The sequence below is a fragment of the Camelina sativa genome, chromosome 8, assembly GCF_030686135.1.
Source record: "Camelina sativa cultivar CO46 ecotype springtype chromosome 8, ASM3068613v1".
Lineage (NCBI taxonomy): Eukaryota > Viridiplantae > Streptophyta > Magnoliopsida > Brassicales > Brassicaceae > Camelina > Camelina sativa.
Genome location: NC_141887.1, coordinates 14,868,633 through 14,940,721, shown reverse-complemented (window position 1 = coordinate 14,940,721; position 72,089 = coordinate 14,868,633). Strand labels below are relative to the sequence as shown.

Below are 72,089 nucleotides of genomic sequence, written 5' to 3'. Positions count from 1 at the left end.
ATTGGATTGTCACACATTCTGACCCTAGAAACAGTAACAAAGCTGTTTACTGCTTCGAATCAATGTTTTCTTGGTTTTAGCCTGTTTCGGGACAAAATGGGTATAAGTGTTGTCTAAACAACCCAAATTCATCCCAAACTCTTACAATTAGTCAAATGCATTGGATTGTCAAACATTCTGACCCTAGAAACAGTAACAAATCTGTTTACTGCTTCGAATCAATGTTTTCTTGGTTTTAGACTGTTTTCTCGGCTTAAGCTTGTTTTGGGATAAAAGAGGTTTAAGTGTTGTCTAAACACTTCAAATTCATCCCAAACTCTTACAATTATTCAAATGGATACGATTGTTACACATTTTGACCCTAGGAACAGTAACAAAGGTGTTTACTTCTTCGAATCAATGTTTTCTCGGTTTTAGCCAGTTTTCTCGGTTTAAGCCTCTTTTCGGATAAAACAGGTTTAAGTGTTGTCTAAACAACCCAAATTCGTCCCAAACTCTTACAATTAGTCAAATGCATTGGATTGTCACACATTCTGACCCTATAAACAGTAACAAATCTGTTTACTGCTTCAAATCAAAGTTTTCTTGGTTTTAGCATGTTTCGGGACAAAATGGGTATAATTTTTGTCTAAACACTTCAAATTCATCCCAAACTCTTACAATTAGTCAAATGCATTGGATTGTCACACATTCTGACCCTAGAAACAGTAACAAAGCTGTTTACTGCTTCAAATCAATGTTTTCTCGGTTATAGCTTGTTTCGGGACAATATGGGTATAATTGTTGTCTAAACACTTCAAATTCAACCCGAACTCTTAACAGTCCTAATTCATCCAAAACTGTTACAATTAGTCAAATGCATTGGATTGTCACATATTCTGACCCTAGAAGCAGTAACAAAGCTGTTTACTGTTTTGAATCAATGTTTTCTTGGTTTTAGCATGTTTCGGGACAAAATGGGTATAAGTATTGTCTAAACACTCCAAATTCCACCCGAACTCTTATAATTAGTAAAATGCATTGGATTGTTACATATTGACACTATCAACAGTAACAAAACTATTTACTGCTTCGAATCAATGTTTTCTCGGTTTTAGCCTGTTTTGGGACAAAATGGGTATAAGTGTTGTCTAAACACTCCAAATTCAACCCGAACTCTTATAATTAGTCAAATGCATTGGATTGCTACATATTTTGACCCTATAAACAGTAACAAAACTGTTTACTGCTTCGAATCAATGTTTTCTCGGTTTTAGCCTGTTTCGGGACAAAATGGGTATAAGTGTTGTCTAAACATTCCAAGTTCAATCCGAACTCTTATAATTAGTCAAATGCATTGGATTGTTACATATATTGACCCTATAAACAGTAACAAAACTGTAACAAAGCTTCGAATCAATGTTTTCTCGGTTTTAGCCTGTTTTCTCAGCTTAAGCTTGTTTTGGGATAAAAGAGGTTTAAGTGTTGTCTAAACACTTCAAATTCATCCCAAACTCTTACAATTATTCAAATGCATTCGATTGTCACACATTATGACCCTAGAAACAGTAACAAAGCTGTTTACTGCTTCGAATCAATGTTTTCTCTGTTTTAGCCTGTTTTCTCGGTTTAAGCGTGTTTTGGGATAAAACAGGTTTAAGTGTTGTCTAAACACTCCTAATTCATCTAAAACTCTTACAATTAGTCAAGAGCATTGGATGGTCACACATTATGACCCTAAAAGCAGTAGCAAAGCTGTTTGCTGCTTTGAATTAATGTTTTCTTGGTTTTAGCATGTTTTGGGACAAAATGGGTATAAGTGTTGTCTAAACACTCCAAATTCAATCGGAACTCTTATAATTAGTCAAATGCATTGGATTGTTACATATTTTGACACTATCAACAGTAACAAAGCTTCGAATCAATGTTTTCTCGGTTTTAGCCTGTTTCGGGACAAAATAGGTATAAGTCTTGTCTAAACATTCCAAATTCAACCTGAACTCTTATAATTAGTCAAATGCATGAAATTTGCCATGTTGCACTAAGTTACTTACGGATGTATGCATGCAGTCCGGGAACACTTTGGAAAGCTTCGTAGACTCGACAAACCGCTTCTATAATGCCGACAGGCAAGCCCCCCCATCTGGCTTAGTCAAGTAGAACCGGGTTGCGCTGCTTGATGCTCCGATCGGTGGAAATTCATGTTCCTTTTACACAGACCTTTTTGGATCATTCAGTAGCTCAGACGAGCGGAAAGAAAACCTCCCCAGCACACTCCAATGGTTTGTGTTGCCGATCGCAGCGACTCGGTCAGCTGTCTTGATGAAGATTGACTTCAGCCAAGTAGTAGGGTTATGCTTTCGAAAGTATTTTCGGAGACCCTATAAACAGTAGCAAAACTGTTTACTGCTTCAAATTAATGTTTTCTCGGTTTTAGCCTGTTTTCTCGGCTTAAGCTTGTTTTGGGATAAAAAAAGTTTAAGTGTTGTCTAAACATTTCAAATTCATCCCAAACTCTTACAATTAGTCAAATGCATTGGATTGTAACATATTCTGACCCTAGAAACAGTAACAAAGCTGTTTACTACTTCAAATCAATGTTTTCTTTGTTTTAGCTTCTTTCGGGACAAAATGGGTATAATTGTTGTCTAAACACTTCAAATTCATCCCAAACTCTTACAATTAGTCAAATGCATTGGATTGTCACACATTCTGACCCTAGAAACAGTAACAAAGCTGTTTACTACTTCAAATCAATGTTTTCTCGGTTATAGCTTGTTTCGGGACAAAATGGGTATAATTGTTGTCTAAACACTTCAAATTCAACCCGAACTCTTATAATTAGTCAATTGCATTGGACTGTTATACATTCTGACCCTAGAAACAGTAACAAAGCTGTTTACTGCTTTGAATCAATGTTTTCTCAGTTTTAGCCTGTTTTGGGACAAAATGGGTATAAGTGTTGTCTAAACACTCCAAATTCAACCCGAACTCTTATAAGTAGTCAAATGCATTGGATTGCTACATATTTTGACCCTATAAACAGTAACAAAGCTGTTTACTGCTTCGAATCAATGTTTTCTCGGTTTTAGCCTGTTTCGGGACAAAATGGGTATAAGTGTTGTCTAAACACTCCAAATTCAACCCGAACTCTTATAATTAGTCAAATGCATTGGATTGCTACATATTTTGACCCTATAAACAGTAACAAAACTGTTTACTGCTTCGAATCAATGTTTTCTCGGTTTTAGCCTGTTTCGGGACAAAATGGGTATAAGTGTTGTCTAAACATTCCAAGTTCAATCCGAACTCTTATAATTAGTCAAATGCATTGGATCGTTACATATATTGACCCTATAAACAGTAACAAAACTGTAACAAAGCTTCGAATCAATGTTTTCTCGGTTTTAGCCTGTTTTCTCAGCTTAAGCTTGTTTTGGGATAAAAGAGGTTTAAGTGTTGTCTAAACACTTCAAATTCATCCCAAACTCTTACAATTATTCAAATGCATTCGATTGTCACACATTATGACCCTAGAAACAGTAACAAAGCTGTTTACTGCTTCGAATCAATGTTTTCTCTGTTTTAGCCTGTTTTCTCGGTTTAAGCGTGTTTTGGGATAAAACAGGTTTAAGTGTTGTCTAAACACTCCTAATTCATTTAAAACTCTTACAATTAGTCAAGAGCATTGGTTGGTCACACATTATGACCCTAAAAGCAGTAGCAAAGCTGTTTGCTGCTTTGAATCAATGTTTTCTTGGTTTTAGCATGTTTCGGGACAAAATGGGTATAAGTGTTGTCTAAACACTCCAAATTCAATCGGAACTCTTATAATTAGTCAAATGCATTGGATTGTTACATATTTTGACACTATCAACAGTAACAAAGCTTCGAATCAATGTTTTCTCGGTTTTAGCCTGTTTCGGGACAAAATGGGTATAAGTCTTGTCTAAACATTCCAAATTCAACCTGAACTCTTATAATTAGTCAAATGCATTGGATTGTTACATATATTGACCCTATAAACAGTAACAAAACTGTTTACTGCTTCAAATAAATGTTTTCTCGGTTTTAGCCTGTTTTCTCGGCTTAAGCTTGTTTTGGGATAAATCAAGTTTAAGTGTTGTCTAAACATTTCAAATTCATCCCAAACTCTTACAATTAGTCAAATGCATTGGATTGTAACATATTCTGACCCTAAAAACAGTAACAAAGCTGTTTACTACTTCAAATCAATGTTTTCTTTGTTTTAGCTTGTTTCGGGACAAAATGGGTATAATTGTTGTCTAAACACTTCAAATTCATCCCAAACTCTTACAATTAGTCAAATGCATTGGATTGTCACACATTCTGACCCTAGAAACAGTAACAAAGCTGTTTACTACTTCAAATCAATGTTTTCTCGGTTATAGCTTGTTTCGGGACAAAATGGGTATAATTGTTGTCTAAACACTTCAAATTCAACCCGAACTCTTATAATTAGTCAATTGCATTGGACTGTTATACATTCTGACCCTAGAAACAGTAACAAAGCTGTTTACTGCTTTGAATCAATGTTTTCTCAGTTTTAGCCTGTTTTGGGACAAAATGGGTATAAGTGTTGTCTAAACACTCCAAATTCAACCCGAACTCTTATAAGTAGTCAAATGCATTAGATTGCTACATATTTTGACCCTATAAACAGTAACAAAGCTGTTTACTGCTTCGAATCAATGTTTTCTCGGTTTTAGCCTGTTTCGGGACAAAATGGGTATAAGTGTTGTCTAAACACTCCAAATTCAACCCGAACTCTTATAATTAGTCAAATGCATTGGATTGCTACATATTTTGACCCTATAAACAGTAACAAAACTGTTTACTGCTTCGAATCAATGTTTTCTCGGTTTTAGCCTGTTTCGGGACAAAATGGGTATAAGTGTTGTCTAAACATTCCAAGTTCAATCCGAACTCTTATAATTAGTCAAATGCATTGGATCGTTACATATATTGACCCTATAAACAGTAACAAAACTGTAACAAAGCTTCGAATCAATGTTTTCTCGGTTTTAGCCTGTTTTCTCAGCTTAAGCTTGTTTTGGGATAAAAGAGGTTTAAGTGTTGTCTAAACACTTCAAATTCATCCCAAACTCTTACAATTATTCAAATGCATTCGATTGTCACACATTATGACCCTAGAAACAGTAACAAAGCTGTTTACTGCTTCGAATCAATGTTTTCTCTGTTTTAGCCTGTTTTCTCGGTTTAAGCGTGTTTTGGGATAAAACAGGTTTAAGTGTTGTCTAAACACTCCTAATTCATCTAAAACTCTTACAATTAGTTAAGAGCATTGGATGGTCACACATTATGACCCTAAAAGCAGTAGCAAAGCTGTTTGCTGCTTTGAATCAATGTTTTCTTGGTTTTAGCATGTTTCGGGACAAAATGGGTATAAGTGTTGTCTAAACGCTCCAAATTCAATCGGAACTCTTATAATTAGTCAAATGCATTGGATTGTTACATATTTTGACACTATCAACAGTAACAAAGCTTCGAATCAATGTTTTCTCGGTTTTAGCCTGTTTCGGGACAAAATGGGTATAAGTCTTGTCTAAACATTCCAAATTCAACCTGAACTCTTATAATTAGTCAAATGCATTGGATTGTTACATATATTGACCCTATAAACAGTAACAAAACTGTTTACTGCTTCAAATTAATGTTTTCTCGGTTTTAGCCTGTTTTCTCGGCTTAAGCTTGTTTTGGGATAAAACAAGTTTAAGTGTTGTCTAAACATTTCAAATTCATCCCAAACTCTTACAATTAGTCAAATGCATTGGATTGTAACATATTCTGACCCTAGAAACAGTAACAGAGCTGTTTACTACTTCAAATCAATGTTTTCTTTGTTTTAGCTTGTTTCGGGACAAAATGGGTATAATTGTTGTCTAAACACTTCAAATTCATCCCAAACTCTTACAATTAGTCAAATGCATTGGATTGTCACACATTCTGACCCTAGAAACAGTAACAAAGCTGTTTACTACTTCAAATCAATGTTTTCTCGGTTATAGCTTGTTTCGGGACAAAATGGGTATAATTGTTGTCTAAACACTTCAAATTCAACCCGAACTCTTATAATTAGTCAATTGCATTGGACTGTTATACATTCTGACCCTAGAAACAGTAACAAAGCTGTTTACTGCTTTGAATCAATGTTTTCTCAGTTTTAGCCTGTTTTGGGACAAAATGGGTATAAGTGTTGTCTAAACACTCCAAATTCAACCCGAACTCTTATAAGTAGTCAAATGGATTGGATTGCTACATATTTTGACCCTATAAACAGTAACAAAGCTGTTTACTGCTTCGAATCAATGTTTTCTCGGTTTTAGCCTGTTTCGGGACAAAATGGGTATAAGTGTTGTCTAAACAACCCAAATTCATCCCAAACTCTTACAATTAGTCAAATGCATTGGATTGTCACACATTCTGAACCTAGAAACAGTAACAAATCTGTTTACTGCTTCGAATCAATGTTTTCTTGGTTTTAGACTGTTTTCTCGGCTTAAGCTTGTTTTGGGATAAAAGAGGTTTAAGTGTTGTCTAAACACTTTAAATTCATCCCAAACTCTTACAATTATTCAAATGGATTCGATTGTTACACATTTTGACCCTAGGAACAGTAACAAAGGTGTTTACTTCTTCGAATCAATGTTTTCTCGGTTTTAGCCAGTTTTCTCGGTTTAAGCCTCTTTTGGGATAAAACAGGTTTAAGTGTTGTCTAAACAACCCAAATTCGTCCCAAACTCTTACAATTAGTCAAATGCATTGGATTGTCACACATTCTGACCCTATAAACAGTAACAAATCTGTTTACTGCTTCAAATCAAAGTTTTCTTGGTTTTAGCATGTTTCGGGACAAAATGGGTATAATTTTTGTCTAAACACTTCAAATTCATCCCAAACTCTTACAATTAGTCAAATGCATTGGATTGTCACACATTCTGACCCTAGAAACAGTAACAAAGCTGTTTACTGCTTCAAATCAATGTTTTCTCGGTTATAGCTTGTTTCGGGACAATATGGGTATAATTGTTGTCTAAACACTTCAAATTCAACCCGAACTCTTAACAGTCCTAATTCATCCAAAACTGTTACAATTAGTCAAATGCATTGGATTGTCACATATTCTGACCCTAGAAGCAGTAACAAAGCTGTTTACTGTTTTGAATCAATGTTTTCTTGGTTTTAGCATGTTTCGGGACAAAATGGGTATAAGTATTGTCTAAACACTCCAAATTCCACCCGAACTCTTATAATTAGTCAAATGCATTGGATTGTTACATATTGACACTATCAACAGTAACAAAACTATTTACTGCTTCGAATCAATGTTTTCTCGGTTTTAGCCTGTTTTGGGACAAAATGGGTATAATTGTTGTCTAAACACTTCAAATTCAACCCGAACTCTTATAATTAGTCAATTGCATTGGACTGTTATACATTCTGACCCTAGAAACAGTAACAAAGCTGTTTACTGCTTTGAATCAATGTTTTCTCAGTTTTAGCCTGTTTTGGGACAAAATGGGTATAAGTGTTGTCTAAACACTCCAAATTCAACCCAAACTCTTATAAGTAGTCAAATGGATTGGATTGCTACATATTTTGACCCTATAAACAGTAACAAAGCTGTTTACTGCTTCGAATCAATGTTTTCTCGGTTTTAGCCTGTTTCGGGACAAAATGGGTATAAGTGTTGTCTAAACAACCCAAATTCTTCCCAAACTCTTACAATTAGTCAAATGCATTGGATTGTCACACATTCTGACCCTAGAAACAGTAACAAATCTGTTTACTGCTTCGAATCAATGTTTTCTTGGTTTTAGACTGTTTTCTCGGCTTAAGCTTGTTTTGGGATAAAAGAGGTTTAAGTGTTGTCTAAACACTTCAAATTCATCCCAAACTCTTACAATTATTCAAATGGATTCGATTGTTACACATTTTGACCCTAGGAACAGTAACAAAGGTGTTTACTTCTTCGAATCAATGTTTTCTCGGTTTTAGCCAGTTTTCTCGGTTTAAGCCTCTTTTGGGATAAAACAGGTTTAAGTGTTGTCTAAACAACCCAAATTCGTCCCAAACTCTTACAATTAGTCAAATGCATTGGATTGTCACACATTCTGACCCTATAAACAGTAACAAATCTGTTTACTGCTTCAAATCAAAGTTTTCTTGGTTTTAGCATGTTTCGGGACAAAATGGGTATAATTTTTGTCTAAACACTTCAAATTCATCCCAAACTCTTACAATTAGTCAAATGCATTGGATTGTCACACATTCTGACCCTAGAAACAGTAACAAAGCTGTTTACTGCTTCAAATCAATGTTTTCTCGGTTATAGCTTGTTTCGGGACAATATGGGTATAATTGTTGTCTAAACACTTCAAATTCAACCCGAACTCTTAACAGTCCTAATTCATCCAAAACTGTTACAATTAGTCAAATGCATTGGATTGTCACATATTCTGACCCTAGAAGCAGTAACAAAGCTGTTTACTGTTTTGAATCAATGTTTTCTTGGTTTTAGCATGTTTCGGGACAAAATGGGTATAAGTATTGTCTAAACACTCCAAATTCCACCCGAACTCTTATAATTAGTCAAATGCATTGGATTGTTACATATTGACACTATCAACAGTAACAAAACTATTTACTGCTTCGAATCAATGTTTTCTCGGTTTTAGCCTGTTTTGGGACAAAATGGGTAAAAGTGTTGTCTAAACACTCCAAATTCAACCCGAACTCTTATAATTAGTCAAATGCATTGGATTGCTACATATTTTGACCCTATAAACAGTAACAAAACTGTTTACTGCTTCGAATCAATGTTTTCTCGGTTTTAGCCTGTTTCGGGACAAAATGGGTATAAGTGTTGTCTAAACATTCCAAGTTCAATCCGAACTCTTATAATTAGTCAAATGCATTGGATCGTTACATATATTGACCCTATAAACAGTAACAAAACTGTAACAAAGCTTCGAATCAATGTTTTCTCGGTTTTAGCCTGTTTTCTCAGCTTAAGCTTGTTTTGGGATAAAAGAGGTTTAAGTGTTGTCTAAACACTTCAAATTCATCCCAAACTCTTACAATTATTCAAATGCATTCGATTGTCACACATTATGACCCTAGAAACAGTAACAAAGCTGTTTACTGCTTCGAATCAATGTTTTCTCTGTTTTAGCCTGTTTTCTCGGTTTAAGCGTGTTTTGGGATAAAACAGGTTTAAGTGTTGTCTAAACACTCCTAATTCATCTAAAACTCTTACAATTAGTTAAGAGCATTGGATGGTCACACATTATGACCCTAAAAGCAGTAGCAAAGCTGTTTGCTGCTTTGAATCAATGTTTTCTTGGTTTTAGCATGTTTCGGGACAAAATGGGTATAAGTGTTGTCTAAACACTCCAAATTCAATCGGAACTCTTATAATTAGTCAAATGCATTGGATTGTTACATATTTTGACACTATCAACAGTAACAAAGCTTCGAATCAATGTTTTCTCGGTTTTAGCCTGTTTCGGGACAAAATGGGTATAAGTCTTGTCTAAACATTCCAAATTCAACCTGAACTCTTATAATTAGTCAAATGCATTGGATTGTTACATATATTGACCCTATAAACAGTAACAAAACTGTTTACTGCTTCAAATTAATGTTTTCTCGGTTTTAGCCTGTTTTCTCGGCTTAAGCTTGTTTTGGGATAAAACAAGTTTAAGTGTTGTCTAAACATTTCAAATTCATCCCAAACTCTTACAATTAGTCAAATGCATTGGATTGTAACATATTCTGACCCTAGAAACAGTAACAAAGCTGTTTACTACTTCAAATCAATGTTTTCTTTGTTTTAGCTTGTTTCGGGACAAAATGGGTATAATTGTTGTCTAAACATTGATTGTTCCAGTTACTCTCAAAGGAGAGAACTATTTGTTGTGGGAAAGGACCACAAAGACGGCTCTATGCGGCCGAGGGCTTTGGACCCATATTACATCAAGTGAAGCTCCAAAAGGAGAGCCAACCGAAGACGGCAAAGCTGTAGCCGCAAGTGGTGAAGAAAAATGGTCTCAAGAAGACCAAAGTGTTCTAGCCATCATACAAAACTCTCTCGATGCTCCAATACTCGAGGCCTACTCGTATTGTGAAACGGCCAAGGATCTATGGGATACCTTGCAAAATGTTTTTGGTAACACTACCAACCTAAATCGAGTATTTGAGATCAAGAGAGCCATCAACAACCTAAGCCAAGAAGACATGGAGTTCACCAAACACTTTGGGAAGTTTCGGTCCCTTTGGGCAGAGCTTGAGATGCTTAGGCCAGCTACACTTGATCCGGCCATCTTGAACGAGAGGCGCGAGCAAGACAAGGTGTTCGGCCTCCTCCTCACGCTAAACCCATCCTACAACGACCTCATCAAGCACATATTGAGGTCAGACAAGCTCCCTAGCCTAGAGGACGTGTGCAGCCAGATTCAAAAGGAACATGGTTCCTTGGGGCTGTTTGGAAGCAAGGGGGAGCTTATAACCGCTAACAAGGCTGATGGAGCAACCGCAAACAAGGGCTACTACCGAGGTGACGACAAGAACCCTCCAGTATGCAACCATTGTAAGAAGCCGGGCCACTTCAAGAATCAGTGTTGGATTCTCCACCCACATCTCCGAACCAGCCGATCTATGAACAACCGTGGGGCACCAAGAGCTCATCAAGCGACTGTGGAGCCACCAAGCGCCGAGGCAAACCCACGAGTGTCTGACCTGAACGGAACTGCCCTAGCAGCCAACACTGACCTTGTGAGGAAGTCTGACCTCGACGCCCTCATTAAGGCCCTTAAAGAAAACTCCGGTAACTCCTATCTTGCTCTAAATCAAGCTAAACTGCTTATAGTTGATTCTGGTGCATCACATCATATGATTAGTGATTCTAGGTTGATTAGTGATATTAAACCTGCTAATGGTAATGTTGTGATAACTAATGGTGAAAAGGTACCAGTTAAGGGCATAGGAAATTTGAAATTGTTTGATAAGGAAACTAAAGCCTTGTATATGCCAAATTTCACATCTAACTTACTCTCAGTTAAGAGGGCCACCACTGATTTAAATTGTTATGCAATATTTGGTCCTAACAAGGTTCATTTTCAGGATATTGAGACAAGTAAAGTTCTTGGCCAAGGAGGTTCCAAGGATGACCTTTATGTGCTTGAGGACTTGAACCTATCTTCTTCTTCTGCATCATGTTTTAAGTCGGCTATTATTAAACCTAGTGATTCTATTTTACATGCTAGGCTAGGACATCCTCACACTAGAGCTTTAAATCTGATGTTTCCTAATATTTCTTTTAAAAATGATGAGTGTGAGGCTTGTATTCTTGGTAAACATTGCAAATCTGTTTTTCCTAAGTCTATTACTATTTATGAAAATTGTTTTGATTTGGTTCATTCTGATGTTTGGAAATCACCTTGTCTATCTAGAGAAAATCAAAAGTATTTTGTCACTTTTATTGATGAGAAGTCTAAATATACCTGGTTAACTCTTTTACCTACTAAGGATCGGGTCCTTGAAGCTTTTATTAGTTTTCAAAAGTATGTCACTAACCATTACAATGCTAAGATCAAAATCTTAAGGTCAGACAATGGTGGTGAATATACTAGTCATGCCTTCAAACAACACTTGACCAACCATGGAATTATTCATCAAACCAGCTGTCCTTATACTCCACAACAAAATGGTGTGGCTGAACGAAAGAACAGACATCTAATGGAAGTCGCCCGGTCCATGATGTTTCACACCAACGTTCCTCGGAGGTTTTGGGGAGACGCAGCCCTTGCAGCCTGCTACCTCATTAACTGGATCCCTACAAAGATCCTACATGATCTCTCGCCATTTGAGGTATTGAACAATGATAAACCAACATTTGATCACTTACGAGTATTTGGGTGTACTTGCTTTGTGTTGAGACCAGGTGAGTTACGCGATAAACTTGAGGCCAAAAGCACCAAAGCAATGTTCATCGGCTATTCGACTACACAAAAGGGGTATAAATGCTATGATCATGAAGCCAAAAGGGTTGTAGTCTCTCGGGATGTGAAGTTCTTGGAGTCTCAAGGGTACTATAGTAAGAAAAATTGGGAAGACCTACGAGACTTATCAAACTCTACATCCGATCGGGCAATGAACCTCCGGATCATCCTCGAACGGCTAGGTGTCTCAAACGATCGGGACGCCCCCATTTCACCCTAGCCAAATCCACCAGGAGAGCCTGAGCCACCTATAGAAAGCAGCCCCAGCGAGTCTACCAACCAACCCACACCACTGGCTCCATCCGATCATGAAACGGCTCACCCGGAGAATCTTGAGGATGAGGTTCATCTGGAAGAAACCATTGTGCAACATGACAGTGGCAACGAAGATGATGGCCGTGAGGAAGCTATCCCCTTGAGATGTAGCCAAAGACTCAAGTTCCCACCATCTCACTGGCAAAACACGCGAGTGTACTACAACAATGCTGCCGTAGCTCACCCAATTCAAGCCATGTGCACGTTAGCCCATTTACCGGAAGAACACCAAGTCTTTCTCACTCAGGTTGATAGCCACTGGATCCCACAAACGTATGAGGAAGCTAAAGACCACAAGGTATGGCGTGATGCCATTCAAGACGAACGAATGGCCATGGAGAAAAACCACATGTGGGACGAGATTGACCTACCCAAAGGAAAGAAGGCAGTGACGTCCAAATTGATCTTCACGATCAAATATCGAAGTAACGGGGAGATCGAACGGTACAAAGCTCGTCTTGTGGCAAGAGGCTTCACGCAAACGTACGGGAAGGACTATCAGGATACGTTTGCCCCGGTAGCCAAACTACACACGGTCCGTGTAGTTCTCTCTTTGGCCGTCAACCTGAAATGGGAGCAGTGGCAGATGGACGTGAAGAATGCGTTCCTACAAGGCGAACTGGAAGAAGAAGTATACATGAGACCACCACCGGGCCTAGAGGACGCGGTTAGTCCTGGCAAGGTATTCAAACTCAACAAAGCGATCTATGGCCTGAAGCAATCGCCAAGGGCGTGGTACCACAAACTAAGCTCAACCTTGACCAAGCGTGGATTCAGGAGATCAGAATCTGACCACACTCTTTTCACATACCCAAGTGACCAATGTATCATTGTCATTCTTGTATATGTTGATGACATAATCATATCCGGGAATGACACGGTAGGGATTCAAGAAACTAAGGCATATTTAAAGTCAGTTTTTGATATTAAGGACCTTGGTGAGTTGAAATATTTCCTAGGGATAGAAGTGTGTCGCTCGGAAGAGGGATTATACCTATCTCAAAGAAAATATGCTATTGACCTCTTAAATGAAGTAGGAAAGCTCGGATCAAGACCGGTCACTACACCATTGGATGAGAACTACAATGTTTGCCGTGAGGGGGAGCCCGAGGACCAACCGTTCAAGAATGTGACACAATATAGACGATTGGTTGGTAAGCTTATTTACTTGACTATCACTAGACCCGATATTTGTTTTGCTGTGAACCAGGCTAGTCAACATATGCAAGCTCCGAAGGTGCACCACTGGAACATAGTCAACCGGATCCTCAAGTACATTAAAGGAACGCCGGGCCAAGGAATATGGATGGGGTGCAATAACAACACGGAGCTCGTGGGATATTGTGACGCGGACTATGCTTGAGACAAAGAAGACCGTAGATCAACCAGCGGCTACTGCACCTTCCTTGGAGGCAACCTAGTAACATGGAAAAGCAAGAAACAGAAGGTAGTGTCTCTATCAAGCGCCGAGTCCGAGTATAGAGCGATGCGCAAGCTGACTACAGAATTGATGTGGCTCAAGAACCTACTCAAAGATCTTGGAGTCAACATTATGAAGCCGATCACAATGCACTGTGATAATGAAGCAGCTATTCACATTGCAACCAACTCAGTGTTTCACGAGAGAACCAAGCACATTGAAGTTGATTGCCACAAAGTCCGAGAGCAAATCCAACTAGGCGTAACCCTTCCATGCCATACCGAGAGCTCCAAGCAACTAGCCGATGTTTTCACCTAGGCGGCCAGCCCTGAAGTGTGTGAGTACATACACTCAAAGCTTGGACTCATGGACCTCACCAAACCTTGAGATCCTACACTCCTTTTCCCTTAAGTATAGTTTTTCCCAAGAGGTTTTCTATACTAAGGTTTTTAATGAGGTAGGTGATCAATGGTTCAAGCTTGTGTCATAGGGTCAAATGACTCAGCTTGAGGGGGAGTGTAATTTGGGATCATGATCACCATGGGTATAATTGTTGACAAAATGGGTATAATTGTTGTCTAACACTTCAAATTCATCCCAAACTCTTACAATTAGTCAAATGCATTGGATTGTCACACATTCTGACCCTAGAAACAGTAACAAAGCTGTTTACTACTTCAAATCAATGTTTTCTCGGTTATAGCTTGTTTCGGGACAAAATGGGTATAATTGTTGTCTAAACACTTCAAATTCAACCCGAACTCTTATAATTAGTCAATGCATTGGACTGTTATACATTCTGACCCTAGAAACAGTAACAAAGCTGTTTACTGCTTTGAATCAATGTTTTCTCAGTTTTAGCCTGTTTTGGGACAAAATGGGTATAAGTGTTGTCTAAAAACTCCAAATTCAACCCGAACTCTTATAAGTAGTCAAATGCATTGGATTGCTACATATTTTGACCCTATAAACAGTAACAAAGCTGTTTACTGCTTCGAATCAATGTTTTCTCGGTTTTAGCCTGTTTCGAGACAAAATGGGTATAAGTGTTGTCTAAACAACCCAAATTCATCCCAAACTCTTACAATTAGTCAAATGCATTGGATTGTCACACATTCTGACCCTAGAAACAGTAACAAATCTGTTTACTGCTTCGAATCAATGTTTTCTTGGTTTTAGCCTGTTTTCTCGGCTTAAGCTTGTTTTGGGATAAAAGAGGTTTAAGTGTTGTCTAAACACTTCAAATTCATCCCAAAATCTTACAATTATTCAAATGGATTCGATTGTTACACATTTTGACCCTAGGAACAGTAACAAAGGTGTTTACTTCTTCGAATCAATGTTTTCTCGGTTTTAGCCAGTTTTCTCGGTTTAAGCCTCTTTTGGGATAAAACAGGCTTAAGTGTTGTCTAAACAACCCAAATTCGTCCCAAACTCTTACAATTAGTCAAATGCATTGGATTGTCACACATTCTGACCCTAGAAACAGTAACAAATCTGTTTAATCCTTCAAATCAAAGTTTTCTTGGTTTTAGCATGTTTCGGGACAAAAGGGGTATAATTTTTGTCTAAACACTTCAAATTCATCCCAAACTCTTACAATTAGTCAAATGCATTGGATTGTCACATATTCTGACCCTAGAAGCAGTAACAAAGCTGTTTACTGTTTTGAATCAATGTTTTCTCGGTTATAGCTTGTTTCGGGACAATATGGGTATAATTGTTGTCTAAACACTCCAAATTCAACCCGAACTCTTATAATTAGTCAAATGCATTGGATTGTTACATATTTGACACTATCAACAGTAACAAAACTATTTAAAGCTTCGAATCAATGTTTTCTCGGTTTTAGCCTGTTTCGGGACAAAATGGGTATAATTGTTGTCTAAACACTCCAAATTCAACCCGAACTCTTATAATTAGTCAAATGCATTGGATTGCTACATATTTTGACCCTATAAACAGTAACAAAGCTGTTTACTGCTTCGAATCAATGTTTTCTCGGTTATAGCTTGTTTCGGGACAAAATGGGTATAATTGTTGTCTAAACACTTCAAATTCAACCCGAACTCTTATAATTAGTCAATGCATTGGACTGTTATACATTCTGACCCTAGAAACAGTAACAAAGCTGTTTACTGCTTTGAATCAATGTTTTCTCAGTTTTAGCCTGTTTTGGGACAAAATGGGTATAAGTGTTGTCTAAACACTCCAAATTCAACCCGAACTCTTATAATTAGTCAAATGCATTGGATTGTTACATATTTTGACACTATCAACAGTAACAAAGCTTCGAATCAATGTTTTCTCGGTTTTAGCCTGTTTCGGGACAAAATGGGTATAATTGTTGTCTAAACACTCCAAATTCAACCCGAACTCTTATAATTAGTCAAATGCATTGGATTGCTACATATTTTGACCCTATAAACAGTAACAAAGCTGTTTACTGCTTCGAATCAATGTTTTCTCGGTTATAGCTTGTTTCGGGACAAAATGGGTATAATTGTTGTCTAAACACTTCAAATTCAACCCGAACTCTTATAATTAGTCAATGCATTGGACTGTTATACATTCTGACCCTAGAAACAGTAACAAAGCTGTTTACTGCTTTGAATCAATGTTTTCTCAGTTTTAGCCTGTTTTGGGACAAAATGGGTATAAGTGTTGTCTAAACACTCCAAATTCAACCCGAACTCTTATAATTAGTCAAATGCATTGGATTGTTACATATTTTGACACTATCAACAGTAACAAAGCTTCGAATCAATGTTTTCTCGGTTTTAGCCTGTTTCGGGACAAAATGGGTATAATTGTTGTCTAAACACTTCAAATTCAACCCGAACTCTTATAATTAGTCAATGCATTGGACTGTTATACATTCTGACCCTAGAAACAGTAACAAAGCTGTTTACTGCTTTGAATCAATGTTTTCTCAGTTTTAGCCTGTTTCGGGACAAAAGGGGTATAATTTTTGTCTAAACACTTCAAATTCATCCCAAACTCTTACAATTAGTCAAATGCATTGGATTGTCACATATTCTGACCCTAGAAGCAGTAACAAAGCTGTTTACTGTTTTGAATCAATGTTTTCTCGGTTATAGCTTGTTTCGGGACAATATGGGTATAATTGTTGTCTAAACACTCCAAATTCAACCCGAACTCTTATAATTAGTCAAATGCATTGGATTGTTACATATTTGACACTATCAACAGTAACAAAACTATTTAAAGCTTCGAATCAATGTTTTCTCGGTTTTAGCCTGTTTTGGGATAAAACAAGTTTAAGTGTTGTCTAAACATTTCAAATTCATCCCAAACTCTTATAATTAGTCAAATGCATTCGATTGTCACACATTCTGACCCTAGAAACAGTAACAAAGCTGTTTACTGCTTCGAATCAATGTTTTCTCTGTTTTAGCCTGTTTTCTCGGTTTAAGCGTGTTTTGAGATAAAACAGGTTTAAGTGTTGTCTAAACACTCCTAATTCATCTAAAACTCTTACAATTAGTCAAGAGCATTGGATTGTCACACATTCTGACCCTAAAAGCAGTAGCAAAGCTGTTTACTGCTTTGAATCAATGTTTTCTTGGTTTTAGCATGTTTCGGGACAAAATGGGTATAAGTGTTGTCTAAACACTCCAAATTCAACCCGAGCTCTTATAATTAGTCAAATGCATTGGATTGTTACATATTTTGACACTATCAACAGTAACAAAGCTTCAAATCAATGTTTTCTCGGTTTTAGCCTGTTTCGGGACAAAATGGGTATAAGTCTTGTCTAAACATTCCAAATTTAACCTGAACTCTTATAATTAGTCAAATGCATTGGATTGTTACATATATTGACCCTATAAACAGTAACAAAACTGTTTACTGCTTCAAATTAATGTTTTCTCGGTTTTAGCCTGTTTTCTCGGCTTAAGCTTGTTTTGGGATAAAACAAGTTTAAGTGTTGTCTAAACATTTCAAATTCATCCCAAACTCTTACAATTAGTCAAATGCATTGGATTGTCACATATTCTGACCCTAGAAACAGTAAAAAAGCTGTTTACTACTTCAAATCAATGTTTTTTCAGTTTTAGCCTGTTTTGGGACAAAATGGGTATAAGTGTTGTCTTAACGCTCCAAATTCAACCCGAACTCTTATAAGTAGTCTACTGCTTTGTGGATAACATGTTAACATGTTAAGAGTTCATTTGACTAAATATAAGAGTTCAGGTTGAATTTCGAGTGGTTAGACAACACTTATACCCATTTTGTCCCAAAACAAGCTTAAACCGAGAAAACAGGCTAAAACCAAGAGAACACATTTATTCGAAGCAGTAAAAAGCATCTTTACTCTTTCTAGGGTCAAAATATGTAACAATCTAATGCATTTGACTAATTATCAGAGTTCAGGTTGAATTTGGAGTGGCTAGACAACACTTATACCCATTTAGTCCCAAAACAAGCTTAAAACGCGAAAACAGGCTAAAACCGAGAAAACATTAATTTGAAGAAGTAAACAGCTTTGTTTGTGTTTCTTAGGTCAAAATGTGTGATAATCCAATGTATTTGACTTATTGTAAGAGTTCGGAATGAATTTGGAGTGTTTATACACCACATATATCGATTTTGTCCCGAAACAGGCTAAAACCGAGAAAACATTGATTCAAAGCACTAAACAGCTTTGTTACTGTTCCTAGGGTCAGAATGTGTGACAAGCCAATGTATTTGACTAATTGTAAGAGTTTGGGATGAATTTGGAGTGTTTAGACAACACTTAAACCCCTTTGATTTCAAAACAAGCTTAAACCGAGAAAACAGGCTAAAACCAAGAGAAAACATTGATTCAAAGCAGTAAAAAGCTATGTTACTCTTTCTAGGGTCAAAATATGTAACAATCTAATGCATTTGACTAATTATAAGAGTTCAGTTTGAATTTGGAGTGGTTAGACAACACTTATACCCATTTTGTCCCAAAATAGGCTTAAAACGAGAAAACAGGCTAAAACCGAGAAAAAATTAATTTGAAGCAGTAAACAGCTTTGTTTGTGTTTCTTGGGTCAAAGTGTGTGATAATCCAATGTATTTGACTTATTATAAGAGTTCGGAATGAATTTGGAGTGTTTATACACCAAATATACCGATTTTGTCCCGAAAGAGGCTAAAACCGAGAAAACATTGACTCGAAGTACTAAACAGCATTTTTACTGTTCCTAGGGTCAGAATGTGTGACAATCCAATGTATTTGACTAATTGTAAGAGTTTGGGATGAATTTGGAGTGTTTAGACAACACTTAAACACATTTTATCCCAAAACAAGCTTAAACCGAGAAAACAGGCTAAAACCAAGAGAAATCATTTATTCGAAGCAGTAAAAAGCTTCTTTACTCTTTCTAGGGTCAAAATATGTAACAATCTAACGCATTTGACTAATTATAAGAGTTCAGGTTGAATTTGGAGTGGTTAGACAACACTTATACCCATTTTGTCCCAAAACAGGCTTAAAACGAGAAAACAGGCTAAAACCGAGAAAACATTAATTTGAAGCAGTAAACAGCTTTGTTTGTATTTCTTGGGTTAACATGTGTGACAATCAAATGTTTGGCCCAACCGATGACATATATCCACCCCAAATACCCAAGGTTTCACTACCCTACTACACTAAACACGAAAAACACCAACTCATCGGCCCTTTACCAAAGATAGCCTTCCACATAGATATGGGAATACCCTAGATACTATCTTGGCACTACAACCTTCTACCCTTCTTACCAGAGATGCCATATTCACTAGTCCGCGAATTCAGAATCAAATGGTGGGACAAATATAACCTCGACCGCTGCTCTTTATCCAACTTGGAGAAATGGATCCAGACACATCAACAAATAAAGCAATCCATAGCTACAGTATCCCGAGCATTACCACCTATTCAAACAAAAAATTCGCCACACAAACCACCAAGTCCTACAGAATCAACAACTTCGTCCTCCGGATCCAAGAAAAGTAAAGGCAAAGAAAAACTCAAGAAACTCCTCGAGACAATAGCTATGCAAATATCCTCCTCAGACGACGAAGATGATATAACACAAGACAACAATACGCAACACGACGATCCATTCTAAAAAAAAAAAAAAAAAAAAAAAAAAAAAAAAAAAAAAAAAAAAAAAAAAAAAAAAAAAAAAAAAAAAAAAAAACGTGAAAGTATCATGGTAGAGCTCTTTTATTATATCTTTAAGTTATGTGCTTGTAATATAAATACATATATATTCAGTATATAGTTTTGTAGAAGCTACCTCTTCCACCGACTCCATCAACACTCCAATTTTCAAGACAAGATGAAGACAAAAAGACAATTATGCAACAGCTCAACTATCAATACAAGACTTCAAGACCAAGAAATGAAGACTTCAGTATTATAACAAGACAAAGACTTCAATCAACAAAGGATTACTCATCTCTCGCAATGTCAAAAATAGGACACGTCGACAACAACTTACGCAACTTCACACAGCTTTGTATAAATAAGGAAGTGAGAGGAATAGGAGAGGGCAGAGTGTTTTTAGCGATCATTCACAAATTCCCTATACATCCTACTCTCCAATTTTCATAAGTTTGTTTTCAAAGTTTGTATCTTTACTCTTGTATTTTAACCAAGTTTAAATAAAGTAAGTTTAATCATCCCTCTTATCTATATTTTAAGTTAATTTGCTTATTTATACACTGGTTTTACTCTAGTTATATTACAATCTAGAAAAAATAATCTATATATTTTATCCTGGGTTTTGTTAAAGAACGTATGGTATCAGAGCCAAAAGAATTTCGGCTTATAGTATGATATATGTTTTTCTTAAAACATCCAAGCCAAACGACGACATGTTTATTATAAACCTAAGCCTAGTGTTAAAAACCAACCTACCAGAACCTTGTCGGGAGCGTTGATAGCGTAGGTGTTCCAGGCCGTAAGACCAGAAGGCAGTGAGTCCGTTGGTAAGCCCATGCGTCTTTCGTCATCGATAAGAGTGGTTAGTTTGCATTTTTAGCATTAGATTAAGTATAATTTAAACATGGCATCTACGGTTAGGAAGTTGTTTAAGTCTAAGCATGCATCATCTTCTACATCTCAAAAAACAATTAATTCAAGAGAAATTATGTCAAAAATCACAACCTTTAATCAAGAAATATCAAAAGATCAACTACCGCATGTTAATCCACAAAATATATATCAAATAGGAACTTTTGATTTTAGAACTGCATATTCAATTAAAGAACATGAACAAACTTTATCATTACAAAATGAATTTGAAGAAATTAAACTACTTTCTTCTATGGCTTTAGAAAACTATAAAAGAAAAAACTTTAATTATATTCATTTTGGCCTAATACAATTAGCAATCAAACCTTTATCTAGAACAGGGATTGATTCCCCAATACTCATGTTATTAAGAGATAAAACACTTTTAAAATTTGAAGACTCCTTATTAGGGGCAGTACAATCAAATTTATGCAACGGAGCTATATATTTTAATTGTGCACCAAATTTTCAAGTAAGCTTACATGACCCTACAATATTTAATACTTTAGTTTTAAACGTACACTTGCCTGAAATTAAATTTCAGCAAGAAAGACATGGCTATTTGTTGTTGTATCGTATTTACTTTAAGCAATCTACATCTGAGTTCAACCCACGATGTTTATTGCAAGATGATAAAGGCGAAACAACAATATTGGCTGCACATGGTAAAGACACACCAACCTCTACATATACACCTAAACAATTAAAATGGACAGAAATTACAATTCCTGATCAATGGAAAATTAATATTACTCAACCACCAAGAAATTTTGAACAAAGAACTATTACGAGTATAACAGAACAATATGATGGAAAAATATTATTAAACTTCGGTTCTTTCAGAGATCCACCATCATTAAAATTTAGTTCATTCCACCCACGTTCATCTTTCTCTGAGTACAGAACTGGCCAAGCTAGCACTGAATCAGAGGAAAGTGTAGAACAAATTTTAACAAAAAGCCAAGGGAAAAAACCTATTATTTTTCAAACACCAATAGCTGAACCAGTTCAACAGTCAGAAGTGGGATCGTCTAACTTTCCTACTTCCCCAACAACTTCAGATTTTAAATCAATAAATGTTATCATAAAAACATTTACAATAGACAAAGATTACCTTAAAGAAGAATTCTTATCAGATAAAAACAAGGATAAAAGAAAATGGTACTTTCAAGCTTTTAATAAAGAAAAACTTACAACTTTTAGAGAAATATGGTATAACTACATGGAAAATATAGAAGTAAATATTCCATTTTTCACATGGTTTGAAACATATGCTTTAGAAAATAACATATGCTACCCATATAAAAATGAATCAATAAACACTAGTTCCACATTGTACCACACATGGGAAATGACTAACGGAGAAATACACAAATCAGTTCATCCACCTTTGAAAGACATCAAAATTCACACTCCCCAAAGACAAGTAATCGCTACACCTTTTAGAACCGGGGCAAACCGAGATGATAAAGATTCAATATATATGGCAGACATTAAGATAGTATATGAACAAAATAATTATCAAAGTCAAATATTACATACTATTTCACGACAAATAGATAATCTTGATAACAAACTAGAAAAGGACGAAAAAAACATAACAACAAACTCTCAGCCGTTATCTTCACCCTTTACTGCAATCTCACCACCTCTCTTCAAACCATTAACAAAATCCATTAAATTTCCTGAAAATGAAATTTTAAAATCAATTTCAACTAGACTGGATAGACTAGATAAAGCCAAGGGGATAAATAATATTGACGAAAACATTCGATCTGAAACCGATATAGAAATAAATAGAATAAAAAGAAACTTTCAACCATCCAAAAAACCATATTATCCAAGGCACTCACCACCCGACTTATTATTTGAAGAACATCATAAATTTCCCTCAACGAACTTTTACAACGGAGAAGGCATATATGAATGGAATATAGATGGTAGATCCGAATATGAAATGATGAATTTATTTCAAGAAATGGGGATGGCAACCCTATCCTATAAAGCTAAAGGAATGTCAGACCACCAAGCATGTGTCATGCTAATCTCGGGCTTCAATGGAGCCCTGAAATTTTGGTGGGATAATGCTTTAGGCGTAGAAACTCAAAATTCTATTCTAAACCATACTGAAACTAGAAGAGTAGAAGGAGAAGATGGTTTTTATGAAGAAGACCAAGTTCAAAATGCTGTAGAAGTATTACTCCACACCATGACCATGCACTTTGTAGGAAACCCTTCGGAAGAACTAACAAGTAAAAAACTTATTTTAACAAATCTTAGATGTCCAACACTAGGGGACTTTAAATGGTATAAAGATATATTTGTAACCAACATATTTCAAAGACACGACTGCAACCAACCCTTCTGGAAAGAACGGTTCATCGCAGGATTACCATCATTTTTCGCAGAACGATTAATTAATAAACTAAAAGATTATTCTGGAGGACAACCAATCCCATGGGATACCATAACCTATGGTCAATTGTTTGCCTTTATTAAAAAGGAAGGTCTACAAATATGTCAAGAACACAAAGATAAAAAGCAAAGTAACAAATTTAAATTTGCAGAAACTATGGGTTCATTTTGTGAACAATATGGTTACAATCGTCTCACTCCACCTTCTAGAGAAAGAAGAAAACTACGCAAACAAAATAAAACTTTTTATCCACAACCTTATAATAAAAGTAAAAGATTTACAAAGAAATTTTTTAACTCATACTATACAAAAAACAAAAATCCCAGAGAACCATCTACAAAAGAAAGAATTATATGCTGGAACTGTAAACGGCCAGGACATAAATCTACAGATTGTAAAATGAAAAGAAAAATCAATGAAATATTTCACGATCAACAAGACATTAAAGAAAAATTAGAAAAATTACTTCTTTCAGAAACTGAAAATTCAGACGAACTCAGTAGCGACCCTTCTCTAGACATAATAGAAGATGAAAGTGATACATCCTCTCAAAATTCTGAAAATATCTCAGATGGCATATGCAATTGTAAAACAATAAACGTAATTACAAAAGACATTGACAAACAATTTTTAATAGATATTATAGATAAAATAGATGATCACAAAACCAAAAAGGAATATTTATTAAAATTAAAAGATTTAGTGCAACGAGAAAATCAATTATTAACTCCACAACCTTTTAGTCTTAACAAAATAATAGAAAAATATCCCTCTCCAACACTTTTTAAACAAGTAACCACTGGTGAATTACAAGGAGAAGTTAAAAATTTAAAAACACAAATAAAAGAATTACAACAAATAGTTCACCAACATCAACTTCATCAATTGCAAGTAGACGCTAGATTAGCCCTTATAGAACCAAAAGTCCATGAATCTCCACCCACAACAATGGACAAACCCTCCACAAGCAACCCTGAAAACCATAAACAAACAAAAGAAGAAGAAGAATATATCCAGATAATAAACAAAATAAACTATCAAAAATGGTATACAAAAATCACAATACACATAGGGTATGATTTTAAACTAGAAACAATAGCACTTCTAGATACAGGAGCTGACTATAATTGTATTAGAGAAGGAATAGTTCCTACAAAATTCTATGAAAAAACATATGAAAAACTTAGTGGTGCAAACGGAAGTAGTTTGAAGGTCAACTACAAATTACCTAAAGCAAAAATCTGTAACAAAAATTATTGTTTTAAAACTCAATTTATCCTTGTAAAAAACTTAAGCCAAGAAGTTATACTAGGAACACCATTTTTTACACAAATTTATCCGTTTAAAGTTACAGAACTAGGGATTACCACAAAAATTGTAGGAGAGAAAATAATGTTTGAATTTCTATCCCCAATGAAAACAAAAGAAATCTTAGCCTTACAAAATTCAACAATAGAAAAATCTATAAATTTAATAGACGGGAAACAAAAACATATACAATATTTACAACAAGAAATAAAATACCAACATATAGAACAACAACTAAGTGATCCACAAGTGACAAATAAAATAAAAACTTTAGAAGTTGAACTACTACACCAAATATGTTCTGAACTCCCAAATGCCTTTTGGGAAAGAAAAAAACATATTGTTGAAATACCCTACGAAAAAGATTTTAACGAAAAAAATATTCCAACTAAAGCTAGACCTATTCAAATGAATCAAGAACTTTTAGAATATTGCAAAAAAGAAATACAAGAATTACTAGATAAGAACTTAATAAGAAAATCTAAATCTCCTTGGAGTTGTTCAGCATTTTATGTTAACAACCAAGCTGAAAAAGAAAGAGGAGTACCACGCTTAGTAATCAACTATAAACCCTTAAACAATGTAATACAATGGATAAGATACCCAATACCAAACAAAAGAGATCTATTAAAACGATTATATGACGCCTGTATATTCTCTAAATTTGACATGAAAAGTGGATTTTGGCAAATACAAATTGCCGAGAAGGATAAATATAAAACAGCATTCACAGTGCCTTTTGGGCATTACGAATGGAATGTTATGCCTTTCGGTTTAAAAAACGCACCATCCGAATTTCAAAATATAATGAACGAAATATTTAACCCTTACTCCACCTTCTCTATTGTATACATAGATGATGTGTTAATATATTCAAAATCCATCGACCAACACTTTAAACATCTATACACCTTTTTAAACATTGTTAAAAAGCATGGACTAGTAGTATCCGCAAAAAAGATGCAAATATTTCAAACAAAAATACGTTTTCTAGGCCACAACATATATCAAGGTACTATAACACCTATATCTAGATCTATAGAATTTGCAAATAAATTTCCAGATGAAATAAAAGAAAATTCACAATTACAAAGATTTTTAGGTTGCCTAAACTACATATCTGATTTTCTACCTAATCTACGAAAAACTATTCAACCATTGTTTCAAAGATTACAAAAGAACCCCATACCATGGTCAAGTCTGCATACTAGTCTAGTCCAGGATATCAAGAAAAAGGTTATAACACTACCATGTCTAGTCATCCCACACCCCAATGCATTCATGATAGTAGAGACAGATGCATCAGAAATAGGTTACGGGGGGATCCTTAAACAGAAAATGCCAGAGTCAACCCAAGAGTCTATAGTTCGTTTCCACTCAGGAGTATGGCTTGGACCACAAAAGAATTACTCTACAGTTAAAAAAGAAGTTTTATCTATAGTAAACTGTATTTCTAAATTTCAAGATGATTTAATAAACAAAAAGTTTTTACTACGTGTCGATTGCAAATCGGCGAAAGAGATTTTACAAAAGGATGTTAAAAACTTAGTCTCTAAACAAATATTTGCTAGATGGCAAGCTATTTTATCTGTTTTTGATTTTGATATACAATATATAAAAGGGGAAAATAATTCTTTACCTGATTTTCTAACAAGGGAGTACTTACAGGGAAAATCTCAGGATCACCAAAATGAGTGAAACACGAAAGAAACCAATGAGTGCATCAGACTACGTCAAGAATCAACCACATTTACAAGGAAAGCAATTAACCACTAGCAACCAATTCTCTGCCTTGGCGGAATTTCCTCCTTTATCCTACGCAAAAGCCGTCAACCCCCAGCCACAAAAAATATCCAATCCATCCTCCTCACAAAAAACCATAGATCAAAAATCGTCCTACTTCCTTAAACCACAACGCCAACACCTTATTACAACCTCATTTACCAAACCAATATCCCTTAAAGATCTAACCCAATATACCAACCGCATATTTTACGAAGAAAGTCAATACCTTACCGATAACCTTACCAAAAACCGCACATTCTACGAATTCATTCTCGTAGACACCAAATCAGTAGAAATAACCCACCATACCGACAAGAATGACCCAAACCTTATTTCCTACTCCACCTGCAAAATCCTCAAAGTATGCAATCCCCAAGATCTCGGATTCATAAACCTGCACACCGCAAAAGAATTCTCCATCCCGGGGTTCCATATTCCAAGATTTACCTACATAGATTACCAGAAGGCCTTTTTCCACACCCTTTACTTACGAACCTATGATCACTCCTGGTTCCTCTCCTTTGACTTTCATTGCCCCAAGACAATACCAGGATGGTTCTACGAATGGTGGTACTGGTTTGGCCCAACCGATGACATATATCCACCCCAAATACCCAAGGTTTCACTACCCTACTACACTAAACACGAAAAACACCAACTCATCGGCCCTTTACCAAAGATAGCCTTCCACATAGATATGGGAATACCCTGGATACTATCTTGGCACTACAACCTTCTACCCTTCTTACCAGAGATGCCATATTCACTAGTCCGCGAATTCAGAATCAAATGGTGGGACAAATATAACCTCGACCGCTGCTCTTTATCCAACTTGGAGAAATGGATCCAGACACATCAACAAATAAAGCAATCCATAGCTACAGTATCCCGAGCATTACCACCTATTCAAACAAAAAATTCGCCACACAAACCACCAAGTCCTACAGAATCAACAACTTCGTCCTCCGGATCCAAGAAAAGTAAAGGCAAAGAAAAACTCAAGAAACTCCTCGAGACAATAGCTATGCAAATATCCTCCTCAGACGACGAAGATGATATAACACAAGACAACAATACGCAAGACGACGATCCATTCTAAAAAAAAAAAAAAAAAAAAAAAAAAAAAAAAAAAAAAAAAAAAAAAAAAAAAAAAAAAAACGTGAAAGTATCATGGTAGAGCTCTTTTATTATATCTTTAAGTTATGTGCTTGTAATATAAATACATATATATTCAGTATATAGTTTTGTAGAAGCTACCTCTTCCACCGACTCCATCAACACTCCAATTTTCAAGACAAGATGAAGACAAAAAGACAATTATGCAACAGCTCAACTATCAATACAAGACTTCAAGACCAAGAAATGAAGACTTCAGTATTATAACAAGACAAAGACTTCAATCAACAAAGGATTACTCATCTCTCGCAATGTCAAAAATAGGACACGTCGACAACAACTTACGCAACTTCACACAGCTTTGTATAAATAAGGAAGTGAGAGGAATAGGAGAGGGCAGAGTGTTTTTAGCGATCATTCACAAATTCCCTATACATCCTACTCTCCAATTTTCATAAGTTTGTTTTCAAAGTTTGTATCTTTACTCTTGTATTTTAACCAAGTTTAAATAAAGTAAGTTTAATCATCCCTCTTATCTATATTTTAAGTTAATTTGCTTATTTATACACTGGTTTTACTCTAGTTATATTACAATCTAGAAAAAATAATCTATATATTTTATCCTGGGTTTTGTTAAAGAACGTATGGTATCAGAGCCAAAAGAATTTCGGCTTATAGTATGATATATGTTTTTCTTAAAACATCCAAGCCAAACGACGACATGTTTATTATAAACCTAAGCCTAGTGTTAAAAACCAACCTACCAGAACCTTGTCGGGAGCGTTGATAGCGTAGGTGTTCCAGGCCGTAAGACCAGAAGGCAGTGAGTCCGTTGGTAAGCCCATGCGTCTTTCGTCATCGATAAGAGTGGTTAGTTTGCATTTTTAGCATTAGATTAAGTATAATTTAAACATGGCATCTACGGTTAGGAAGTTGTTTAAGTCTAAGCATGCATCATCTTCTACATCTCAAAAAACAATTAATTCAAGAGAAATTATGTCAAAAATCACAACCTTTAATCAAGAAATATCAAAAGATCAACTACCGCATGTTAATCCACAAAATATATATCAAATAGGAACTTTTGATTTTAGAACTGCATATTCAATTAAAGAACATGAACAAACTTTATCATTACAAAATGAATTTGAAGAAATTAAACTACTTTCTTCTATGGCTTTAGAAAACTATAAAAGAAAAAACTTTAATTATATTCATTTTGGCCTAATACAATTAGCAATCAAACCTTTATCTAGAACAGGGATTGATTCCCCAATACTCATGTTATTAAGAGATAAAACACTTTTAAAATTTGAAGACTCCTTATTAGGGGCAGTACAATCAAATTTATGCAACGGAGCTATATATTTTAATTGTGCACCAAATTTTCAAGTAAGCTTACATGACCCTACAATATTTAATACTTTAGTTTTAAACGTACACTTGCCTGAAATTAAATTTCAGCAAGAAAGACATGGCTATTTGTTGTTGTATCGTATTTACTTTAAGCAATCTACATCTGAGTTCAACCCACGATGTTTATTGCAAGATGATAAAGGCGAAACAACAATATTGGCTGCACATGGTAAAGACACACCAACCTCTACATATACACCTAAACAATTAAAATGGACAGAAATTACAATTCCTGATCAATGGAAAATTAATATTACTCAACCACCAAGAAATTTTGAACAAAGAACTATTACGAGTATAACAGAACAATATGATGGAAAAATATTATTAAACTTCGGTTCTTTCAGAGATCCACCATCATTAAAATTTAGTTCATTCCACCCACGTTCATCTTTCTCTGAGTACAGAACTGGCCAAGCTAGCACTGAATCAGAGGAAAGTGTAGAACAAATTTTAACAAAAAGCCAAGGGAAAAAACCTATTATTTTTCAAGCACCAATAGCTGAACCAGTTCAACAGTCAGAAGTGGGATCGTCTAACTTTCCTACTTCCCCAACAACTTCAGATTTTAAATCAATAAATGTTATCATAAAAACATTTACAATAGACAAAGATTACCTTAAAGAAGAATTCTTATCAGATAAAAACAAGGATAAAAGAAAATGGTACTTTCAAGCTTTTAATAAAGAAAAACTTACAACTTTTAGAGAAATATGGTATAACTACATGGAAAATATAGAAGTAAATATTCCATTTTTCACATGGTTTGAAACATATGCTTTAGAAAATAACATATGCTACCCATATAAAAATGAATCAATAAACACTAGTTCCACATTGTACCACACATGGGAAATGACTAACGGAGAAATACACAAATCAGTTCATCCACCTTTGAAAGACATCAAAATTCACACTCCCCAAAGACAAGTAATCGCTACACCTTTTAGAACCGGGGCAAACCGAGATGATAAAGATTCAATATATATGGCAGACATTAAGATAGTATATGAACAAAATAATTATCAAAGTCAAATATTACATACTATTTCACGACAAATAGATAATCTTGATAACAAACTAGAAAAGGACGAAAAAAACATAACAACAAACTCTCAGCCGTTATCTTCACCCTTTACTGCAATCTCACCACCTCTCTTCAAACCATTAACAAAATCCATTAAATTTCCTGAAAATGAAATTTTAAAATCAATTTCAACTAGACTGGATAGACTAGATAAAGCCAAGGGGATAAATAATATTGACGAAAACATTCGATCTGAAACCGATATAGAAATAAATAGAATAAAAAGAAACTTTCAACCATCCAAAAAACCATATTATCCAAGGCACTCACCACCCGACTTATTATTTGAAGAACATCATAAATTTCCCTCAACGAACTTTTACAACGGAGAAGGCATATATGAATGGAATATAGATGGTAGATCCGAATATGAAATGATGAATTTATTTCAAGAAATGGGGATGGCAACCCTATCCTATAAAGCTAAAGGAATGTCAGACCACCAAGCATGTGTCATGCTAATCTCGGGCTTCAATGGAGCCCTGAAATTTTGGTGGGATAATGCTTTAGGCGTAGAAACTCAAAATTCTATTCTAAACCATACTGAAACTAGAAGAGTAGAAGGAGAAGATGGTTTTTATGAAGAAGACCAAGTTCAAAATGCTGTAGAAGTATTACTCCACACCATGACCATGCACTTTGTAGGAAACCCTTCGGAAGAACTAACAAGTAAAAAACTTATTTTAACAAATCTTAGATGTCCAACACTAGGGGACTTTAAATGGTATAAAGATATATTTGTAACCAACATATTTCAAAGACACGACTGCAACCAACCCTTCTGGAAAGAACGGTTCATCGCAGGATTACCATCATTTTTCGCAGAACGATTAATTAATAAACTAAAAGATTATTCTGGAGGACAACCAATCCCATGGGATACCATAACCTATGGTCAATTGTTTGCCTTTATTAAAAAGGAAGGTCTACAAATATGTCAAGAACACAAAGATAAAAAGCAAAGTAACAAATTTAAATTTGCAGAAACTATGGGTTCATTTTGTGAACAATATGGTTACAATCGTCTCACTCCACCTTCTAGAGAAAGAAGAAAACTACGCAAACAAAATAAAACTTTTTATCCACAACCTTATAATAAAAGTAAAAGATTTACAAAGAAATTTTTTAACTCATACTATACAAAAAACAAAAATCCCAGAGAACCATCTACAAAAGAAAGAATTATATGCTGGAACTGTAAACGGCCAGGACATAAATCTACAGATTGTAAAATGAAAAGAAAAATCAATGAAATATTTCACGATCAACAAGACATTAAAGAAAAATTAGAAAAATTACTTCTTTCAGAAACTGAAAATTCAGACGAACTCAGTAGCGACCCTTCTCTAGACATAATAGAAGATGAAAGTGATACATCCTCTCAAAATTCTGAAAATATCTCAGATGGCATATGCAATTGTAAAACAATAAACGTAATTACAAAAGACATTGACAAACATGTTAAGAGTTCATTCACAAATTCCCTACGGCAGAATTTTGAGAGGATGTATCACTTTCATCTTCTATTATGTCTAGAGAAGGGTCGCTACTGAGTTCGTCTGAATTTTCAGTTTCTGAAAGAAGTAATTTTTCTAATTTTTCTTTAATGTCTTGTTGATCGTGAAATATTTCATTGATTTTTCTTTTCATTTTACAATCTGTAGATTTATGTCCTGGCCGTTTACAGTTCCAGCATATAATTCTTTCTTTTGTAGATGGTTCTCTGGGATTTTTGTTTTTTGTATAGTATGAGTTAAAAAATTTCTTTGTAAATCTTTTACTTTTATTATAAGGTTGTGGATAAAAAGTTTTATTTTGTTTGCGTAGTTTTCTTCTTTCTCTAGAAGGTGGAGTGAGACGATTGTAACCATATTGTTCACAAAATGAACCCATAGTTTCTGCAAATTTAAATTTGTTACTTTGCTTTTTATCTTTGTGTTCTTGACATATTTGTAGACCTTCCTTTTTAATAAAGGCAAACAATTGACCATAGGTTATGGTATCCCATGGGATTGGTTGTCCTCCAGAATAATCTTTTAGTTTATTAATTAATCGTTCTGCGAAAAATGATGGTAATCCTGCGATGAACCGTTCTTTCCAGAAGGGTTGGTTGCAGTCGTGTCTTTGAAATATGTTGGTTACAAATATATCTTTATACCATTTAAAGTCCCCTAGTGTTGGACATCTAAGATTTGTTAAAATAAGTTTTTTACTTGTTAGTTCTTCCGAAGGGTTTCCTACAAAGTGCATGGTCATGGTGTGGAGTAATACTTCTACAGCATTTTGAACTTGGTCTTCTTCATAAAAACCATCTTCTCCTTCTACTCTTCTAGTTTCAGTATGGTTTAGAATAGAATTTTGAGTTTCTACGCCTAAAGCATTATCCCACCAAAATTTCAGGGCTCCATTGAAGCCCGAGATTAGCATGACACATGCTTGGTGGTCTGACATTCCTTTAGCTTTATAGGATAGGGTTGCCATCCCCATTTCTTGAAATAAATTCATCATTTCATATTCGGATCTACCATCTATATTCCATTCATATATGCCTTCTCCGTTGTAAAAGTTCGTTGAGGGAAATTTATGATGTTCTTCAAATAATAAGTCGGGTGGTGAGTGCCTTGGATAATATGGTTTTTTGGATGGTTGAAAGTTTCTTTTTATTCTATTTATTTCTATATCGGTTTCAGATCGAATGTTTTCGTCAATATTATTTATCCCCTTGGCTTTATCTAGTCTATCCAGTCTAGTTGAAATTGATTTTAAAATTTCATTTTCAGGAAATTTAATGGATTTTGTTAATGGTTTGAAGAGAGGTGGTGAGATTGCAGTAAAGGGTGAAGATAACGGCTGAGAGTTTGTTGTTATGTTTTTTTCGTCCTTTTCTAGTTTGTTATCAAGATTATCTATTTGTCGTGAAATAGTATGTAATATTTGACTTTGATAATTATTTTGTTCATATACTATCTTAATGTCTGCCATATATATTGAATCTTTATCATCTCGGTTTGCCCCGGTTCTAAAAGGTGTAGCGATTACTTGTCTTTGGGGAGTGTGAATTTTGATGTCTTTCAAAGGTGGATGAACTGATTTGTGTATTTCTCCGTTAGTCATTTCCCATGTGTGGTACAATGTGGAACTAGTGTTTATTGATTCATTTTTATATGGGTAGCATATGTTATTTTCTAAAGCATATGTTTCAAACCATGTGAAAAATGGAATATTTACTTCTATATTTTCCATGTAGTTATACCATATTTCTCTAAAAGTTGTAAGTTTTTCTTTATTAAAAGCTTGAAAGTACCATTTTCTTTTATCCTTGTTTTTATCTGATAAGAATTCTTCTTTAAGGTAATCTTTGTCTATTGTAAATGTTTTTATGATAACATTTATTGATTTAAAATCTGAAGTTGTTGGGGAAGTAGGAAAGTTAGACGATCCCACTTCTGACTGTTGAACTGGTTCAGCTATTGGTGCTTGAAAAATAATAGGTTTTTTCCCTTGGCTTTTTGTTAAAATTTGTTCTACACTTTCCTCTGATTCAGTGCTAGCTTGGCCAGTTCTGTACTCAGAGAAAGATGAACGTGGGTGGAATGAACTAAATTTTAATGATGGTGGATCTCTGAAAGAACCGAAGTTTAATAATATTTTTCCATCATATTGTTCTGTTATACTCGTAATAGTTCTTTGTTCAAAATTTCTTGGTGGTTGAGTAATATTAATTTTCCATTGATCAGGAATTGTAATTTCTGTCCATTTTAATTGTTTAGGTGTATATGTAGAGGTTGGTGTGTCTTTACCATGTGCAGCCAATATTGTTGTTTCGCCTTTATCATCTTGCAATAAACATCGTGGGTTGAACTCAGATGTAGATTGCTTAAAGTAAATACGATACAACAACAAATAGCCATGTCTTTCTTGCTGAAATTTAATTTCAGGCAAGTGTACGTTTAAAACTAAAGTATTAAATATTGTAGGGTCATGTAAGCTTACTTGAAAATTTGGTGCACAATTAAAATATATAGCTCCGTTGCATAAATTTGATTGTACTGCCCCTAATAAGGAGTCTTCAAATTTTAAAAGTGTTTTATCTCTTAATAACATGAGTATTGGGGAATCAATCCCTGTTCTAGATAAAGGTTTGATTGCTAATTGTATTAGGCCAAAATGAATATAATTAAAGTTTTTTCTTTTATAGTTTTCTAAAGCCATAGAAGAAAGTAGTTTAATTTCTTCAAATTCATTTTGTAATGATAAAGTTTGTTCATGTTCTTTAATTGAATATGCAGTTCTAAAATCAAAAGTTCCTATTTGATATATATTTTGTGGATTAACATGCGGTAGTTGATCTTTTGATATTTCTTGATTAAAGGTTGTGATTTTTGACATAATTTCTCTTGAATTAATTGTTTTTTGAGATGTAGAAGATGATGCATGCTTAGACTTAAACAACTTCCTAACCGTAGATGCCATGTTTAAATTATACTTAATCTAATGCTAAAAATGCAAACTAACCACTCTTATCGATGACGAAAGACGCATGGGCTTACCAACGGACTCACTGCCTTCTGGTCTTACGGCCTGGAACACCTACGCTATCAACGCTCCCGACAAGGTTCTGGTAGGTTGGTTTTTAACACTAGGCTTAGGTTTATAATAAACATGTCGTCGTTTGGCTTGGATGTTTTAAGAAAAACATATATCATACTATAAGCCGAAATTCTTTTGGCTCTGATACCATACGTTCTTTAACAAAACCCAGGATAAAATATATAGATTATTTTTTCTAGATTGTAATATAACTAGAGTAAAACCAGTGTATAAATAAGCAAATTAACTTAAAATATAGATAAGAGGGATGATTAAACTTACTTTATTTAAACTTGGTTAAAATACAAGAGTAAAGATACAAACTTTGAAAACAAACTTATGAAAATTGGAGAGTAGGATGTATAGGGAATTTGTGAATGATCGCTAAAAACACTCTGCCCTCTCCTATTCCTCTCACTTCCTTATTTATACAAAGCTGTGTGAAGTTGCGTAAGTTGTTGTCGACGTGTCCTATTTTTGACATTGCGAGAGATGAGTAATCCTTTGTTGATTGAAGTCTTTGTCTTGTTATAATACTGAAGTCTTCATTTCTTGGTCTTGAAGTCTTGTATTGATAGTTGAGCTGTTGCATAATTGTCTTTTTGTCTTCATCTTGTCTTGAAAATTGGAGTGTTGATGGAGTCGGTGGAAGAGGTAGCTTCTACAAAACTATATACTGAATATATATGTATTTATATTACAAGCACATAACTTAAAGATATAATAAAAGAGCTCTACCATGATACTTTCACGTTTTTTTTTTTTTTTTTTTTTTTTTTTTTTTTTTTTTTTTTTTTTTTTTTTAGAATGGATCGTCGTCTTGCGTATTGTTGTCTTGTGTTATATCATCTTCGTCGTCTGAGGAGGATATTTGCATAGCTATTGTCTCGAGGAGTTTCTTGAGTTTTTCTTTGCCTTTACTTTTCTTGGATCCGGAGGACGAAGTTGTTGATTCTGTAGGACTTGGTGGTTTGTGTGGCGAATTTTTTGTTTGAATAGGTGGTAATGCTCGGGATACTGTAGCTATGGATTGCTTTATTTGTTGATGTGTCTGGATCCATTTCTCCAAGTTGGATAAAGAGCAGCGGTCGAGGTTATATTTGTCCCACCATTTGATTCTGAATTCGCGGACTAGTGAATATGGCATCTCTGGTAAGAAGGGTAGAAGGTTGTAGTGCCAAGATAGTATCCAGGGTATTCCCATATCTATGTGGAAGGCTATCTTTGGTAAAGGGCCGATGAGTTGGTGTTTTTCGTGTTTAGTGTAGTAGGGTAGTGAAACCTTGGGTATTTGGGGTGGATATATGTCATCGGTTGGGCCAAACCAGTACCACCATTCGTAGAACCATCCTGGTATTGTCTTGGGGCAATGAAAGTCAAAGGAGAGGAACCAGGAGTGATCATAGGTTCGTAAGTAAAGGGTGTGGAAAAAGGCCTTCTGGTAATCTATGTAGGTAAATCTTGGAATATGGAACCCCGGGATGGAGAATTCTTTTGCGGTGTGCAGGTTTATGAATCCGAGATCTTGGGGATTGCATACTTTGAGGATTTTGCAGGTGGAGTAGGAAATAAGGTTTGGGTCATTCTTGTCGGTATGGTGGGTTATTTCTACTGATTTGGTGTCTACGAGAATGAATTCGTAGAATGTGCGGTTTTTGGTAAGGTTATCGGTAAGGTATTGACTTTCTTCGTAAAATATGCGGTTGGTATATTGGGTTAGATCTTTAAGGGATATTGGTTTGGTAAATGAGGTTGTAATAAGGTGTTGGCGTTGTGGTTTAAGGAAGTAGGACGATTTTTGATCTATGGTTTTTTGTGAGGAGGATGGATTGGATATTTTTTGTGGCTGGGGGTTGACGGCTTTTGCGTAGGATAAAGGAGGAAATTCCGCCAAGGCAGAGAATTGGTTGCTAGTGGTTAATTGCTTTCCTTGTAAATGTGGTTGATTCTTGACGTAGTCTGATGCACTCATTGGTTTCTTTTGTGTTTCACTCATTTTGGTGATCCTGAGATTTTCCCTGTAAGTACTCCCTTGTTAGAAAATCAGGTAAAGAATTATTTTCCCCTTTTATATATTGTATATCAAAATCAAAAACAGATAAAATAGCTTGCCATCTAGCAAATATTTGTTTAGAGACTAAGTTTTTAACATCCTTTTGTAAAATCTCTTTCGCCGATTTGCAATCGACACGTAGTAAAAACTTTTTGTTTATTAAATCATCTTGAAATTTAGAAATACAGTTTACTATAGATAAAACTTCTTTTTTAACTGTAGAGTAATTCTTTTGTGGTCCAAGCCATACTCCTGAGTGGAAACGAACTATAGACTCTTGGGTTGACTCTGGCATTTTCTGTTTAAGGATCCCCCCGTAACCTATTTCTGATGCATCTGTCTCTACTATCATGAATGCATTGGGGTGTGGGATGACTAGACATGGTAGTGTTATAACCTTTTTCTTGATATCCTGGACTAGACTAGTATGCAGACTTGACCATGGTATGGGGTTCTTTTGTAATCTTTGAAACAATGGTTGAATAGTTTTTCGTAGATTAGGTAGAAAATCAGATATGTAGTTTAGGCAACCTAAAAATCTTTGTAATTGTGATTTTTCTTTTATTTCATCTGGAAATTTATTTGCAAATTCTATAGATCTAGATATAGGTGTTATAGTACCTTGATATATGTTGTGGCCTAGAAAACGTATTTTTGTTTGAAATATTTGCATCTTTTTTGCGGATACTACTAGTCCATGCTTTTTAACAATGTTTAAAAAGGTGTATAGATGTTTAAAGTGTTGGTCGATGGATTTTGAATATATTAACACATCATCTATGTATACAATAGAGAAGGTGGAGTAAGGGTTAAATATTTCGTTCATTATATTTTGAAATTCGGATGGTGCGTTTTTTAAACCGAAAGGCATAACATTCCATTCGTAATGCCCAAAAGGCACTGTGAATGCTGTTTTATATTTATCCTTCTCGGCAATTTGTATTTGCCAAAATCCACTTTTCATGTCAAATTTAGAGAATATACAGGCGTCATATAATCGTTTTAATAGATCTCTTTTGTTTGGTATTGGGTATCTTATCCATTGTATTACATTGTTTAAGGGTTTATAGTTGATTACTAAGCGTGGTACTCCTCTTTCTTTTTCAGCTTGGTTGTTAACATAAAATGCTGAACAACTCCAAGGAGATTTAGATTTTCTTATTAAGTTCTTATCTAGTAATTCTTGTATTTCTTTTTTGCAATATTCTAAAAGTTCTTGATTCATTTGAATAGGTCTAGCTTTAGTTGGAATATTTTTTTCGTTAAAATCTTTTTCGTAGGGTATTTCAACAATATGTTTTTTTCTTTCCCAAAAGGCATTTGGGAGTTCAGAACATATTTGGTGTAGTAGTTCAACTTCTAAAGTTTTTATTTTATTTGTCACTTGTGGATCACTTAGTTGTTGTTCTATATGTTGGTATTTTATTTCTTGTTGTAAATATTGTATATGTTTTTGTTTCCCGTCTATTAAATTTATAGATTTTTCTATTGTTGAATTTTGTAAGGCTAAGATTTCTTTTGTTTTCATTGGGGATAGAAATTCAAACATTATTTTCTCTCCTACAATTTTTGTGGTAATCCCTAGTTCTGTAACTTTAAACGGATAAATTTGTGTAAAAAATGGTGTTCCTAGTATAACTTCTTGGCTTAAGTTTTTTACAAGGATAAATTGAGTTTTAAAACAATAATTTTTGTTACAGATTTTTGCTTTAGGTAATTTGTAGTTGACCTTCAAACTACTTCCGTTTGCACCACTAAGTTTTTCATATGTTTTTTCATAGAATTTTGTAGGAACTATTCCTTCTCTAATACAATTATAGTCAGCTCCTGTATCTAGAAGTGCTATTGTTTCTAGTTTAAAATCATACCCTATGTGTATTGTGATTTTTGTATACCATTTTTGATAGTTTATTTTGTTTATTATCTGGATATATTCTTCTTCTTCTTTTGTTTGTTTATGGTTTTCAGGGTTGCTTGTGGAGGGTTTGTCCATTGTTGTGGGTGGAGATTCATGGACTTTTGGTTCTATAAGGGCTAATCTAGCGTCTACTTGCAATTGATGAAGTTGATGTTGGTGAACTATTTGTTGTAATTCTTTTATTTGTGTTTTTAAATTTTTAACTTCTCCTTGTAATTCACCAGTGGTTACTTGTTTAAAAAGTGTTGGAGAGGGATATTTTTCTATTATTTTGTTAAGACTAAAAGGTTGTGGAGTTAATAATTGATTTTCTCGTTGCACTAAATCTTTTAATTTTAATAAATATTCCTTTTTGGTTTCGTGATCATCTATTTTATCTATAATACAAGAGTAAAGATACAAACTTTGAAAACAAACTTATGAAAATTGGAGAGTAGGATGTATAGGGAATTTGTGAATGATCGCTAAAAACACTCTGCCGTATGTTAATCCACAAAGCAGTAGATATCATTTATTTGTGGTCCAAGCCATACTCCTGAGTGGAAACGAACTATAGACTCTTGGGTTGACTCTGGCATTTTCTGTTTAAGGATCCCCCCGTAACCTATTTCTGATGCATCTGTCTCTACTATCATGAATGCATTGGGGTGTGGGATGACTAGACATGGTAGTGTTATAACCTTTTTCTTGATATCCTGGACTAGACTAGTATGCAGACTTGACCATGGTATGGGGTTCTTTTGTAATCTTTGAAACAATGGTTGAATAGTTTTTCGTAGATTAGGTAGAAAATCAGATATGTAGTTTAGGCAACCTAAAAATCTTTGTAATTGTGATTTTTCTTTTATTTCATCTGGAAATTTATTTGCAAATTCTATAGATCTAGATATAGGTGTTATAGTACCTTGATATATGTTGTGGCCTAGAAAACGTATTTTTGTTTGAAATATTTGCATCTTTTTTGCGGATACTACTAGTCCATGCTTTTTAACAATGTTTAAAAAGGTGTATAGATGTTTAAAGTGTTGGTCGATGGATTTTGAATATATTAACACATCATCTATGTATACAATAGAGAAGGTGGAGTAAGGGTTAAATATTTCGTTCATTATATTTTGAAATTCGGATGGTGCGTTTTTTAAACCGAAAGGCATAACATTCCATTCGTAATGCCCAAAAGGCACTGTGAATGCTGTTTTATATTTATCCTTCTCGGCAATTTGTATTTGCCAAAATCCACTTTTCATGTCAAATTTAGAGAATATACAGGCGTCATATAATCGTTTTAATAGATCTCTTTTGTTTGGTATTGGGTATCTTATCCATTGTATTACATTGTTTAAGGGTTTATAGTTGATTACTAAGCGTGGTACTCCTCTTTCTTTTTCAGCTTGGTTGTTAACATAAAATGCTGAACAACTCCAAGGAGATTTAGATTTTCTTATTAAGTTCTTATCTAGTAATTCTTGTATTTCTTTTTTGCAATATTCTAAAAGTTCTTGATTCATTTGAATAGGTCTAGCTTTAGTTGGAATATTTTTTTCGTTAAAATCTTTTTCGTAGGGTATTTCAACAATATGTTTTTTTCTTTCCCAAAAGGCATTTGGGAGTTCAGAACATATTTGGTGTAGTAGTTCAACTTCTAAAGTTTTTATTTTATTTGTCACTTGTGGATCACTTAGTTGTTGTTCTATATGTTGGTATTTTATTTCTTGTTGTAAATATTGTATATGTTTTTGTTTCCCGTCTATTAAATTTATAGATTTTTCTATTGTTGAATTTTGTAAGGCTAAGATTTCTTTTGTTTTCATTGGGGATAGAAATTCAAACATTATTTTCTCTCCTACAATTTTTGTGGTAATCCCTAGTTCTGTAACTTTAAACGGATAAATTTGTGTAAAAAATGGTGTTCCTAGTATAACTTCTTGGCTTAAGTTTTTTACAAGGATAAATTGAGTTTTAAAACAATAATTTTTGTTACAGATTTTTGCTTTAGGTAATTTGTAGTTGACCTTCAAACTACTTCCGTTTGCACCACTAAGTTTTTCATATGTTTTTTCATAGAATTTTGTAGGAACTATTCCTTCTCTAATACAATTATAGTCAGCTCCTGTATCTAGAAGTGCTATTGATGAAAGTGATATATTTACAGCATTTTGGGATAAAACAGGCTTAAGTGTTGTCTAAACAACCCAAATTCGTCCCAAACTCTTACAATTAGTCAAATGCATTGGATTGTCACACATTCTGACCCTAGAAACAGTAACAAATCTGTTTAATCCTTCAAATCAAAGTTTTCTTGGTTTTAGCATGTTTCGGGACAAAAGGGGTATAATTTTTGTCTAAACACTTCAAATTCATCCCAAACTCTTACAATTAGTCAAATGCATTGGATTGTCACATATTCTGACCCTAGAAGCAGTAACAAAGCTGTTTACTGTTTTGAATCAATGTTTTCTCGGTTATAGCTTGTTTCGGGACAATATGGGTATAATTGTTGTCTAAACACTCCAAATTCAACCCGAACTCTTATAATTAGTCAAATGCATTGGATTGTTACATATTTGACACTATCAACAGTAACAAAACTATTTAAAGCTTCGAATCAATGTTTTCTCGGTTTTAGCCTGTTTCGGGACAAAATGGGTATAATTGTTGTCTAAACACTCCAAATTCAACCCGAACTCTTATAATTAGTCAAATGCATTGGATTGCTACATATTTTGACCCTATAAACAGTAACAAAGCTGTTTACTGCTTCGAATCAATGTTTTCTCGGTTTTAGCTTGTTTCGGGACAAAATGGGTATAAGTGTTGTCTAAACATTCCAAATTCAATCCGAACTCTTATAATTAGTCAAATGCATCGGATCGTTACATATATTGACCCTATAAACAGTAACAAAACTGTTTACTGCTTCGAATCAATGTTTTCTCGGTTTTAGCCTGTTTTCTCAGCTTAAGCTTGTTTTAGGATAAAAGAGGTTTAAGTGTTGTCTAAACACTTCAAATACATCCCAAACTCTTACAATTATTCAAATGCATTCGATTGTCACACATTATGACCCTAGAAACAGTAACAAAGCTGTTTACTGCTTCGAATCAATGTTTTCTCTGTTTTAGCCTGTTTTCTCGGTTTAAGCGTGTTTTGAGATAAAACAGGTTTAAGTGTTGTCTAAACACTCCTAATTCATCTAAAACTCTTACAATTAGTCAAGAGCATTGGATTGTCACACATTCTGACCCTAAAAGCAGTAGCAAAGCTGTTTACTGCTTTGAATCAATGTTTTCTTGGTTTTAGCATGTTTCGGGACAAAATGGGTATAAGTGTTGTCTAAACACTCCAAATTCAACCCGAACTCTTATAATTAGTCAAATGCATTGGATTGTTACATATTTTGACACTATCAACAGTAACAAAGCTTCGAATCAATGTTTTCTCGGTTTTAGCCTGTTTCGGGACAAAATGGGTATAAGTCTTGTCTAAACATTCCAAATTTAACCTGAACTCTTATAATTAGTCAAATGCATTGGATTGTTACATATATTGACCCTATAAACAGTAACACAACTGTTTACTGCTTCAAATCAATGTTTTCTCGGTTATAGCTTGTTTCGGGACAAAATGGGTATAATTGTTGTCTAAACACTTCAAATTCAACCCGAACTCTTATAATTAGTCAATGCATTGGACTGTTATACATTCTGACCCTAGAAACAGTAACAAAGCTGTTTACTGCTTTGAATCAATGTTTTCTCAGTTTTAGCCTGTTTTGGGACAAAATGGGTATAAGTGTTGTCTAAAAACTCCAAATTCAACCCGAACTCTTATAAGTAGTCAAATGCATTGGATTGCTACATATTTTGACCCTATAAACAGTAACAAAGCTGTTTACTGCTTCGAATCAATGTTTTCTCGGTTTTAGCCTGTTTCGAGACAAAATGGGTATAAGTGTTGTCTAAACAACCCAAATTCATCCCAAACTCTTACAATTAGTCAAATGCATTGGATTGTCACACATTCTGACCCTAGAAACAGTAACAAATCTATTTACTGCTTCGAATCAATGTTTTCTTGGTTTTAGCCTGTTTTCTCGGCTTAAGCTTGTTTTGGGATAAAAGAGGTTTAAGTGTTGTCTAAACACTTCAAATTCATCCCAAAATCTTACAATTATTCAAATGGATTCGATTGTTACACATTTTGACCCTAGGAACAGTAACAAAGGTGTTTACTTCTTCGAATCAATGTTTTCTCGGTTTTAGCCAGTTTTCTCGGTTTAAGCCTCTTTTGGGATAAAACAGGCTTAAGTGTTGTCTAAACAACCCAAATTCGTCCCAAACTCTTACAATTAGTCAAATGCATTGGATTGTCACACATTCTGACCCTAGAAACAGTAACAAATCTGTTTAATCCTTCAAATCAAAGTTTTCTTGGTTTTAGCATGTTTCGGGACAAAAGGGGTATAATTTTTGTCTAAACACTTCAAATTCATCCCAAACTCTTACAATTAGTCAAATGCATTGGATTGTCACATATTCTGACCCTAGAAGCAGTAACAAAGCTGTTTACTGTTTTGAATCAATGTTTTCTCGGTTATAGCTTGTTTCGGGACAATATGGGTATAATTGTTGTCTAAACACTCCAAATTCAACCCGAACTCTTATAATTAGTCAAATGCATTGGATTGTTACATATTTGACACTATCAACAGTAACAAAACTATTTAAAGCTTCGAATCAATGTTTTCTCGGTTTTAGCCTGTTTCGGGACAAAATGGGTATAATTGTTGTCTAAACACTCCAAATTCAACCCGAACTCTTATAATTAGTCAAATGCATTGGATTGCTACATATTTTGACCCTATAAACAGTAACAAAGCTGTTTACTGCTTCGAATCAATGTTTTCTCGGTTTTAGCTTGTTTCGGGACAAAATGGGTATAAGTGTTGTCTAAACATTCCAAATTCAATCCGAACTCTTATAATTAGTCAAATGCATCGGATCGTTACATATATTGACCCTATAAACAGTAACAAAACTGTTTACTGCTTCGAATCAATGTTTTCTCGGTTTTAGCCTGTTTTCTCAGCTTAAGCTTGTTTTAGGATAAAAGAGGTTTAAGTGTTGTCTAAACACTTCAAATACATCCCAAACTCTTACAATTATTCAAATGCATTCGATTGTCACACATTATGACCCTAGAAACAGTAACAAAGCTGTTTACTGCTTCGAATCAATGTTTTCTCTGTTTTAGCCTGTTTTCTCGGTTTAAGCGTGTTTTGAGATAAAACAGGTTTAAGTGTTGTCTAAACACTCTTAATTCATCTAAAACTCTTACAATTAGTCAAGAGCATTGGATTGTCACACATTCTGACCCTAAAAGCAGTAGCAAAGCTGTTTACTGCTTTGAATCAATGTTTTCTTGGTTTTAGCATGTTTCGGGACAAAATGGGTATAAGTGTTGTCTAAACACTCCAAATTCAACCCGAACTCTTATAATTAGTCAAATGCATTGGATTGTTACATATTTTGACACTATCAACAGTAACAAAGCTTCGAATCAATGTTTTCTCGGTTTTAGCCTGTTTCGGGACAAAATGGGTATAAGTCTTGTCTAAACATTCCAAATTTAACCTGAACTCTTATAATTAGTCAAATGCATTGGATTGTTACATATATTGACCCTATAAACAGTAACACAACTGTTTACTGCTTCAAATTAATGTTTTCTCGGTTTTAGCCTGTTTTCTCGGCTTAAGCTTGTTTTGGGATAAAACAAGTTTAAGTGTTGTCTAAACATTTCAAATTCATCCCAAACTCTTACAATTAGTCAAATGCATTCGATTGTCACACATTATGACCCTAGAAACAGTAACAAAGCTGTTTACTGCTTCGAATCAATGTTTTCTCTGTTTTAGCCTGTTTTCTCGGTTTAAGCGTGTTTTGAGATAAAACAGGTTTAAGTGTTGTCTAAACACTCCTAATTCATCTAAAACTCTTACAATTAGTCAAGAGCATTGGATTGTCACACATTCTGACCCTAAAAGCAGTAGCAAAGCTGTTTACTGCTTTGAATCAATGTTTTCTTGGTTTTAGCATGTTTCGGGACAAAATGGGTATAAGTGTTGTCTAAACACTCCAAATTCAACCCGAGCTCTTATAATTAGTCAAATGCATTGGATTGTTACATATTTTGACACTATCAACAGTAACAAAGCTTCGAATCAATGTTTTCTCGGTTTTAGCCTGTTTCGGGACAAAATGGGTATAAGTCTTGTCTAAACATTCCAAATTTAACCTGAACTCTTATAATTAGTCAAATGCATTGGATTGTTACATATATTGACCCTATAAACAGTAACAAAACTGTTTACTGCTTCAAATTAATGTTTTCTCGGTTTTAGCCTGTTTTCTCGGCTTAAGCTTGTTTTGGGATAAAACAAGTTTAAGTGTTGTCTAAACATTTCAAATTCATCCCAAACTCTTACAATTAGTCAAATGCATTGGATTGTCACATATTCTGACCCTAGAAACAGTAAAAAAGCTGTTTACTACTTCAAATCAATGTTTTTTCAGTTTTAGCCTGTTTTGGGACAAAATGGGTATAAGTGTTGTCTTAACGCTCCAAATTCAACCCGAACTCTTATAAGTAGTCAAATGCATTGGATTGCTACATATTTTGACCCTATAAACAGTAACAAAGCTGTTTACTGCTTCGAATCAATGTTTTCTCGGTTTTAGCTTGTTTCGGGACAAAATGGGTATAAGTGTTGTCTAAACAACCCAAATTCATCCCAAATTCATCCCAAATTCATCCCAAACTCTTACAATTAGTCAAATGCATTGGATTGTCACACATTCGGACAGTAGAAACAGTAACAAATCTGTTTACTGCTTCGAATCAATGTCTTCTTGGTTTTAGCCTGTTTTCTCGGCTTAAGCTTGTTTTGGGATAAAAGAGGTTTAAGTGTTGTCTAAACACTTTAAATTCATCCCAAACTCTTACAATTATTCAAATGGATTCGATTGTTACACATTTTGACCCTAGGAACAGTAACAAAGGTGTTTACTTCTTCGAATCAATGTTTTCTCGGTTTTAGCCAGTTTTCTCGGTTTAAGCCTCTTTTGGGATAAAACAGGCTTAAGTGTTGTCTAAACAACCCAAATTCGTCCCAAACTCTTACAATTAGTCAAATGCATTGGATTGTCACACATTCTGACCCTAGAAACAGTAACAAATCTGTTTACTGCTTCAAATCAAAGTTTTCTTGGTTTTAGCATGTTCTGGGACAAAATGGGTATAATTTTTGTCTAAACACTTCAAATTCATCCCAAACTCTTACAATTAGTCAAATGCATTGGATTGTCACATATTCTGACCCTAGAAGCAGTAACAAAGCTGTTTACTGTTTTGAATCAATGTTTTCTTGGTTTTAGCATGTTTCGGGACAAAATGGGTATAAGTGTTGTCTAAACACTCCAAATTCAACCCGAACTCTTATAGTTAGTCAAATGCATTGGATTGTTACATATTTGACACTATCAACAGTAACAAAACTATTTACTGCTTCGAATCAATGTTTTCTCGGTTTTAGCCTGTTTCGGGACAAAATGGGTATAATTGTTGTCTAAACACTCCAAATTCAACCCGAACTCTTATGATTAGTCAAATGCATTGGATTGCTACATATTTTGACCCTATAAACAGTAACAAAGCTGTTTACTGCTTCGAATCAATGTTTTCTCGGTTTTAGCTTGTTTCGGGACAAAATGGGTATAAGTGTTGTCTAAACATTCCAAATTCAATCCGAACTCTTATAATTAGTCAAATGCATTGGATCGTTACATATATTGACCCTATAAACAGTTACAAAACTTTTTACTGCTTCGAATCAATGTTTTCTCTGTTTTAGCCTGTTTTCTCGGTTTAAGCGTGTTTTGAGATAAAACAGGTTTAAGTGTTGTCTAAACACTCCTAATTCATCTAAAACTCTTACAATTAGTCAAGAGCATTGGATTGTCACACATTCTGACCCTAAAAGCAGTAGCAAAGCTGTTTACTGCTTTGAATCAATGTTTTCTTGGTTTTAGCATGTTTCGGGACAAAATGGGTATAAGTGTTGTCTAAACACTCCAAATTCAACCCGAACTCTTATAATTAGTCAAATGCATTGGATTGTTACATATTTTGACACTATCAACAGTAACAAAGCTTCGAATCAATGTTTTCTCGGTTTTAGCCTGTTTCGGGACAAAATGGGTATAAGTCTTGTCTAAACATTCCAAATTTAACCTGAACTCTTATAATTAGTCAAATGCATTGGATTGTTACATATATTGACCCTATAAACAGTAACACAACTGTTTACTGCTTCAAATTAATGTTTTCTCGGTTTTAGCCTGTTTTCTCGGCTTAAGCTTGTTTTGGGATAAAACAAGTTTAAGTGTTGTCTAAACATTTCAAATTCATCCCAAACTCTTACAATTAGTCAAATGCATTCGATTGTCACACATTATGACCCTAGAAACAGTAACAAAGCTGTTTACTGCTTCGAATCAATGTTTTCTCTGTTTTAGCCTGTTTTCTCGGTTTAAGCGTGTTTTGAGATAAAACAGGTTTAAGTGTTGTCTAAACACTCCTAATTCATCTAAAACTCTTACAATTAGTCAAGAGCATTGGATTGTCACACATTCTGACCCTAAAAGCAGTAGCAAAGCTGTTTACTGCTTTGAATCAATGTTTTCTTGGTTTTAGCATGTTTCGGGACAAAATGGGTATAAGTGTTGTCTAAACACTCCAAATTCAACCCGAGCTCTTATAATTAGTCAAATGCATTGGATTGTTACATATTTTGACACTATCAACAGTAACAAAGCTTCGAATCAATGTTTTCTCGGTTTTAGCCTGTTTCGGGACAAAATGGGTATAAGTCTTGTCTAAACATTCCAAATTTAACCTGAACTCTTATAATTAGTCAAATGCATTGGATTGTTACATATATTGACCCTATAAACAGTAACAAAACTGTTTACTGCTTCAAATTAATGTTTTCTCGGTTTTAGCCTGTTTTCTCGGCTTAAGCTTGTTTTGGGATAAAACAAGTTTAAGTGTTGTCTAAACATTTCAAATTCATCCCAAACTCTTACAATTAGTCAAATGCATTGGATTGTCACATATTCTGACCCTAGAAACAGTAAAAAAGCTGTTTACTACTTCAAATCAATGTTTTTTCAGTTTTAGCCTGTTTTGGGACAAAATGGGTATAAGTGTTGTCTTAACGCTCCAAATTCAATCCGAACTCTTATAAGTAGTCAAATGCATTGGATTGCTACAAATTTTGACCTTATAAACAGTAACAAAGCTGTTTACTGCTTCGAATCAATGTTTTCTCGGTTTTAGCTTGTTTCGGGACAAAATGGGTATAAGTGTTGTCTAAACAACCCAAATTCATCCCAAATTCATCCCAAACTCTTATAATTAGTCAAATGCATTGGATTGTCACACATTCGGACAGTAGAAACAGTAACAAATCTGTTTACTGCTTCGAATCAATGTTTTCTTGGTTTTAGCCTGTTTTCTCGGCTTAAGCTTGTTTTGGGATAAAAGAGGTTTAAGTGTTGTCTAAACACTTTAAATTCATCCCAAACTCTTACAATTATTCAAATGGATTCGATTGTTACACATTTTGACCCTAGGAACAGTAACAAAGGTGTTTACTTCTTCGAATCAATGTTTTCTCGGTTTTAGCCAGTTTTCTCGGTTTAAGCCTCTTTTGGGATAAAACAGGCTTAAGTGTTGTCTAAACAACCCAAATTCGTCCCAAACTCTTACAATTAGTCAAATGCATTGGATTGTCACACATTCTGACCCTAGAAACAGTAACAAATCTGTTTACTGCTTCAAATCAAAGTTTTCTTGGTTTTAGCATGTTCCGGGACAAAATGGGTATAATTTTTGTCTAAACACTTCAAATTCATCCCAAACTCTTACAATTAGTCAAATGCATTGGATTGTCACATATTCTGACCCTAGAAGCAGTAACAAAGCTGTTTACTGTTTTGAATCAATGTTTTCTTGGTTTTAGCATGTTTCGGGACAAAATGGGTATAAGTGTTGTCTAAACACTCCAAATTCAACCCGAACTCTTATAGTTAGTCAAATGCATTGGATTGTTACATATTTGACACTATCAACAGTAACAAAACTATTTACTGCTTCGAATCAATGTTTTCTCGGTTTTAGCCTGTTTCGGGACAAAATGGGTATAATTGTTGTCTAAACACTCCAAATTCAACCCGAACTCTTATGATTAGTCAAATGCATTGGATTGCTACATATTTTGACCCTATAAACAGTAACAAAGCTGTTTACTGCTTCGAATCAATGTTTTCTCGGTTTTAGCTTGTTTCGGGACAAAATGGGTATAAGTGTTGTCTAAACATTCCAAATTCAATCCGAACTCTTATAATTAGTCAAATGCATTGGATCGTTACATATATTGACCCTATAAACAGTTACAAAACTTTTTACTGCTTCGAATCAATGTTTTCTCTGTTTTAGCCTGTTTTCTCGGTTTAAGCGTGTTTTGAGATAAAACAGGTTTAAGTGTTGTCTAAACACTCCTAATTCATCTAAAACTCTTACAATTAGTCAAGAGCATTGGATTGTCACACATTCTGACCCTAAAAGCAGTAGCAAAGCTGTTTACTGCTTTGAATCAATGTTTTCTTGGTTTTAGCATGTTTCGGGACAAAATGGGTATAAGTGTTGTCTAAACACTCCAAATTCAACCCGAACTCTTATAATTAGTCAAATGCATTGGATTGTTACATATTTTGACACTATCAACAGTAACAAAGCTTCGAATCAATGTTTTCTCGGTTTTAGCCTGTTTCGGGACAAAATGGGTATAAGTCTTGTCTAAACATTCCAAATTTAACCTGAACTCTTATAATTAGTCAAATGCATTGGATTGTTACATATATTGACCCTATAAACAGTAACAAAACTGTTTACTGCTTCAAATTAATGTTTTCTCGGTTTTAGCCTGTTTTCTCGGCTTAAGCTTGTTTTGGGATAAAACAAGTTTAAGTGTTGTCTAAATATTTCAAATTCATCCCAAACTCTTACAATTAGTCAAATGCATTGGATTGTCACATATTCTGACCCTAGAAACAGTAAAAAAGCTGTTTACTACTTCAAATCAATGTTTTTTCAGTTTTAGCCTGTTTTGGGACAAAATGGGTATAAGTGTTGTCTTAACGCTCCAAATTCAACCCGAACTCTTATAAGTAGTCAAATGCATTGGATTGCTACATATTTTGACCCTATAAACAGTAACAAAGCTGTTTACTGCTTCGAATCAATGTTTTCTCGGTTTTAGCTTGTTTCGGGACAAAATGGGTATAAGTGTTGTCTAAACAACCCAAATTCATCGCAAATTCATCCCAAACTCTTACAATTAGTCAAATGCATTGGATTGTCACACATTCGGACAGTAGAAACAGTAACAAATCTGTTTACTGCTTCGAATCAATGTTTTCTTGGTTTTAGCCTGTTTTCTCGGCTTAAGCTTGTTTTGGGATAAAAGAGGTTTAAGTGTTGTCTAAACACTTTAAATTCATCCCAAACTCTTACAATTATTCAAATGGATTCGATTGTTACACATTTTGACCCTAGGAACAGTAACAAAGGTGTTTACTTCTTCGAATCAATGTTTTCTCGGTTTTAGCCAGTTTTCTCGGTTTAAGCCTCTTTTGGGATAAAACAGGCTTAAGTGTTGTCTAAACAACCCAAATTCGTCCCAAACTCTTACAATTAGTCAAATGCATTGGATTGTCACACATTCTGACCCTAGAAACAGTAACAAATCTGTTTACTGCTTCAAATCAAAGTTTTCTTGGTTTTAGCATGTTCCGGGACAAAATGGGTATAATTTTTGTCTAAACACTTCAAATTCATCCCAAACTCTTACAATTAGTCAAATGCATTGGATTGTCACATATTCTGACCCTAGAAGCAGTAACAAAGCTGTTTACTGTTTTGAATCAATGTTTTCTTGGTTTTAGCATGTTTCGGGACAAAATGGGTATAAGTGTTGTCTAAACACTCCAAATTCAACCCGAACTCTTATAGTTAGTCAAATGCATTGGATTGTTACATATTTGACACTATCAACAGTAACAAAACTATTTACTGCTTCGAATCAATGTTTTCTCGGTTTTAGCCTGTTTCGGGACTAAATGGGTATAATTGTTGTCTAAACACTCCAAATTCAACCCGAACTCTTATGATTAGTCAAATGCATTGGATTGCTACATATTTTGACCCTATAAACAGTAACAAAGCTGTTTACTGCTTCGAATCAATGTTTTCTCGGTTTTAGCTTGTTTCGGGACAAAATGGGTATAAGTGTTGTCTAAACATTCCAAATTCAATCCGAACTCTTATAATTAGTCAAATGCATTGGATCGTTACATATATTGACCCTATAAACAGTTACAAAACTTTTTACTGCTTCGAATCAATGTTTTCTCTGTTTTAGCCTGTTTTCTCGGTTTAAGCGTGTTTTGAGATAAAACAGGATTAAGTGTTGTCTAAACACTCCTAATTCATCTAAAACTCTTACAATTAGTCAAGAGCATTGGATTGTCACACATTCTGACCCTAAAAGCAGTAGCAAAGCTGTTTACTGCTTTGAATCAATGTTTTCTTGGTTTTAGCATGTTTCGGGACAAAATGGGTATAAGTGTTGTCTAAACACTCCAAATTCAACCCGAACTCTTATAATTAGTCAAATGCATTGGATTGTTACATATTTTGACACTATCAACAGTAACAAAGCTTCGAATCAATGTTTTCTCGGTTTTAGCCTGTTTCGGGACAAAATGGGTATAAGTCTTGTCTAAACATTCCAAATTTAACCTGAACTCTTATAATTAGTCAAATGCATTGGATTGTTACATATATTGACCCTATAAACAGTAACAAAACTGTTTACTGCTTCAAATTAATGTTTTCTCGGTTTTAGCCTGTTTTCTCGGCTTAAGCTTGTTTTGGGATAAAACAAGTTTAAGTGTTGTCTAAATATTTCAAATTCATCCCAAACTCTTACAATTAGTCAAATGCATTGGATTGTCACATATTCTGACCCTAGAAACAGTAAAAAAGCTGTTTACTACTTCAAATCAATGTTTTTTCAGTTTTAGCCTGTTTTGGGACAAAATGGGTATAATTTTTGTCTTAACGCTCCAAATTCAACCCGAACTCTTATAAGTAGTCAAATGCATTGGATTGCTACATATTTTGACCCTATAAACAGTAACAAAGCTGTTTACTGCTTCGAATCAATGTTTTCTCGGTTTTAGCTTGTTTCGGGACAAAATGGGTATAAGTGTTGTCTAAACAACCCAAATTCATCGCAAATTCATCCCAAACTCTTACAATTAGTCAAATGCATTGGATTGTCACACATTCGGACAGTAGAAACAGTAACAAATCTGTTTACTGCTTCGAATCAATGTTTTCTTGGTTTTAGCCTGTTTTCTCGGCTTAAGCTTGTTTTGGGATAAAAGAGGTTTAAGTGTTGTCTAAACACTTTAAATTCATCCCAAACTCTTACAATTATTCAAATGGATTCGATTGTTACACATTTTGACCCTAGGAACAGTAACAAAGGTGTTTACTTCTTCGAATCAATGTTTTCTCGGTTTTAGCCAGTTTTCTCGGTTTAAGCCTCTTTTGGGATAAAACAGGCTTAAGTGTTGTCTAAACAACCCAAATTCGTCCCAAACTCTTACAATTAGTCAAATGCATTGGATTGTCACACATTCTGACCCTAGAAACAGTAACAAATCTGTTTACTGCTTCAAATCAAAGTTTTCTTGGTTTTAGCATGTTCCGGGACAAAATGGGTATAATTTTTGTCTAAACACTTCAAATTCATCCCAAACTCTTACAATTAGTCAAATGCATTGGATTGTCACATATTCTGACCCTAGAAGCAGTAACAAAGCTGTTTACTGTTTTGAATCAATGTTTTCTTGGTTTTAGCATGTTTCGGGACAAAATGGGTATAAGTGTTGTCTAAACACTCCAAATTCAACCCGAACTCTTATAGTTAGTCAAATGCATTGGATTGTTACATATTTGACACTATCAACAGTAACAAAACTATTTACTGCTTCGAATCAATGTTTTCTCGGTTTTAGCCTGTTTCGGGACTAAATGGGTATAATTGTTGTCTAAACACTCCAAATTCAACCCGAACTCTTATGATTAGTCAAATGCATTGGATTGCTACATATTTTGACCCTATAAACAGTAACAAAGCTGTTTACTGCTTCGAATCAATGTTTTCTCGGTTTTAGCTTGTTTCGGGACAAAATGGGTATAAGTGTTGTCTAAACATTCCAAATTCAATCCGAACTCTTATAATTAGTCAAATGCATTGGATCGTTACATATATTGACCCTATAAACAGTTACAAAACTTTTTACTGCTTCGAATCAATGTTTTCTCTGTTTTAGCCTGTTTTCTCGGTTTAAGCGTGTTTTGAGATAAAACAGGATTAAGTGTTGTCTAAACACTCCTAATTCATCTAAAACTCTTACAATTAGTCAAGAGCATTGGATTGTCACACATTCTGACCCTAAAAGCAGTAGCAAAGCTGTTTACTGCTTTGAATCAATGTTTTCTTGGTTTTAGCATGTTTCGGGACAAAATGGGTATAAGTGTTGTCTAAACACTCCAAATTCAACCCGAACTCTTATAATTAGTCAAATGCATTGGATTGTTACATATTTTGACACTATCAACAGTAACAAAGCTTCGAATCAATGTTTTCTCGGTTTTAGCCTGTTTCGGGACAAAATGGGTATAAGTCTTGTCTAAACATTCCAAATTTAACCTGAACTCTTATAATTAGTCAAATGCATTGGATTGTTACATATATTGACCCTATAAACAGTAACAAAACTGTTTACTGCTTCAAATTAATGTTTTCTCGGTTTTAGCCTGTTTTCTCGGCTTAAGCTTGTTTTGGGATAAAACAAGTTTAAGTGTTGTCTAAATATTTCAAATTCATCCCAAACTCTTACAATTAGTCAAATGCATTGGATTGTCACATATTCTGACCCTAGAAACAGTAAAAAAGCTGTTTACTACTTCAAATCAATGTTTTTTCAGTTTTAGCCTGTTTTGGGACAAAATGGGTATAAGTGTTGTCTTAACGCTCCAAATTCAACCCGAACTCTTATAAGTAGTCAAATGCATTGGATTGCTACATATTTTGACCCTATAAACAGTAACAAAGCTGTTTACTGCTTCGAATCAATGTTTTCTCGGTTTTAGCTTGTTTCGGGACAAAATGGGTATAAGTGTTGTCTAAACAACCCAAATTCATCGCAAATTCATCCCAAACTCTTACAATTAGTCAAATGCATTGGATTGTCACACATTCGGACAGTAGAAACAGTAACAAATCTGTTTACTGCTTCGAATCAATGTTTTCTTGGTTTTAGCCTGTTTTCTCGGCTTAAGCTTGTTTTGGGATAAAAGAGGTTTAAGTGTTGTCTAAACACTTTAAATTCATCCCAAACTCTTACAATTATTCAAATGGATTCGATTGTTACACATTTTGACCCTAGGAACAGTAACAAAGGTGTTTACTTCTTCGAATCAATGTTTTCTCGGTTTTAGCCAGTTTTCTCGGTTTAAGCCTCTTTTGGGATAAAACAGGCTTAAGTGTTGTCTAAACAACCCAAATTCGTCCCAAACTCTTACAATTAGTCAAATGCATTGGATTGTCACACATTCTGACCCTAGAAACAGTAACAAATCTGTTTACTGCTTCAAATCAAAGTTTTCTTGGTTTTAGCATGTTCCGGGACAAAATGGGTATAATTTTTGTCTAAACACTTCAAATTCATCCCAAACTCTTACAATTAGTCAAATGCATTGGATTGTCACATATTCTGACCCTAGAAGCAGTAACAAAGCTGTTTACTGTTTTGAATCAATGTTTTCTTGGTTTTAGCATGTTTCGGGACAAAATGGGTATAAGTGTTGTCTAAACACTCCAAATTCAACCCGAACTCTTATAATTAGTCAAATGCATTGGATTGTTACATATTTGACGCTATCAACAGTAACAAAACTATTTACTGCTTCGAATCAATTTTTTCTCGGTTTTAGCCTGTTTCGGGACAAAATGGGTATAACTGTTGTCTAAACACTCCAAATTCAACCCGAACTCTTATGATTAGTCAAATGCATTGGATTGCTACATATTTTGACCCTATAAACAGTAACAAAGCTGTTTACTGCTTCGAATCAATGTTTTCTCGGTTTTAGCTTGTTTCGGGACAAAATGGGTATAAGTGTTGTCTAAACATTCCAAATTCAATCCGAACTCTTATAATTAGTCAAATGCATTGGATCGTTACATATATTGACCCTATAAACAGTTACAAAACTTTTTACTGCTTCGAATCAATGTTTTCTCGGTTTTAGCCTGTTTTCTCAGCTTAAGCTTGTTTTCGGATAAAAGAGGTTGAAGTGTTGTCTAAACACTTCAAATTCATCCCAAACTCTTACAATTATTCAAATGCATTCGATTGTCACACATTATGACCCTAGAAACAGTAACAAAGCTGTTTACTGCTTCGAATCAATGTTTTCTCTGTTTTAGCCTGTTTTCTAGGTTATAGCTTGTTTCGGGACAAAATGGGTATAAGTGTTGTCTAAACACTCCAAATTCAACCCGAACTCTTATAATTAGTCAAATGCATTGGATTCTTACATATATTGACCCTATAAACAGTAACAAAACTGTTTACGTTTCGAATCAATGTTTTCTCGGTTTTAGCCTGTTTCGGGACAAAATGGGTATAAGTCTTGTCTAAACATTCCAAATTTAACCTGAACTCTTATAATTAGTCAAATGCATTGGATTGTTACATATATTGACCCTATAAACAGTAACAAAACTGTTTACTGCTTCAAATTAATGTTTTCTCGGTTTTAGCCTGTTTTCTCGGCTTAAGCTTGTTTTGGGATAAAACAAGTTTAAGTGTTGTCTAAACATTTCAAATTCATCCCAAACTCTTACAATTAGTCAAATGCATTGGATTGTCACATATTCTGACCCTAGAAACAGTAAAAAAGCTGTTTACTACTTCAAATCAATGTTTTTCCAGTTTTACACTGTTTTGGGACAAAATGGGTATAAGTGTTGTCTTAACGCTCCAAATTCAACCCGAACTCTTATAAGTAGTCAAATGCATTGGATTGCTACATATTTTGACCCTATAAACAGTAACAAAGCTATTTACTGCTTCGAATCAATGTTTTCTCGGTTTTAGCTTGTTTCGGGACAAAATGGGTATAAGTGTTGTCTAAACAACCCAAATTCATCGCAAATTCATCCCAAACTCTTACAATTAGTCAAATGCATTGGATTGTCACACATTCGGACAGTAGAAACAGTAACAAATCTGTTTACTGCTTCGAATCAATGTTTTCTTGGTTTTAGCCTGTTTTCTCGGCTTAAGCTTGTTTTGGGATAAAAGAGGTTTAAGTGTTGTCTAAACACTTTAAATTCATCCCAAACTCTTACAATTATTCAAATGGATTCGATTGTTACACATTTTGACCCTAGGAACAGTAACAAAGGTGTTTACTTCTTCGAATCAATGTTTTCTCGGTTTTAGCCAGTTTTCTCGGTTTAAGCCTCTTTTGGGATAAAACAGGCTTAAGTGTTGTCTAAACAACCCAAATTCGTCCCAAACTCTTACAATTAGTCAAATGCATTGGATTGTCACACATTCTGACCCTAGAAACAGTAACAAATCTGTTTACTGCTTCAAATCAAAGTTTTCTTGGTTTTAGCATGTTCCGGGACAAAATGGGTATAATTTTTGTCTAAACACTTCAAATTCATCCCAAACTCTTACAATTAGTCAAATGCATTGGATTGTCACATATTCTGACCCTAGAAGCAGTAACAAAGCTGTTTACTGTTTTGAATCAATGTTTTCTTGGTTTTAGCATGTTTCGGGACAAAATGGGTATAAGTGTTGTCTAAACACTCCAAATTCAACCCGAACTCTTATAATTAGTCAAATGCATTGGATTGTTACATATTTGACGCTATCAACAGTAACAAAACTATTTACTGCTTCGAATCAATTTTTTCTCGGTTTTAGCCTGTTTCGGGACAAAATGGGTATAACTGTTGTCTAAACACTCCAAATTCAACCCGAACTCTTATGATTAGTCAAATGCATTGGATTGCTACATATTTTGACCCTATAAACAGTAACAAAGCTGTTTACTGCTTCGAATCAATGTTTTCTCGGTTTTAGCTTGTTTCGGGACAAAATGGGTATAAGTGTTGTCTAAACATTCCAAATTCAATCCGAACTCTTATAATTAGTCAAATGCATTGGATCGTTACATATATTGACCCTATAAACAGTTACAAAACTTTTTACTGCTTCGAATCAATGTTTTCTCGGTTTTAGCCTGTTTTCTCAGCTTAAGCTTGTTTTCGGATAAAAGAGGTTGAAGTGTTGTCTAAACACTTCAAATTCATCCCAAACTCTTACAATTATTCAAATGCATTCGATTGTCACACATTATGACCCTAGAAACAGTAACAAAGCTGTTTACTGCTTCGAATCAATGTTTTCTCTGTTTTAGCCTGTTTTCTAGGTTATAGCTTGTTTCGGGACAAAATGGGTATAAGTGTTGTCTAAACACTCCAAATTCAACCCGAACTCTTATAATTAGTCAAATGCATTGGATTCTTACATATATTGACCCTATAAACAGTAACAAAACTGTTTACGTTTCGAATCAATGTTTTCTCGGTTTTAGCCTGTTTCGGGACAAAATGGGTATAAGTCTTGTCTAAACATTCCAAATTTAACCTGAACTCTTATAATTAGTCAAATGCATTGGATTGTTACATATATTGACCCTATAAACAGTAACAAAACTGTTTACTGCTTCAAATTAATGTTTTCTCGGTTTTAGCCTGTTTTCTCGGCTTAAGCTTGTTTTGGGATAAAACAAGTTTAAGTGTTGTCTAAACATTTCAAATTCATCCCAAACTCTTACAATTAGTCAAATGCATTGGATTGTCACATATTCTGACCCTAGAAACAGTAAAAAAGCTGTTTACTACTTCAAATCAATGTTTTTCCAGTTTTACACTGTTTTGGGACAAAATGGGTATAAGTGTTGTCTTAACGCTCCAAATTCAACCCGAACTCTTATAAGTAGTCAAATGCATTGGATTGCTACATATTTTGACCCTATAAACAGTAACAAAGCTATTTACTGCTTCGAATCAATGTTTTCTCGGTTTTAGCTTGTTTCGGGACAAAATGGGTATAAGTGTTGTCTAAACAACCCAAATTCATCGCAAATTCATCCCAAACTCTTACAATTAGTCAAATGCATTGGATTGTCACACATTCGGACAGTAGAAACAGTAACAAATCTGTTTACTGCTTCGAATCAATGTTTTCTTGGTTTTAGCCTGTTTTCTCGGCTTAAGCTTGTTTTGGGATAAAAGAGGTTTAAGTGTTGTCTAAACACTTTAAATTCATCCCAAACTCTTACAATTATTCAAATGGATTCGATTGTTACACATTTTGACCCTAGGAACAGTAACAAAGGTGTTTACTTCTTCGAATCAATGTTTTCTCGGTTTTAGCCAGTTTTCTCGGTTTAAGCCTCTTTTGGGATAAAACAGGCTTAAGTGTTGTCTAAACAACCCAAATTCGTCCCAAACTCTTACAATTAGTCAAATGCATTGGATTGTCACACATTCTGACCCTAGAAACAGTAACAAATCTGTTTACTGCTTCAAATCAAAGTTTTCTTGGTTTTAGCATGTTTCGGGACAAAATGGGTATAATTTTTGTCTAAACACTTCAAATTCATCCCAAACTCTTACAATTAGTCAAATGCATTGGATTGTCACATATTCTGACCCTAGAAGCAGTAACAAAGCTGTTTACTGTTTTGAATCAATGTTTTCTTGGTTTTAGCATGTTTCGGGACAAAATGGGTATAATTGTTGTCTAAACACTCCAAATTCAACCCGAACTATTATAATTAGTCAAATGCATTGGATTGTTACATATTTGACACTATCAACAGTAACAAAACTATTTACTGCTTCGAATCAATGTTTTCTCGGTTTTAGCCTGTTTCGGGACAAAATGGGTATAATTGTTGTCTAAACACTCCAAATTCAACCCGAACTCTTATGATTAGTCAAATGCATTGGATTGCTACATATTTTGACCCTATAAACAGTAACAAAGCTGTTTACTGCTTCGAATCAATGTTTTCTCGGTTTTAGCTTGTTTCGGGACAAAATGGGTATAAGTGTTGTCTAAACATTCCAAATTCAATCCGAACTCTTATAATTAGTCAAATGCATTGGATCGTTACATATAATGACCCTATAAACAGTTACAAAACTTTTTACTGCTTCGAATCAATGTTTTCTCGGTTTTAGCCTGTTTTCTCAGCTTAAGCTTGTTTTCGGATAAAAGAGGTTGAAGTGTTGTCTAAACACTTCAAATTCATCCCAAACTCTTACAATTATTCAAATGCATTCGATTGTCACACATTATGACCCTAGAAACAGTAACAAAGCGGTTTACTGCTTCGAATCAATGATTTCTCTGTTTTAGCCTGTTTTCTCGGTTATAGCTTGTTTCGGGACAAAATGGGTATAAGTGTTGTCTAAACACTCCTAATTAATCTAAAACTCTTACAATTAGTCAAGAGCATTGGATTGTCACACATTCTGACCCTAAAAGCAGTAGCAAAGCTGTTTACTGCTTTGAATCAATGTTTTCTTGGTTTTAGCATGTTTCCGGACAAAATGGGTATAAGTGTTGTCTAAACACTCCAAATTCAACCCGAACTCTTATAATTAGTCAAACGCATTGGATTGTTACATATTTTGACACTATCAACAGTAACAAAGCTTCAAATCAATGTTTTCTCGGTTTTAGCCTGTTTCGGGACAAAATGGGTATAAGTCTTGTCTAAACATTCCAAATTCAACCTGAACTCTTATAATTAGTCAAATGCATTGGATTGTTACATATATTGACCCTATAAACAGTAACAAAACTGTTTACTGCTTCAAATTAATGTTTTCTCGGTTTTAGCCTATTTTCTCGGCTTAAGCTTGTTTTGGGATAAAACAAGTTTAAGTGTTGTCTAAACATTTCAAATTCATCCCAAACTCTTACAATTAGTCAAATGCATTGGATTGTCATATATTCTGACCCTAGAAACAGTAACAAAGCTGTTTACTACTTCAAATCAATGTTTTCTTTGTTTTAGCTTGTTTCGGGACAAAATGGGTATAATTGTTGTCTAAACACTTCAAATTCATCCCAAACTCTTACAATTAGTCAAATGCATTGGATTGTCACACATTCTGACCCTAGAAACAGTAACAAATCTGTTTACTACTTCAAATCAAAGTTTTCTCTGTTATAGCTTGTTTCGGGACAAAATGGGTATAATTGTTGTCTAAACACTTCAAATTCAACCCGAACTCTTATAATTAGTCAACTGCATTGGACTGTTATACATTCTGACCCTAGAAACAGTAACAAAGCCGTTTACTACATCAAATCAATGTTTTCTCGGTTATAGCTTTTTTCGGGACAATATGGGTATAATTGTTGTCTAAACACTTCAAATTTAACCCGAACTCTTAACACTCCTAATTCATCCAAAACTGTTACAATTAGTCAAATGCATTGGATTGTCACATATTCTGACCCTAGAAGCAGTAACAAAGCTGTTTACTGTTTTGAATCAATGTTTTCTTGGTTTTAGCATGTTTCGGGACAAAATGGGTATAAGTGTTGTCTAAACACTCCAAATTCAACCCGAACTCTTATAATTAGTCAAATGCATTGGATTGTTACATATTTGACGCTATCAACAGTAACAAAACTATTTACTGCTTCGAATCAATTTTTTCTCGGTTTTAGCCTGTTTCGGGACAAAATGGGTATAACTGTTGTCTAAACACTCCAAATTCAACCCGAACTCTTATGATTAGTCAAATGCATTGGATTGCTACATATTTTGACCCTATAAACAGTAACAAAGCTGTTTACTGCTTCGAATCAATGTTTTCTCGGTTTTAGCTTGTTTCGGGACAAAATGGGTATAAGTGTTGTCTAAACATTCCAAATTCAATCCGAACTCTTATAATTAGTCAAATGCATTGGATCGTTACATATATTGACCCTATAAACAGTTACAAAACTTTTTACTGCTTCGAATCAATGTTTTCTCGGTTTTAGCCTGTTTTCTCAGCTTAAGCTTGTTTTCGGACAAAATGGGTATAAGTGTTGTCTAAACACTTCAAATTCAACCCGAACTCTTATAATTAGTCAATTGCATTGGACTGTTATACATTCTGACCCTAGAAACAGTAACAAAGCTGTTTACTACTTCAAATCAATGTTTTCTCGGTTATAGCTTGTTTCGGGACAATATGGGTATAATTGTTGTCTAAACATTCCAAATTCAACCTGAACTTATAATTAATCAAATGCATTAGATTGTTACATATATTGACCCTATAAACAGTAACAAAACTGTTTACTGCTTCGAATTAATGTTTTCTCGGTTTTAGCCTGTTTCGGGACAAAATGGGTATAAGTATTGTCTAAGCACTCCAAATTCAACCCGAACTCTTATAATTAGTCAAATGCATTGGATTGCTACATATTTTGACCCTATACACAGTAACAATACTGTTTACTGCTTTGAATCAATGTTTTCTCAGTTTTAGCCTGTTTTGGGACAAAATGGGATTAAGTGTTGTCTAAACACTCCAAATTCAACCCGAACTCTTATAAGTAGTCAAATGCATTGGATTGCTACATATTTTGACCCTATAAACAGTAATAAAGCTGTTTACTGCTTCAAATCAAAGTTTTCTTGGTTTTAGCATGTTTCGGGACAAAATGGGTATAAATTTTTTCTAAACACTTCAAATTCATCCCAAACTCTTACAATTAGTCAAATGCATTGGATTGTGACACATTCTGACCCTAGAAACAGTAACAAAGCTGTTTACTACTTCAAATAAATGTTTTCTCGGTTATAGCTTGTTTCGGGACAAAATGGGTATAATTGTTGTCTAAACACTTCAAATTCAACCCGAACTCTTATAATTAGTCAATTACATTGGACTGTTATACATTCTGACCCTAGAAACAGTAACAAAGCTGTTTACTGCTTTGAATCAATGTTTTCTCAGTTTTAGCCTGTTTTGGGAGAAAATGGGTATAAGTGTTGTCTAAACACTCCAAATTCAACCCGAACTCTTATAAGTAGTCAAATGCATTGGATTGCTACATATTTTGACCCTATAAACAGTAACAAAGCTGTTTACTGCTTCGAATCAATGTTTTCTTGGTTTTAGCCTGTTTCCGGACAAAATGGGTATAAGTGTTGTCTAAACAACCCAAATTCGTCCCAAACTCTTACAATTAGTCAAATGCATTGGATTGTCACACATTCTGACCCTAGAAACAGTAACAAATCTGTTTACTGCTTCAAATCAAAGTTTTCTTGGTTTTAGCATGTTTCGGGACAAAATGGGTATAATTTTTGTCTAAACACTTCAAATTCATCCCAAACTCTTACAATTAGTCAAATGCATTGGATTGTCACACATTCTGACCCTAGAAACAGTAACAAAGCTGTTTACGACTTCAAATCAATGTTTTTCGGTTATAGCTTGTTTCGGGACAATATAGGTATAATTGTTGTCTAAACATTTCAAATTCAACCCGAACTCTTAACACTCCTAATTCATCCAAAACTGTTACAATTAGTCAAATGCATTGGACTGTCACATATTCTGACCCTAGAAGCAGTAACAAAGCTGTTTACTGTTTGAATCAATGTTTTCTTGGTTTTAGCATGTTTCGGGACAAAATGGGTATAAGTGTTGTCTAAACACTCCAAATTCAACCCGAACTCTTATAATTAGTCAAATGCATTGGATTGTTACATATTTGACGCTATCAACAGTAACAAAACTATTTACTGCTTCGAATCAATTTTTTCTCGGTTTTAGCCTGTTTCGGGACAAAATGGGTATAAGTGTTGTCTAAACACTCCAAATTTAACCCGAACTCTTATGATTAGTCAAATGAATTGGATTGCTACATATTTTGACCCTATAAACAGTAACAAAGCTGTTTACTGCTTCGAATCAATGTTTTCTCGGTTTTAGCCTGTTTCGGGACAAAATGGGTATAAGTGTTGTCTAAACATTCCAAATTCAATCCGAACTCTTATAATTAGTCAAATGCATTGGATCGTTACATATATTGACCCTATAAACAGTAACAAAACTTTTTACTGTTTCGAATCAATGTTTTCTCGGTTTTAGCCTGTTTTCTCAGCTTAAGCTTGTTTTGGGATAAAAGAGGTTTAAGTGTTGTCTAAACACTTCAAATTCATCCCAAACTCTTACAATTATTCAAATGCATTCGATTGTCACACATTATGACCCTAGAAACAGTAACAAAGTATTGATCAAAGTGACCGTACGGACACCGGACCGTACCGTACGGACACCGGACTGAACTCAATGTCACATGGGCCGAATGATGAGACAAGAGGAGTGTGTGTGTGCTCGGCCCATACAAGAGGTCTAGAATCATCTATTCTAGCCGTTGGAGTGAGAAGAGGAAGAAGTCACATGTTCTCTTAAGCCAACGGATGGGTCACTATCACCTTGGTCGCATACACCTCTCTCCTAATGTCACTATCACTTGTTTCTATTCTTGTCTTAGGAAGGTTGCCCTACTTCTATTGTCTATTTAAAGGCTGTAAGACAACATTTGTACTATTCTATTCTAGTGGAACCTATCCTTCTTCTTCTTATTCTCTTGGTTCACCTAATATCTAATCTCTCTCTCTCAACTCTATTCTTCTAAGCCCGCAAGTCTTTCGCTAATTCTAACATGGTATCAGAGCTTGGTTGTCGTTCTTGACCAACCAACTCTTCTATTCTATTCCTTTACTCATATTCTTCCCTTCACCATCACTGTATCTCGCCTACTTCGTGTTTACCCACTGGACAAAGAGTTTATCCGGCGGTCCATAGCACTCGGCGATGGAGAACTCGAAGCCAATCACTACACCGGTTGTTCTCAAAGGAACAAACTATTTGCTGTGGACAAGAACCACAAGAACCGCCCTTGGAGGTCGTGGCCTTTGGAGTCATGTCGAAACCGACTATGTTCCAAAGCAAAACCTCAAAGGAGAAGAAGAGTGCGCTTTCGAGGTGGAAGTAGAGGAAGAGAGCGAGAGGAAGGCCAAGTGGTTTCAAGAAGACCAAGTTGTCCTATTTGTTCTCCAAAACTCTCTAGACACACCAATCCTTGAAGCCTATTCCTATTGTGAGACGGCCAAGGAACTTTGGGAAACGCTTAAAAGCGTGTATGGTAATGTCTCTAACTTGACTCGAGTCTTTGAAGTTAAGAGAGCCATCAACAGTTTGAGCCAAGATGACTTGGAGTTTACTAAGCACCTTGGTAAGTTCAGGGCCCTTTGGTCGGAGCTTGAGGCCTTACGACCAAGTTCCCTAGATCTGACGGTCCTTAATGAGAGGAAAGAGCAAGACAAGATCTTTGGTCTCCTACTCACGCTCAACCCAGCCTTTAACGATCTCATGAAGCACATTCTAAGAGGAGACAAGCTTCCTAGCTTTGAAGAAGTGTGTTCCCAAGTTCAAAAGGAACAAGGCTCACTCGATCTATTTAGCGGTAAGGGGGAGCTAGTCACGGCAAATAAGGGCGTGTACAAGCAGGAAGATAGGAAGGTCTGAGTGTGTGACCACTGCAAGAAGAAGGGTCACATGAAGGACAAATGCTGGATACTTCACCCCCATCTTAAACCAGCAAAGTTCAAAGCAAATCTCTCCAAGGAAGCGGTAGGTGAAAAAGGGGCCAGGCCATCAAGGCAAGGAGAAGAGACGGCCATGACTACGTCCTATGGGGAGGTGGTGAGGAAGTCTGATATAGAGGCCCTTATTCGTTCCATTGCCTCACTAAAAGAATCTGGTAACTCGTTTCTTGCTTCTAAACCAAGTAGGTCTCTTGTTGTTGACTCGAGTGCTTCTCACCACATGATTAGTAACCCTAGTCTAATCAACAACATAAAAACCGGCTTTAGGAAGTGTTATTATCGCTAATGGTGAACAAATACCTGTGAAAGGAATAGGGGATTTGAAATTGTTTGATAAATACTCAAAAGTTTTCTTTATGCCTACCTTCACTTCTAATCTTTTATCGGTTAAGAGGGCCACTAATGATTTGAATTGCTATGCTATCTTCGGTCCTAATAGTGTTCATTTTCAGGATATTGAGACTGGGAAAGTTCTTGGAGAAGGACAAGGGAGTGGAGATCTCTATGTCCTAGAGAAAACCTCACCGATCTTATCTACCTCTAATAAGTCTTGTTTTGTTGTTAATTCGGATAGTATGTGGCATGCTAGGCCAGGTCATCCACATTCTCGTGCACTTAGTTTAATGTTTCCTAGTGTTTCTTTTGATAAATCAAGTTGTGAGTCTTGTATCCTTGGAAAACATTGCAAGTCTATTTTTCCAAAGTCAACTACTATTTATGAGCATTGCTTTGATTTAGTTCATTCGGATGTATGGACATCACCATGCCTATCTAGGGATAATAACAAGTATTTTGTGACATTTATTGATGAAAAATCGAAATACACTTGGGTCACATTATTACCATCTAAAGATAGGGTGTTTGATGCCTTTGTTAATTTTCAAAATTATGTTACTAATCACTTCAATGCTAAAATTAAGGTGCTAAGGTGGGATAATGGTGGGGAATACACAAGTCACAAGTTCAAAGAACATCTATCTAGGCATGGTATTCTCCAACAAACTAGTTGTCCCTATACACCTCAACAAAACGGTGTGGCTGAAAGGAAGAACCGACACCTCATGGAAGTTGCTCGATCAATGATGTTCCACTAACATGTTACAAAGAGATATTTGGGGGATGCTGTGATGACTGCATGTTACTTGATCAACCGGATACCAACCAAAGTTCTAAATGATCTGTCACCGTTCGAGGTATTAAACAAATTTAAACCATCTCTTGATCACTTACGCGTTTTTGGTTGTGTGTGTTTTGTGTTAGTACCTGGGGAGCAACGAAGTAAACTGGATGCGAAAAGCACAAAGTGTATGTTCATCGGTTATTCAACGACTCAAAAGGGGTACAAGTGCTATGATCCAGCCACAAGCCGGTTATATGTTTCTCGAGATGTTCGGTTCATGGAGAATATTGGCTACTTTGATAATAAGGACTGGGACAGCCTTAAGGATCTCTCACAGTCACCAAATGACCGGGCCTCCAGCTTAAAGTTTCTTCTCGATCATCTTGGTCAACCGTCTCCACCAACAGGTCCTATCCGGTCCGCGCCCCGTCCGCCACTTACCGAAGGAAGGCACGATCATGATGCTGTCCCTGAGGATGACTCCCTCTCAGACCACATTATCCCTGAGCCAAGCCCACCCATAGCCAGCGGCCATGGTACCCCTGCCCACATGCCGCCTACCGCAGAACCCGTGGCCGGTACCGAGGGTCACTCGGATGGGGCCACTACGGACGGAGGCAGTATTGAGCCCTCTGGTGTCGTACTACCTACGCAGCCGGCCCTACGAAGGAGTGACCGTGTTAAATCTCATCCGTCCACTTGGAGAGATAAGCGCGTCTACTACAACAGCCAAGCCGTTGCCCACCCTATCCAGGCTGTCTGTTCACTTGAGCTGCTCCCAACTGATCACCAAGCTTTCTTTGGCCAAGTTGATGCTCACTGGGTCCCTCAAAGCTATGACGAGGCTAAGAACCACAAGGAATGGTTAGAGGCTGTCAACGACGAAACTGGTGCCATGATCCGGAACCACACGTGGGACGAAGCCGACCTTCCCAAAGGCAAAAAGGCCGTGAGCTCCAAATGGGTTTTCACCATCAAGTTCCTAAGCACCGGCGCCATTGAACGACACAAAGCTTGGCTGGTCGCACGCGGGTTCACCCAAACGTATGGTGCCAACTACACAGAGACGTTTGCACCAGTAGCCAAACTCCACACGGTTCGGGTCGTGCTTTCCCTTGCCGTCAACCTCTCATGGGATTTATGGCAGATGGATGTCAAGAACGCGTTTCTTCAAGGCGAATTAGACGAAGAAGTTTATATGACGCCTCCTCCGGGCATTGAAGACTTGGTCGCTCCCGGGAAAGTCTTGCGGCTTCGTAAGGCCATCTATGGACTCAAACAGTCCCCGCGTGCCTGGTATCACAAACTGAGCTCCACCCTCAAGACTCAGGGTTTTCATCGATCGGAGGCCGATCACACTCTTTTTACACTTCAAACATCTCTTGGCCTTGTGGTGGTGCTTATTAATGTCGACGACATCATTGTGACTGGCGATGATAAGGCTGGTATTGAAGACACCAAACAGTCCCTCAAATCTGCCTTTGATATTAAGGACCTAGGGGAACTCAAATAATTCCTTGGCATTGAAATCTATCGATCTCTGGAAGGGCTCTTCCTCTCTCAACGCAAATATACCCTTGATTTGTTGGCTGAAACGGGCAAGCTTGGTGTGTCTCCGGCTCCTACACCACTTGATGAGGACTACCAGCTCAAGCGAAAGGGGGAGAGCATTTGGGCACAAGAAGGCCAACCACGGGCACCCATGGATGAGCCGTTCCCGGACGTCACACGCTACCGCCGGCTTGTAGGTAAGTTGATATATCTTACCATCACGCGCCCTGACATATGTTATGCTGTGAATCAGGTCAGTCAACACATGAAGGCTCCAACCAAGTATCAATGGAGCATGGTCGAGCGGATTCTCAGCTATCTCAAGGGTAGTCCGGGTCAAGGCATCTGGATGGGCAAGAATGATAACACTGAGATAGTGGGCTACTGTGATGCGGACTACAATGGAGATACCTTGGATAGGAGGTCAACCACTGGATATTGTACTTTCGTTGGTGGAAATATAGTTACATGGAAGTCTAAGAAGCAAAAGGTGGTATCTTGTTCAAGCACGGATGCCGAGTATCGAGCAATGCGGAAGCTAACAAACGAGTTGACTTGGTTAAAGGGGCTGCTCAAAGATCTTGGTATTGACTCAAAGCAACCGATCACTATGCATTGTGATAATGAGGCTGCAATCCACATAGCCACCAATTCTGTTTTCCATGAGAGAACTAAACACATTGAAAGCGATTACCACAAGGTTCGGGAGAAGATTGAGGAAGGTGTGGTATTACGTGTCATACTCGGAGTCAAGATCAACTGGCTGATATATTCACCAAGTCTGCAAGTCCTAAGGTTTGTGACCATATCCATAACAAACTTGGGCTTGTAGACATCACAAGACCTTGATCACCTTCTCTAATCCGTGGACAGCACACTCTTTTTCCCTTGACTTAGTTTTGTCCCATGAGGTTTTCTAAGTCAAGGTTTTTTTAATGAGGTGCTGCTTCACGGGTTCCAAGCTTAGCCGGTGCATTTGGCTAAGCTTGAGGGGGAGTATTGATCAAAGTGACCGTACGGACACCGGACCATACCGTACGGACACCGGACTGAACTCAATGTCACATGGGCCGAATGATGAGACAAGAGGAGTGTGTGTGTGCTCGGCCCATACAAGAGGTCTAGAATCATCTATTCTAGCCGTTGGAGTGAGAAGAGGAAGAAGTCACATGTTCTCTTAAGCCAACGGATGGGTCACTATAACCTTGGTCGCATACACCTCTCTCCTAATGTCACTATCACTTGTTTCTATTCTTGTCTTAGGAAGGTTGCCCTACTTCTATTGTCTATTTAAAGGCTGTAAGACAACATTTGTACTATTCTATTCTAGTGGAACCTATTCTTCTTCTTCTTATTCTCTTTGTTCACCTAATATCTAATCTCTCTCTCTCAACTCTATTCTTCTAAGCCCGCAAGTCTTTTGCTAATTCTAACACAAAGCTGTTTACTCCTTCGAATCAATATTTTCTCTGTTTTAGCCTGTTTTCTCGGTTTAAGCGTGTTTTGGGATAAAACAGGTTTAAGTGTTGTCTAAACACTCCTAATTCATCTAAAACTCTTACAATTAGTCAAGAGCATTGAATTGTCACACATTCTGACCCTAAAAGCAGTAGCAAAGCTGTTTACTGCTTTGAATCAATGTTTTCTTGGTTTTACCATGTTTCGGGACAAAATGGGTATAAGTGTTGTCTAAACACTCCAAATTCAACCCGAACTCTTAGAATTAGTCAAATGCATTGGATTGTTACATATTTTGACACTATCAACGGTAACAAAGCTTCGAATCAATGTTTTCTCGGTTTTAGCCTGTTTCGGGACAAAATGGGTATAAGTCTTGTCTAAACATTCCAAATTCAACCTGAACTCTTATAATTAGTCAAATGCATTGGATTGTTACATATATTGACCCTATAAACAGTAACAAAACTGTTTACTGCTTCAAATTAATGTTTTCTCGGTTTTAGCCTGTTTTCTCGGCTTAAGCTTGTTTTGGGATAAAACAAGTTTAAGTGTTGTCTAAACATTTCAAATTCATCCCAAACTCTTACAATTAGTCAAATGCATTGGATTGTCACATATTCTGACCCTAGAAACAGTAACAAAGCTGTTTACTACTTCAAATCAATGTTTTCTTTGTTTTAGCTTGTTTCGGGACAAAATGGGTATAATTGTTGTCTAAACACTTCAAATTCATCCCAAACTCTTACAATTAGTCAAATGCATTGGATTGTCACACATTCTGACCCTAGAAACAGTAACAAAGCTGTTTACTACTTCAAATCAATGTTTTCTCGGTTATAGCTTGTTTCGGGACAAAATGGGTATAATTGTTGTCTAAACACTTCAAATTCAACCCGAACTCTTATAATTAGTCAATTGCATTGGACTGTTATACATTCTGACCCTAGAAACAGTAACAAAGCTGTTTACTGCTTTGAATCAATGTTTTCTCAGTTTTAGCCTATTTTGTGACAAAATGGGTATAAATGTTGTCTAAACACTCCAAATTCAACCCGAACTCTTATAAGTATTCAAATGCATTGGATTGCTACATATTTTGACCCTATAAACAGTAACAAAGCTGTTTACTGCTTCGAAACAATGTTTTCTCGGTTTTAGCCTGTTTCGGGACAAAATGGGTATAAGTGTTGTCTAAACAAGCCAAATTCATCCCAAACTCTTACAATTAGTCAAATGCATTGGATTGTCACACATTCTGACCCTAGAAACAGTAACAAATCTGTTTACTGCTTCGAATCAAAGTTTTCTTGGTTTTAGCATGTTTTCTCGGCTTAAGATTGTTTTAGGATAAAAGAGGTTTAAGTGTTGTCTAAACACTTCAAATTCATCCAAACTCTTACAATTATTCAAATGCATTCGATTGTCACACATTCTGACCCTAGAAACAGTAACAAAGCTGTTTACTGCTTCGAATCAATGTTTTCTCTGTTTTAGCCTGTTTTCTCGGTTTAAGCGTGTTTTGGGATAAAACAGGTTTAAGTGTTGTCTAAACACTCCTAATTCATCCAAAATTTTTACAATTAGTCAAATGCATTGGATTGTCACACATTCTGACCCTAGAAGCAGTAACAAAGCTGTTTACTGTTTTGAATCAATGTTTTCTTGGTTTTAGCATGTTTCGGGACAAAATGGGTATAAGTGTTGTCTAAACACTCCAAATTCAACCCGATCTCTTATAATTAGTCAAATGTATTGGATTGTTACATATATTGACCCTATAAACAGTAACAAAACTGTTTACTGCTTCGAATTAATGTTTTCTCGGTTTTAGCCTGTTTCGGGACAAAATGGGTATAAGTGTTGTCTAAACACTCCAAATTCAACCCGAACTCTTATAATTAGTCAAATGCATTAGATTGCTACATATTTTGACCTTATAAACAGTAACAAAGCTGTTTACTGCTTCGAATCAATGTTTTCTCGGTTTTAGCCTGTTTCGGGACAAAATGGGTATAAGTGTTGTCTAAACATTCCAAATTCAACCCGAACTCTTATAATTAGTCAAATGCATTGGATCGTTACATATATTGACCCTATAAACAGTAACAAAACTGTTTACTGCTTCGAATCAATGTTTTCTCGGTTTTAGCCTGTTTTCCCGGCTTAAGCATGTTTTGGGATAAAAGAGTTTAAGTGTTGTCTAAACACTTCAAATTCATCCCAAACTCTTACAATTATTCAAATGGATTCGATTGTAACACATTTTGACCCTAGGAACAGTAACAAAGGTGTTTACTTCTTTGAATCAATGTTTTCTTGGCTTTAGCCAGTTTTCTCGGTTTAAACCTGTTTTGGGATAAAACAGGTTGTCTAAACAACCCAAATTCATCCCAAACTCTTACAATTAGTCAAATGCATTGGATTGTCACATATTCTGACCCTATAAACAGTAACAAATCTGTTACTGCTTCAAATCAAAGTTTTCTTGGTTTTAGCATGTTTCGGGATAAAATGGGTATAATTTTTGTCTAAACACTTCAAATTCATCCCAAACTTAGTCAAATGCATTGGATTGTCACACATTCTGACCCTAGAAACAGTAACATAGCTGTTTACTACTGCAAATCAATGTTTTCTTTGTTTTAGCTTGTTCCGGGACAAAATGGGTATAATTATTGTCTAAACACTTCAAATTCATCCCAAACTCTTACAATTAGTCAAATGCATTGGATTGTCACACATTCTGACCCAAGAAACAGTAACAAAGCTGATTACTACTTCAAATCAATGTTTTCTCGGTTATAGCTTGTTTCGGGACAAAATGGGTATAATTGTTGTCTAAACACTTCAAATTCAACCCGAACTCTTATAATTAGTCAATTGCATTGGACTGTTATACATTCTGACCCTAGAAACAGTAACAAAGCTGTTTACTGCTTTGAATCAATGTTTTCTCAGTTTTAGCCTGTTTTGGGACAAAATGGGTATAAGTGTTGTCTAAACACTCCAAATTCAACCCGAACTCTTATAAGTAGTCAAATGCATTGGATTGATACATATTTTGACCCTATAAACAGTAACAAAGCTGTTTACTGCTTCGAATCAATGTTTTCTCGGTTTTAGCCTGTTTCGGGACAAAATGGGTATAAGTGTTGTCTAAACAACCCAAATTCATCCCAAACTCTTACAATTAGTCAAATGCATTGGATTGTTACATATATTGACCCTATAAACAGTAACAAAACTGTTTACTGCTTTGAATTAATGTTTTCTCGGTTTTCGCCTGTTTCGGGACAAAATGGGTATAAGTGTTGTCTAAACACTCCAAATTCAACCCGAACTCTTATAATTAGTCAAATGCATTGGATTGCTACATATTTTGACCCTATAAACAGTAACAAAGCTGTTTACTGCTTCGAATCAATGTTTTCTCGGTTTTAGCCTGTTTCGGGACAAAATGGGTA

The 72,089-nt window shown here is 35.4% G+C and overlaps 5 protein-coding genes across 5 annotated transcripts; 3 read left to right on the top strand and 2 right to left on the bottom strand.

Annotated features, from left to right (window-relative positions):
• Nucleotides 1-21,981: 21,981 nt before the first annotated feature.
• On the top strand, nucleotides 21,982-23,748 carry LOC147940077 (uncharacterized). Its single transcript, XM_087461133.1, has 2 exons — nucleotides 21,982-23,625; nucleotides 23,735-23,748. Exons 1-2 carry the CDS (start codon nucleotides 22,038-22,040, stop codon nucleotides 23,746-23,748), a joined length of 1,602 nt encoding a protein of 533 aa, XP_087317259.1. The 5' UTR covers nucleotides 21,982-22,037.
• Nucleotides 23,749-26,229: 2,481 nt separating this feature from the next.
• Nucleotides 26,230-27,482, top strand: LOC147940076 (uncharacterized). Its single transcript, XM_087460959.1, has one exon. The coding sequence runs from the start codon at nucleotides 26,230-26,232 to the stop codon at nucleotides 27,421-27,423; it is 1,194 nt and encodes a 397-aa protein (XP_087317085.1). The 3' UTR covers nucleotides 27,424-27,482.
• Nucleotides 27,483-27,534: 52 nt separating this feature from the next.
• On the top strand, nucleotides 27,535-31,293 carry LOC147940075 (uncharacterized). Its single transcript, XM_087461132.1, has 2 exons — nucleotides 27,535-31,170; nucleotides 31,280-31,293. Exons 1-2 carry the CDS (start codon nucleotides 28,353-28,355, stop codon nucleotides 31,291-31,293), a joined length of 2,832 nt encoding a protein of 943 aa, XP_087317258.1. The 5' UTR covers nucleotides 27,535-28,352.
• A 123-nt stretch (nucleotides 31,294-31,416) lies between these two features.
• LOC147940074 (uncharacterized) lies at nucleotides 31,417-34,685 on the bottom strand. Its single transcript, XM_087461131.1, has 2 exons — nucleotides 31,599-34,685; nucleotides 31,417-31,502 (listed from the first exon to the last, which is right to left on the bottom strand). The coding sequence occupies exons 1-2, from the start codon at nucleotides 34,414-34,416 to the stop codon at nucleotides 31,417-31,419; spliced, it is 2,904 nt and encodes a 967-aa protein (XP_087317257.1). The 5' UTR covers nucleotides 34,417-34,685.
• A 605-nt stretch (nucleotides 34,686-35,290) lies between these two features.
• Nucleotides 35,291-36,548, bottom strand: LOC147940073 (uncharacterized). The gene has a single exon (XM_087461424.1). The coding sequence runs from the start codon at nucleotides 36,527-36,529 to the stop codon at nucleotides 35,336-35,338; it is 1,194 nt and encodes a 397-aa protein (XP_087317550.1). The 5' UTR covers nucleotides 36,530-36,548; the 3' UTR covers nucleotides 35,291-35,335.
• Nucleotides 36,549-72,089: the final 35,541 nt, after the last annotated feature.

Bases quoted from the DNA above. Each gene is read 5' to 3' on its own strand.
- LOC147940077 (XM_087461133.1), top strand. From the start codon at position 22,038: ATGGAAAATATAGAAGTAAATATTCCATTTTTCACATGGTTTGAAACA.
- LOC147940076 (XM_087460959.1), top strand. From the start codon at position 26,230: ATGAGTGAAACACGAAAGAAACCAATGAGTGCATCAGACTACGTCAAG.
- LOC147940075 (XM_087461132.1), top strand. From the start codon at position 28,353: ATGGCATCTACGGTTAGGAAGTTGTTTAAGTCTAAGCATGCATCATCT.
- LOC147940074 (XM_087461131.1), bottom strand. From the start codon at position 34,416: ATGGCATCTACGGTTAGGAAGTTGTTTAAGTCTAAGCATGCATCATCT. The intron at 31,503-31,598 runs GTAAAATGAAAA...CTGAAAATTCAG, and splicing joins AGGACATAAATCTACAGATT to ACGAACTCAGTAGCGACCCT.
- LOC147940073 (XM_087461424.1), bottom strand. From the start codon at position 36,529: ATGAGTGAAACACAAAAGAAACCAATGAGTGCATCAGACTACGTCAAG.